Source organism: Lethenteron reissneri, chromosome 64, assembly GCF_015708825.2.
Source record: "Lethenteron reissneri isolate LAM-NWPU_2019-01 chromosome 64, ASM1570882v1, whole genome shotgun sequence".
In the NCBI taxonomy this organism is placed as follows: Eukaryota; Metazoa; Chordata; class Hyperoartia; order Petromyzontiformes; family Petromyzontidae; genus Lethenteron; species Lethenteron reissneri.
Window position 1 is genome coordinate 5,532,982 of NC_083842.1, and position 61,427 is coordinate 5,594,408.

General features: G+C 43.2%; 1 protein-coding gene across 2 annotated transcripts; it reads right to left on the minus strand.

Moving 5' to 3' along the window:
* Positions 1-16,255: 16,255 nt before the first annotated feature.
* Positions 16,256-60,629, minus strand: LOC133359128 (uncharacterized). Of its 2 annotated transcripts, XM_061577521.1 has the most exons (21): positions 60,516-60,629; positions 58,179-58,289; positions 57,335-57,457; positions 55,213-55,330; positions 53,031-53,206; positions 49,527-49,614; positions 46,665-46,791; positions 44,726-44,776; positions 43,078-43,119; positions 42,592-42,622; positions 38,904-38,970; positions 36,027-36,145; positions 35,312-35,422; positions 33,282-33,345; positions 27,811-27,926; positions 27,175-27,285; positions 25,446-25,512; positions 24,549-24,664; positions 22,804-22,914; positions 21,104-21,157; positions 16,256-17,757 (listed from the first exon to the last, which is right to left on the minus strand). In XM_061577521.1, the coding sequence occupies exons 1-21, from the start codon at positions 60,586-60,588 to the stop codon at positions 17,624-17,626; spliced, it is 2,010 nt and encodes a 669-aa protein (XP_061433505.1). In that variant the 5' UTR covers positions 60,589-60,629; the 3' UTR covers positions 16,256-17,623. The 2 variants fall into 2 exon arrangements, with proteins under 2 accessions (XP_061433505.1, XP_061433506.1); XM_061577522.1 differs by lacking the exons at positions 57,335-57,457; positions 58,179-58,289 and having other exon boundaries at positions 60,516-60,628.
* Between the last annotated feature and the right edge of the window lie 798 nt (positions 60,630-61,427).

Consider the following 61,427-nt stretch of genomic DNA (forward strand, 5'->3'; position numbering starts at 1 on the left):
AGTGGGTAAGACAGTGGAAGGAGGAAAATAATAGAGGGAGTGGTAGAAGAGGGGGCAGAGGAAGAGAGAAGCTGATAGACACAGAGACAACGTGAGAAATCTAGATACATTGTGGATTACAGTACAGAGGGGCAGGGGAAGAGAGAAGCTGATAGACACAGAGACAACGTGAGAAATCTAGATACATTGTGGATTACAGTACAGAGAAGGCACCTGAACGGTGGAGAGATATATGGTTCTATGTAAGAATCAAAGTGTTGTTGGCTGGCTGGCTGTGAGGGACGTACAGACGGTCACCTCCAAAAGACGTTGGGGTTGCTAGTTAAATATGGGTTCTGGGGGCCATGAAGTGAGGACATGTGCTATAATTCATAGGGCAAGTACCATGTACCGTGTGGGCAGAGTCCTGGATTCATCAGGAAGCAAGCCTTGATAAGAGACGTGGCAAGGCTTCTGGATATTGCGGTAATTTCAGAAGTTCCAGGGGAAGAGAGGGGCTTGGGATCCGACTTGAGGTTCTTTACGGTGCTCAAGGGATCCGTCGGCACAAGGAGAGTTTTGACCTTTGCTGATTGAACAAATATTTGTCATTTTGCGTTTGGATCATAGTTTTAGAGAACATTGTAGAAAAAGATTGTGCTTTTGCGCATTTTATTTACCAATAACATTTAAAATAAATACATTTTTACCCAATTAATTTTAAATTGCAATATTTATTTTCTTGTATGACAATCCCTTGAGCCGAGCCTTTAATATACTTCCTTATGTATTTTTTTCGACAATTTGGGCCGTTGCATTGGAAATATTAACTGAGTTATGGGCAAGGACTAGTCTACGATATGGTCTCAACATTAATTGACAACCAGGTAACTTTGGATTGCTGTGAGATATAAGTTGAGAACTTTTAATATAAGGTCTCTCAGGTTATTGGCTCCATAATATGAACACAATCAGTCGTGCACCTGGTGCTGGAACACAACTCGTTTTCTCAGCACACATCCCCGTTCAGCATATGGTTTATTACAGACACGTGAGAGGGGTGAGGATAGTGGCCCACCACAGTCCACATGCAACACCAAGGAGACCACGGACATTTCTTCACCCCGTGATGTCGCGTTATTACCTCTCCACCTCATGTCCTTGTGCCAAATGTGGACTTTGTCAAGTGGGTTTACTTTAAATGAGTTGTTAAATATTTGACGCGTTTAGGGTATGTGGCAAGTGCACTTTTCACATGAAAGTTGTAAAGTTTGAGTGGTCATACCGTGCTAAAGAGGATGTATTCATTGCTGTGATGTTGCCATCTCGAGTTAATCAATCACGCGGTTTATCTGCAAATCCACCTTTATGCATTGGTAATAGCGTGCCTGTTCAATATATATTTGGTTATTTTCGTAATTCATTTGAGTAGAGTTACATTTTCATAATGTGTTTTATTATGTAGCTACACACAATACTACACACAATGGTATTTGATTATAAGTAGTCTGTCCCAGAATCTAATTAATAGTATGTATGTGGTCGATGGGAGAGAAACCTTTCCTGAACTCAGTTTGTACAATTTAGGTAAACAGATGATACATCTGAAAAACCCATTCGAGTTTGAATACCTAGGGCAGTTATAGAAGATTTGATCTCATGCTGAAAATTGAGAAAGCATTGAGATAGGCATTTAAAAAATAATGAATGAAGAGACAGGCAGAGGGCCATGTGTATTCGAGAATATAAGAACATTGCGTGGATTGGGCAGGACAAATCAGTGGAAGAGATGCTGGATAGAAGTGCATGGAAATACGTCCATCGTGGAGGTGGAGATGGAGCAAGGATGTTGAATTGTGTGCAGGACCTAAATAGATTGTTGCATTGGGAAATCATGAGAGATGGTCACGGATTAGGGAGGCCTTCATTCAGCAGTGATCATGCATGACTGATGACCCATCTTGAAATCATAATAATCACTTTAGCTTGGTGACTATCTCACACGCTACAGCTCTGGTGCTCTCGTCTTGCCTTGTATCTATGTTTCATGTATCCTACCATTGCTTTGTCGTGGTACAGGAGCAGGCTGAGACTGTAAATGTTTATGTGAATAAATAATTGTAAAAACATTGAGTCATGGAAGCAGTCGACATCACGCAAGCCATCAATCATGCGGCTGTAAAGGACAATGCTGCCACCTGCAGTCTGTTGCCCTAAGTCTGGTCTTACAAGGTGAGGGATCGGATATGGAAGCCGGTAGCATGGACTGACAAAACGTACTGCAAAGGAAAATAAATCACACAAATAGACATGGAAAATGTGTAATGTGAACCTTGTCACTGGTTTAAACATCTGAAAAGGTCCACATTACAGCAATGCCCTTTACTCAGTCAACTTTAGCTGGGCAAATGAATGTATCTGTCTAATGTACCAAGCTCACTCCGTGGCAAGTGACCTCATATCGCTAAGTTGTGCGGTCACTTGAAATTATTGTTTGGGTCCAACTGAAGCTTCTGTGCGCATGCATAAACACGAAAGCACAAATTGATACGAAATAGTCGGGGTCTTCTTGCTGAATCTCAGTGCTGCTCCTCTGCACCAGCAACTGTGAGTAGCAGCAGCGGGAATCCCACATCATTGCCATGGCAAGTCTATCCAAAGACGACCACTGTTGGCTTTCTACCACGTGATAGCGATTTTATCGCCCTTGGAGGGTGATGAGTCAACACCTTGACCCGGATGAGGACTCTCAACCGCCCGTTGGTGAGTTGAGGGCTCTAGAAAAAAATCCACCCTGCCAAGCACCACGATGCTCACACCCATGCAATGTGTAGCACCGTATGCATGCAATCTTATTATTATCTAATGATACTAATTACACGGGGATTAACCAGGAGTAGACAGCTCGTAAGTAGCAAAGGAGCAAACGCATCTACATAGAAACTACACAGGGATTAACAAGGCGTACACAGCGGCTTCAGGGCAGTACTTATCTCTATATAGAACATATATGAGGAATAGCAAGGGGCGCACAGCGACTAGCAAGGGAGTACACGGGACGACAAAGAAACTCCACAGGGATTAACAAGGCGTACACAGCAATAATCATGCGAGTACACGTAACTACTCAGACACTACACAGCTACAGTATTTAAAAGGAGTACACAGTGACTAGCAAGGAGACACTTTCGTCTATATAGACAATACACAGGGATTCTCAACGCGTAGACAGTGACTAGCAAGGGAGTACCCGTGGAGTGGCATGGCGTTGGAAGAAGAGATGGGCCTCTATATGTTTAGCCACTTGTAACGAGTTAATGTCCGCTTAATCGATGGTATATATGGTAGATCGGAGGTCCATTTCCATCTTCTCCATGACGAGGGTATCAATTCGCTCCTCCCCCATCTTGGGGTGCGCTGCCTTCGCCAACTTTAGCAGGGAGCTCTGGTAGGCGAGGGGAGTTTCGTGCTCCCTGCGCCGTCTATCCACGACGCGGTGGCGGATGGTCGCTGCTGAAGCGCTTGCTGCAGGGTGGCGCGATCTGCAGGCGGCACAGTGAGGAAGGCCGCCAGCGCTTCGTCGTCGAGTGCCGATGGTAGAGCTTGAAGCGCCACCTCTTCTGACCACCCCGACGTTTTAGCGCTTGTGGTGAACCTGCGCTGGAAGGCGGCTCAGTCGCCTTCTGAAGCGGAAAACCCCTTGAGCGCCGGCAGCCTCTGCTGTAAAGACTGTGGCTTCGTAGACGAGCCGCAGTCGGTGTGGTGGGAGCAGCCAGTACAGCGGCAGTGGCGGCCGCTCGTGGCTGCCGCGCAGACAATGACGCGGAAGTTGACGCCGATTGGCGAGTCGTAACAGCAGCCAATTTTGAATCGTCCGCGGGCGTTGCTGATGGTGAGGCCGTGATGGCGAGTTCAGCTGCTGGTCCGCCGAGATGCAGGTTGTTTAAAAAAGATGCTGCAGCCTGTCGTGCGTAACGTCTCCTGCGACGGCGGCGGGGTGTTCGATGGATGGCCGGCGTACTGCGCTGAGGGAGGCACGTCCTCGGTCCTCCCCCGTGGGCTGTCAGAAGGCAGCAGCGCGTCTTCGGCATAATCATCCTGCGTCCCGGTACGTTGGACTTTGCTAAAAGACTCGGGATTCTCTTTTAGCCCCGTCGCCCCCCCCCCCTCCATTGTTCCATTCCCTGGCTACCACATTCAGATAAGCCCCCCCCCCCTCCCCCTTAACTTGTATTTAAGAGCTTGCCTCTTGGATTATTCCTCACTTGATACAGTAAATTTAGCTGTGACGGTCCCACCTGATGACGGAAAATTGTGTTGCTTCCGAAACATCGTGATTTATTATTTTATTTCTATTATTATTTCTATTATTTTTATTTTGTATTTTTTACCTACGTGACTTTACCGAAAAAACCTAAGAATGTGAATCCTTGCAGTCACGAAAGCTTCAAATCGAGATTTACTGCACGGTCTTTAGTGTAGGACATGAAACTCCTGTGGCGAGTTTCTGTTTGAAGAGTGCGATGTTCGTGCGTCAAAGTCCTCATGTCAAATTCACAAACCATTTTGGGACGTGACCATTTCAAACAAACAAATAAGAAAACAGCCGTGAGAGAGAGAGCTAATTTAGCGTCTAGAGAAAGCCCAGTTGCCCACACGCAGCATCGCCTGCTTCGCTTATTCACGAGTGGTAGAGGGCTCAGATATGGGCCACGGTCACAGGACGTCACTCACAAGTGGAAGCTTGCCAGCTCAAGTCCCAGCTGGGCGGGTCAACACAGTTCGGTTCAGTACCCATAGAATGACCACCACGTTGCGGGAATTGAACAGTTGTAAACGCATTGATGGGGCTGATCCCCCGCTATAGTCAGTGCGCTCCATGTGCCGGCTGCCCAGCGGCACCGCTCAGGGCCAATCCGGCGTGATCCTCGCTCCCTCGCAGGGGAGACGCCGCTGCTATCCATAGCCACAGGCGCAGCGCGTACATTACGTAGAAACACGTGTACATTATTTAGAAACATACGTGTACATTATGCAGGAACACACGTGTACATTATTTAGAAACACACGTGGATATTATGTAGACATGCACGTGTACATTATTTATAAACTCACGAGTACATTATGTATAAACGCACGTGCACATTATGTAGAAACACACGTGTACATTATGTAGAAACATACGTGTACATTATGTAAAAACACACGTGTACATAATGTAGAAACATTGATATATATTGTTTATAAACACGTGTACATTATTTAGAAACACATGTGTACATTATGTAGAAACACGCATGTACATTATTTTGAAACACGTGTGTACATTATTTAGAAACGCGTGTACATTATTTGGCAGCTATAGATTCCCATAAAGGGTTCTAAACCACTTCGATGAGCTATCATGTGCAACGTGGTCGCCTCTATAAACAAGCTCCTAGCTCAGTTGACTTTACCTGTTGAATAAAATAGATTAGTTGAGTCTCCTTCACAACCCACACTGACCAGTGCAATGAGTATAGTCAAAATCCCAATGACAACATGGCATATGGGAGGCCTTCATCAAGCAGTGGATTGTATTACACACGTGGAACACGACTGTGGCTTCTTCCTCACAAACTACACAAGTTAGTATGACACCACAGAAGGCATCTCCAGTCCATGTTGATCATGGGGGTTGTTTGACTATACTTCACCTCGCTGGTCAATGTGGGTTGTTTAAGGAATGGTGGAGGGCAGAACAGGGTTAGATATTACTCGCCATGGCTACACTGTGTGTCTGTACTCACACACACACCTGTATGCAGGTAGATAAGGGAGATCATGCCGCTTCACTGTGTATCTGTACCCACACACCTGTACATAGGTACACAATGTCCCGTTGTGACTCATCGCCAATGTTGATTCACAGAAAGGGCCTCCAGATTGAGCAGCATCACTTCGTCACGGTGCCACTTCTCTACTTGTCGATCAAACGCGTCGGACGCGTCGGAGAGGAAGTTCACGCGCGGTGCTACTGCAGGGTAATGGCACCGCTAGGAGACGGTGCCGCAGTCCTAGCGGCTGTGTGAGCTGGTGGCCGCTCCCTCGCGCTGGGGGCCGCTCCCTCGCGCTGGGGGCTGCTGGCGCTGGGTGAGGGGAGGGGTCAAGCAGCGGGACCCCAACCTGGTGGAGATTTAGATTTCAGTGCAGAGCTCGAGGAGAACAAACCGGTTTAGTGAGACCAATTTGATCAACAGTCACCTAAAGCCCACATTACAGCGACTCATTTATGAACTTGTTCTAAATTATAACCCACCTCAAATAAGTTAGATGTGTTTGTACATGTGTAAGTCCATGCGGTTGTGGTAGATTAACATTATGTCACGTAGCATTAGCTGTACTTTAGTTATAATACGCGTTGAAGTAGAGATAAACCTTTCTTTACACGAAATGTTATCTATGCAAGTATCTGTGCAGAATACGCGTCGCTGTACACGATAGGAATGTCACGATTCATCGATCAACATCGATTCTCGAAAATAAAAATAATATCCAGCTCACAATATTTTTGTACATATTAAATAAAACTGAGCAAATGATACAAGCTGTGTATTTGGTCATGCGTGTGCTAGTTAAGGAAGAGCCTCCACTGGCGGGATCTCCAGAGAGCCCCCTAGAGGGCGCCAGGCCTCCTGCTCCACGTGTCTCGCAGTCGGCTTTCACTCTCGCGGCATCAGGAGCCGTTCTCACGATCGCCGCGTGCCTCACACTCAGAGCTTCGAATCTCACGGACGCGGCAATTCCGTCTCCCCCTCATTGCAGCTGTTTTGACGCTGCCACGAATCAATCTCAGGAACCCCACAGTGCCCTCGATCGCGCATTTCAACTTGAGGGGTCTGTCACAGGTGACATCATTGTGTGCTGTGGGGCTGCCGGCACCAACAAGCTACAAACCATGTGTACATCAATAGAGCTTCCACTCTGTTAGGGGCTGTATAATTGCATCAAAAAACATTGGAGGTGGGGCTTTAAAACATTTTGTTAATGTATTTTGTTGACAATTTTTGTTACAAAATCTTTCAATCTGGCAAAGTTGGTAAAAGGGGTGTTCAAGTTTTGTAGGGATTGCTTCAGGGTTTTGTAATTTTGTGAAAACTAATGTCGTCTCTTCTTGGTTCTTTCGGTAAAGTCACGTAGAAGGGAAGTAATAAAATAATACAAAATAAAACACAATAAAATAATTCTCACGACGTTTCGGCCACAACGCAAGCAGCCGTCCTCAGGTGAAAACCAGGTCCGTCGAGGCGACAGAGTCTGAATGAAACAGCACACGAGCTTGGAGCATATATATAAGCTGTGCGCCTTGACAAAGGAATTTGCATATCAAGAGGAATTTAGCATATTTATGGGAAATGCAGGAATGTGATTAGTACTACATATGCATGTGCATTATGCAGGATTAACAGCATCAAAGGGAGCTGCAGTTTGTTGCTGCTGCAGTTGCTGCTGCAGTTGCTGCTGCTGCAGTTGCTGCTGCTGCAGTTGCTGCCTTATCCATTTTAATATAACATTATGTATTATTCTACCCACCCTAATGTGTATCACACTGCTATATATTTACTATACAATTACGACACCATACATTACTCTGCACACTGCACCAAGCATACAAATGCCACACTATCTGCCACTATACACTGTACCATTGACCGTCGTGTCAATGGGTGAGTGGTGAAGAAACTTGCAGCGGAGCAAAGAATCCATTCCCTGCGGAGAATACAATGCCAGGGAGTGGAACGCGGTCTGAAAGTCACCGTAAACGTGAACACAATCAGTTAAGATCCGAAATGGTTTATTACGTCCTTCCAATGATTGCTAAGCCAGAATCCATCTTCTCGGTTGAAATTGTCTCTGTGTTTGTATATGTGGATCGCCTCATGAACGAATCTCTCATGATAGCCAGATGGCTTGCAGAGAACCTCTGTCTTGGAGAAGTCAATGTCATGTGAGCCCACTGAATTGTAACAGTGATCTGCCACGGCTGAGGTGTTTGTCATACCGTGTTTCAGGTCTGCTTTATGTTCACGGATGCGGTTCGAGACATGCCGTTTGGTTTCTCCAATGTAACTGCTACCACAGAGGCAACTTAGTTTGTAGACGCCAGGGTACTGTATGTCTGGAACCACATATTTTACAGACGGGACCAGATCACGGATTTTATGTACTGTGTTGAATCGGACCTGGATCTTGTGTTTAATCAGGATTTTGGAGATCTTTTTTGTGACCCCAGCAATGTAGGGTAAGGTGATGGTCTTGAAAGGCTCCTCAACAGGATCCTTCTTGATGGTTGGAGTGATGGCCTTGCGGATTGTATAGTCGGAGTAACCATTAGCCTTAAGAGCTTGGCGTACATGTTTGAGTTCACTGCCAATATGTTCCTGGTCGGAAATGCATTGGGCTTTATGGTATAGAGTCTTGATGAGGGAATTCTTCTGGGATGGATGGTGGTGGGAATCCGGTTTTAGGTAAGCATCCGTATGGGTGGCTTTCCTGTAGACAGAGTGGCTCATTGAACCATCAGGTCTCCTTTTAATTAGGACATCCAAAAAGGGTAGCTTGCCATCGTTTTCGACTTCCATGGTGAATCTGATGGCTGGGTGTATGGAATTGATGTGGTCGAGAAATTGGTCTAGAGCAGGCCGGCCATGTGGCCAGATGACAAAAGTGTCATCTACGTACCTCTTCCATAAGGTCGGGCGTAATCCTGATTAAACACAAGATCCAGGTCCGATTCAACACAGTACATAAAATCCGTGATCTGGTCCCGTCTGTAAAAGATGTGGTTCCAGACATACAGTACCCTGGCGTCTACAAACTAAGTTTCCTCTGTGGTAGCAGTTACATTGGAGAAACCAAACGGCATGTCTCGGACCGCATCCGTGAACATAAAGCAGACCTGAAACACGGTAGGACAAACACCTCAGCCGTGGCAGATCACTGTTACAATTCAGTGGGCTCACATGACATTGACTTCTCCAAGACAGAGGTTCTCTGCAAGCCATCTGGCTATCATGAGAGATTCGTTCATGAATCTCTCATACAAACACAGAGACAATTTCAACCGAGAAGATGGATTCTGGCTTAGCAATCATTGGAAGGACGTAATAAACCATTTCGGATCTTAACTGATTGTGTTCACGTTTACGGTGACTTTCAGACTGCGTTCCACTCACTGGCATTGTATTATCCGCAGGGAATGGATTCTTTGCTCCGCTGCAAGTTTCCCTCACCACTCACCCATTGACACGACGGTCAATGGTACAGTGTATAGTGGCAGATAGTGTGGCATTTGTATGCTTGGTGCAGTGTGCAGAGTAATGTATGGTGTCGTAATTGTATAGTAAATATATAGCAGTGTGATACACATTAGGGTGGGTAGAATAATACATAATGTTATATTAAAATGGATAAGGTAGCAACTGCAGCAGCAGCAACTGCAGCAGCAGCAGCAGCAACTGCAGCAGCAACTGCAGCAGCAGCAGCAACTGCAGCAGCAGCAGCAACAACTGCAGCAGCAACAAACTGCAGCTCCCTTTGATGCTGTTAATCCTGCATAATGCACATGCATATGTAGTACTAATCACATTCCTGCATTTCCCATAAATATGCTAAATTCCTCTTGATATGCAAATTCCTTTGTCAAGGCGCCCAGCTTATATATATGCTCCAAGCTCGTGTGATGTTTCATTCAGACTCTGTCGCCTCGACGGACCTGGTTTTCACCTGAGGACGGCTGCTTGCGTTGTGGCCGAAACGTCGTGAGAATTATTTTATTGTGTTTTATTTTTATTATTTTATTACTTCCCTTCTACGTGACTTTACCGAAAGAACCAAGAAGATGAATCCCTGCAGTCACGAAAGCTTTAAATCGAAATTTAATGTCGTCTCTTTGGACAGAGAGACATCCCCTTGTCTTTTGCCTTAAACATTGGAAAACCGTGATGTGTATTGCATCTGAGCTGCTCGCTATCCAATATAATAATGTTGCATTGCTGCAGCTCATTGACAAGAACCATGCCCATTCAAACGACCAGTCATAGTCCTGCTCAAGCAAGCATTGGGTGGTGCTCTACTCGGTTAATGGACCTGAGCTCGCAATGAAAATTACACATCCCTATGACAGGGACCAGCCTATCCACTGGCCAGCATGCTGCTTGGGTTATTGTGACATCAAATTCCAAGCGGAGGCGGTCTCAGCTTGACCCAAACTGTGCACGGTGCTCCCCTTAACAACGGCGCTCAACGAAAGTGAACAATCACCAACGCGCATCGCACTTCGTGATTTAACAGTTTGTATGGCGCAGGACGAGAAAATGTGAGGCTACGATTTCCAACGATGTTGATAATCCTGATTAATTGTTTGTGCTCTTTACAAACTGTATATTATATATTCATTTAAGCATTTTAAAACTCGTGAAGTAGACATTTTTTCGTAAGGAATAGCTGTGTTGCTATAGTAATGCAGCCTGTATCACGACCTCTTTGTTTATTTGTTGCAATGCTCGCGGTTTGTGTTTGGGGCCACGCCAGGCTGGCGGTGATTGGCTCGAATCGCCACGTGGCCACGTGCCCGCAGATAGAAACGCTGCGGCGTGCGGAGTTAAATCCGCGGTGCTCTCGCACAAGCGGACTCCGAGTTGCCCGGCCACTCGCAATGTCGCTGCCCCCAGCAGGCACCCTGAAGCTGCGCAGTCTACCCGTGCCTCAGCTCTGTCCTTTCACACGAACCCTTCTCTAGTAGCTGCTGCGACTTCTGTGGCCGGTGACACAACAATGAGTCACGTCATTCTTATTTATTTCAAATTTGCTGTTGATCGTGACCGTGCCAAACACAGTCGTGTTGTTTGCTCGGAGGGGTGATCTAGAGACTGGTTGAACGCGCGATGAGTTGATATTTATTGCAGCGATGAATGCGCTGCTGCGTATTGGCTTCCCATAGCTGCTACTGGTGAAACGGGTGAGCACCACGAAACCAAAGTGGAGCCGTGCTCACAAGTGTGTCGATCTGTTTATGTAAACACAATGCAATGTAATGAGACGGACGCCGCCTGGTCTCGGTGCGCTGCGTGGTCGCAAGGGCTGGGGACCACGTGCTGAGGGAAGGGGCTGTGACGCCTCCGCTTGGGAAGTCTCCGCGTTGATGGCGTTGGAGACAGCGGCTCGCGGTCTCTCCAGAAAGCGGACTCGATTCCATTAGGCGCGCCTCGCTTTGTGCTTCTCAGAAGCCGTGGGGCTCCCTCGAACCCTCGTCGAGAGACTCCCAACAACTATTGAGTCTCAATGTTGATCCGGTGCCCCTCGACTTCGTTGTCGATGTTGAGTCAGTGTCTACTGGTACTAAAAGTATGTACTCCACGTACAGTCCGCGTCATGATAGGTGTTATAGGCAGCGAGGCCACTTTGATCATAAGAGGTCAAAGTGTAGTGTATGTCGACTGAGGCGCACACACACCGTTGTAGGAGGCAATGCGTTAAACAATTCAATGTACACCGGATTCTGTTGCTAAGTGGTGCTAACCTGTCCTAGGCTGCTCACTATGTGCGTGCATGTTAACTCGTGATCCCCGACACGAACCCCGAATCCCCCTTACGCTCCCCCTTTAGGGGCCGTCCATAAATGACGTCACGCGATATTGAACGATTTTTGACCCCCTCCCTCGCCACACGGCTTCACAAAAAGTCAGACCCCCTTCAAATATGACGCCACAAAGCTCTGCCTCCCCCAAAACCATATTTCCATTTTGAAAATAAAACATGCTTCAAATCGCTTTAAACTATTGTCATTGTAGTGCTAAATTAATGTGGCACTGCACTCTGATGTAGTAGGAGAAAACACATTAAAAATTAGGCGTTTGGAAGCTTAAATTTAGCATAAAATTCACTTGAAAATATTCAACGACTAACTAAAACTGCAGATGTTTAGAATATTATGTTGAAATTATCTTATAATTACAAAATATTAAAAGTAATTATAACTGTTAAAAAAACTTGAAACTTTGAAGTAGAACGAAGCAAAGTGGAGAGTACAATTATAACAATCATATATTCATTCCACAGTATGAAAAGCCCTGGTAGAATCATTAAAATCAATATGTTGACTAACAATCATTTAAAAAAATGTTGAAAATGTATGCTTCTCCATTCTCCTATGGAGAAGCAAAATGCTCCTTCATGGAATAAATAAAAGGTGACCTTAGCAAATTTAAATAATCAAATAGTTAATAATGAAAATTAATCAAAATGAGTGTTATTATAACAATTCTATGTTTATTTAAAGTTGTGCATTTTGATGTGACGTCACATTTATCAACCCCCCTCTCCCCCCCTCGTCGCACATCGTCACAAATCATCACAAATGGCTGACCCCCCTCCCCTAAGTGTGTGACGTCATTTATGGACGGCCATTTATCGCTTTGCCCCCGCCCCTCCCCTTGCTGTATCAAGCCGGCGCTCCCCGCTTCCTGTCACGTGTCCTTAACTTCTCCAATCGAGGCACCGCTTCAGGTCACGTGGCTCTTGACTCCTCCAATCGAGGCCCACTTCTGGTCACGTGGCCTCAACTCCTCCAAGCGAGTCTCATTTCCGGTCACGTGCCCTTAGCTCGTCCAATCGAGGCACCGCTTTTGGCCACGTGCCCTTAACTCGTCCAATCGGGCACCACTTTCGGTCCAATGCCCTTAGCTCATCCAATCGAGGCCCTCTCCCGGTCACGTGCCCTTAGCGCGTCCAATCGGGGCACCCGGCGCCTCTCCAGCAAAGCAGCTGGCACGACCCACAGAGACATTTAACTGTCTACACTCACAGTAGAGGCTGTAGTCACGACACTACAAAAGTAACAATATCACCTGTTGTACAGTACTTATATCGCCACACGTATGCACTCCCCACCCTCACCCCACCCACACTCACCAAGGTGAGGCGTGCTCTAGTACCCCCCACGTCTACACTCCTCACCCCAACCACACTCACCAAGGTGAGGCGTGCTGTAGTTTCCCACATCTACACCCCCCACCCTCACCCCACCCACACTCACCAAGGTGTCCAATTCACTTTTTAACTTGAATAACTGCTATTATTTTCGATAAATGTTGCTTAGGAAACCGCATTGCCAGCATGGTGAGGTATGGACGAAGAACTCCACTATTCGCACAGCATGGGAAGGCCCTCATCCAGAAGTGGACAGTTAAAAGGGCTTGAACACAGTAGACGGGGCAAGTCCGGGCCTTTGCCCAGTAACATCTGTGAGTGTTGTTTCAAAGGACATTGTCTGCAGTGATTGAGGACCTGCTGAGGCATTTAAACCAGCGGCAAGGTTCACATCACACAGTTACCATGCCCAGTCGTCTGATTTATTTCTATTGCGGTGCTCGTTGCCAATCCCTGCTGCCGGCTCCCTTACCGGAGCCCCCATCCCACAATGCCGGGACATCTCTTGGGATCATGATGTGGACGACACGTTCAGCTGTTGATGGCCACAGACAGGTGGCAGCACATGGCCCTTCGCAGCCGCATGACTGACGGCTTGCGAGATTACGACTGCTGCCCTGACTCATGATGCGTGCACAATTATTTATCCATAATACACGAACGCGTACAGCAGGAGACAGGGGACAGCACTACCGACAGGAGTACAACACCCACGTCGTGCTGTGTGGGACTCTCACCAAGCTCAAGGATTGTTGTATCAAGATGTACCATCAGCCATGACCTATCCCCTGCAACATGCACACCTCCCCAATCCGTCACCATAAATCATGGTCTTGTGATGCCATAATCTATACAGGTCCCGCACATGACCCAATTCATTGTTCTGTGGCCACGGTGGACATCTTCTCAGGCGTCATTTAGCTGCCATGCCATCATTAGTCTCATCCACTGGCCATAATCCCCTCCAGTAACGTGTCCTGCACAAGTCCACTTCTCTTAAGTCAATGGCTTTCTCTAATTGCCCAATATTGATCTGTTCTCGTGGTGGTCGCGTGGAATGTCCTCCTGGTCCTCCGATTTTACCCTCCGCATTTAGAAACACGCATGTACATTATTTATAAACACTCGTGTACATTATTTTAAAAAATCCGGCTATACATTATTTAGAAACACGTGTACCTTATGTAGAAACACGTGTACATTATAGAGAAACACGTATGTACAGTATGTAGAAATACGTGTACATTATGTAGAAACACGCATGTAGATTCAGTAGAAACACGTGACATATAGAAACACTCATGCACATTAAGAAGAAACACGTGTATATTATGTAGAAACACACGTGTACATTATGCAGAGACAAACGTATACATTATTTAGAAACACACGTGTTCATTGTTTAAAATATACGGGTATACATTATTTGGAAACACATGTACATTATGTAGAAACACGGGTACATTGTCGAAACACGCGTGTACATTATGTAGAAACACGTGTACATTATGTCGAAACACACGTGTACATTATTTAGACACGTGTACATTATGTAGAAACACACGTGTACATTATTTGGAAACACGTGTACATTATTTAGAATATACGGGTATACATTATTTGGAAACATGTACATTATGTAGAAACACTCGTGTACATTATGTAGAACCACATGTGTACATTATGTAGAAACACGCATGTACATTATTTTGAAACGTGTGTACATTATTTTGAAACACGTGTACATTATTTGGCAGCTATAGATTGCTATAAAGGGTTTTAAACCACTTCGATGAGCTATCATGTGTAAGGTGGTCGCCTCTAACACGTTCCTTCGGAGTGGGCAGGTAGGAACTTGGTTGGACAGCGCATTCGTGCACGACAGACAAATATGCACGACAGACAGACAAATAATCCCTGGTGGGCAGTGTGGAACCTGATGTTCCTACCTATATAAACAAGCTCCTAGCTCAGATTAAATTACATGTTGAATAATATAGATGAGTTGAGTCTCCTTCACAACCCACACTGACCAGTGCAATGAAGTATAGTCAAAATCCCAATGACAACATGGCATATGGGAGGCCTTCATCAAGCAGTGAATTGTATAACACGCGTGGAACACGACTGTGGCTTCTTTCTCACAAACTACACAATTTAGCATGACACCACAGAAGGCATCTCCAGTCCATGTTGATCATGGGGGTTGTTTGACTATACTGTACTTCACCTCGCTGGTCAACGTGGGTTGTTTAAGGAATGATGGAGGGCAGACCAGGGTTAGATATTACACGCTATGGCTACGCACCTGTACACAGGTACATGAGGAAGATCATAAAGCTACAGTGTGTTTGTACTCACACACACACACCTGTATGCAGGTAGATAAGGGAGATCATGCAGCTTCACTGTGTATCTGTACCCACACATCTGTACATAGGTACACAATGTCCCGTTGTGACTCATCGCCAATGTTGATTCACAGAAAGGGCGTCCGAGATTGAGCAGCATCACTTCCTCACGGTGCTACAACTCTACATTGCCGATCAAACGCGTCGGAGCGTGAGGAAGTTCACGCGCGGTGCTACTGCAGGGGTAATGGCACCGCTAGGTAGGAGACGGTGCCGCAGTCCTAGCGGCTGTGTGAGCTGGGGGCCGCTCCCTCGCGCTGGGGCTGCTGCTGGCGCTGGGTGAGGGGAGGGGTCAAGCAGCGGGACCCCAACCTGGCGGAGATTTCAGTGCAGAGCTCGAGGAGATTGAGGCCGCTGGCCCCCGAGGTCTCTCCCTGCTGCGCGCCGACTGCAGGGGTCCCGCTGTTTCCCGACCCCTCGCTGTTATGCGAACAGCTGCTGCCGCCGCTGGGCTCATCGCTCGCGGAGTAAGGGCTGTCGCCCGACGGTTCCCCTCCCTGGGTCGCACCTCCGCGGGTTCGCGAGAGAGGCATGGCTCGTCGCCGGCTCCCATACGCCTGTAAACACTGCGTTGCCTCCCCGCCAATCAAACGCGACGCCTCCCCTCACACAGCCCCGTGCAGCAATCACACGCTCTGAACGGGGGGTCAGGGGTCGGAGGGCGAATGACGTTGCTCGCACGCGCGGCCGCCGCGAGCGGGTGATAACGCTCGTTTAAAGGGGCCGTGGAATAGGTATTTACGGTGGATGTGAGCCCTCACACAGCACAAGTCTCCACGGTGACAGAACGGAGCGTGCAACCTTGGAAACACCGAAAACCCCCATTACGAGCGCACACACACACACAGCACCACGCGCTTTCACCCGCTTGTCCAAACCACACAAGGCTGCGGTGGGTTATTAATGATTTATTCTCGGCCGACTGGGATTCACTGTTGGGTCAGTAGAGATCGGCAAGGCAGGCCTATACTATCGCCCAAGGGTCTGTACCCGATTTATCTAATTTGATAGGCTCTCAGCAGGTTTGGTTTTTCTAGCCTCAATCCCAATACTCTTTTACCTCTTACTCATGGTTAGATGCGCACGGCGCTCCGTTGGTCTCGTCCTCGCCGCTCACCTCGACGCGTCACACGGACGTTTGAGTGGCCGAGCTGGAGACCGTCCCGAGGGCTGACTTTTGGAGCAAGAGAACGCTTTACCCCTATGTGCCCTCCCTTTTTCCTTAACCTACATCAAAAAACTCCGACCCGATGGGCGAAACCCGTCCACCATATCACCACAGATTAATCATGTTTTATTGTATTTGCATACACATTGAATGTACATTTACATGTAACATCTGCATGTGTCATAATATATTGGAATATCTATTACATAAGTGGCTTCATTCAAATGAAAGCGCAATCACGCGGTGGTGATGTTATTTCCCTCGGCTGGTATGCAGGAGTGCATGGATTCGATCCTGATCCTGACAGAAATTGTATGTAGTCCCTGCGGTCATGTGGATAATTATATGAGGACTACGGTATGGCCCTTCATATTTAGAAACGTGCATTGAGATTATGTGGCTGCTACGATGCGTGGCTAGATCAACTCTGAAAAGAAGGCAATAGCTCCGCGGGCTTTACCTGGTAAATAAAAGTTTAGTTTAAAAACTGAGAGAATTGTGCAAATAAAGCTACATAGCAATGCTTAAGTAATTAATATTAAGCAATGGCTGTTAAGTGATTAATATTAACTAGCCTTTTGCCCGTCAAAGGACGGGTGTATTGCAGTAAATCTGGAACTTGCAAGTGAAAAGCAGACCGCGACGTGATATTCTTTCCATAAATTCGTGTGTATTTTGTACGGCCGCGGTGACACAGAATTATTTCATTTAAAGGTTATAAATCCTTGTTCATCATGACGCCCTTTTTACTTCTATGTCTCAACAGCGTTACGGAGATTGCGTGACGTGAGGGTTCTGCCTTTGGAGTGAGGGTTATAAGTTAACGCTGAAGAGGGGGGAGGAGGCGCCTTGCCCCCCCATATGGAGTGACGTCACCCGCTAATTATTATTAATGGAGGGGGGGGGGTGTCCATTTGGAGGACGTCACCTGTTCATGATTATTAATGAGGGGGGCTGTTCGATGTGGAGTGACATTAACTGCTCATGATTATTAATGAGGGGGGCTGGTCCATGTGGAGTGACGTCACACGCGGGACACATTCTTGGCTCATTATAGTAGCAAATAGTTATTAAGCGTGGTCAACAAGAATTAGTGTCATTCACTCTGAGTATGCGTTCCTCCGATAACGCCGTCTGTGCCCGTCCTTGAGGGTGCGCCGCGGTGCCTGCGTCGTGATGGTCTTGGCACTCGGCGGAGAATGTCTTTAAACACATGACGCCTTTTCCGAGCTGAAAAACGGAGATGTACTTGTTGTTAATGAATTACAGCACATCCAGACGTGTCGTGCATTTGAAGACTGGTTGGAGACAATGGTGTGCACTCGAATATGGGTTGTGAGCAGGAAGTATCAGCCAAAATGTTGACATTTTATTTCCACTGCATAACTTCAAAATGCTATTATAATAAAAATGATGGCAGTTTTGTTTTGCAGAAAATAACTGCAATGTCCTCCATGCACATAGGGAAAGCTGAGTATTAAGACGTTTTTAGAAAAGTCCTGCATTTTTATGTTTAGCCAATTCTGTTAATGTCTGTTTAACATTTGAGAAGCACCAAAATACCTGCAGATAACCCATACATACAGGGAAGTAATGCCTAAAGCTCTGCACAGTTGGATTTAACTGTCTATTGATGTACTGCTATCTCCTAATCACCTTACAACCCAAGTCTACATCATCTGGCATATTTCCAGGTAGTCTCCCACCAGAATACTAACCAGGCTCCAGCCTGTTAAACGTCTGAGATCCGATGAGATTGGGTGCATTCAGAGTGACTTGATCGTAGACATTTAAATCAGATACGGCTGTTACTGCACATGCATGACTTGAAGAGCCTCTGCCACATCACACAGCAACATTACTCCACGCGGCGTAGGTCAAGGATGCAATGTCGGTGCGGTAAATGCACGCTTAATAATTTGTGAAACGCACAATGTATGACTGCACCACGCTTGCACACCCATGGGAAATAAAACAGTTACATATATCTACAATGCAGCAATAACTTTCCAGCATAGCCTATGTCGTGTTACGTATTTCCACTGCTCTCAATAGGTAATGTGGGCATGCTCTCCAATGGGCACAGCTATCGCTAGCCATGCCTGTCTTGGAGATGGGGTTATACGGTTGGTCATATTCCTTTAGATTGGTGGTTGTCAAACTGTTGTACAGCATGAGTAATATGAGCTATGAACAATTATGCCAATGCTGTGAAAGTCATTATGAAGTACAATTCATTCAAAATACTTAACCATTTGTTGGAATGAAACATTTAGAATTCCAGTTATTAAAATACATAATTGGGATGAAATGTGTTAATTTTACAAATGGGAAATTACACAAATGATCCCTTGCACGAGGAAGCTCAACTGTGCACCCTGCAGTCATGACTGATAACTCATTGCCAGAACACAGCAGGGCATCCCTCATGCCAGCACCTCTGTTGAGAGTGCACTGCTGGTGTCAGCATGGTGCCGTGATGTATCTCATGCTTTGTTCTGTGGATGAGCGGGTTGCTGCTGCTGCTGCTATAAGCGTACACGGTCACTAGAAGATGTCTACCACCGTTCGGGTGAAGTCTGAAACTCAAAAATGGTCACGCTTTGCACAAGCTGTTCGAGATAATCTGTTCTGAGCTGGCTTGGAAGGTATGCATTGTTTTAGCTCTGGTGTCATATTCAGTTAAATATATCAGGATATATTTATCATAAACACCATTTTTTTAACTAGATATGTTTAGCCAACCTACCTGTGGCCAGTGGCAGCAAAAATGTATGCTGGAGCCATGGCAGGTACCCCCCACAATGAGGCACTGCCCCTATGAAAGAGCTGCCCCTTAGGGTTCCTGTCCGGTAACCCGTTAAAAAGTCCCCAAAAATAACTTATTCGAAATACGCACTTACGTCTTTCAATATCGTCATTATCAGCCACGATCAATCCACTGCTGGATGAAGACCTCCCTACGCCATTTATATATCACATTCCATCAATAAAACATTCACTTAACATCCACGCATGCTGATTTCATGTTCACGCCTGATAGCAATGAGACTGTATCTTCTTGGTTCTTTCGGTAAAGTCACGTAGAAGGGAAGTAATAAAATAATAAAAATAAAACATAATAAAATTATTCTCACGACGTTTCGGCCACAACGCAAGCAGGTGAAAACCAGGTCCGTCGATGCGACAGAGTCAGACTCTGTCGCCTCGACGGAACTGGTTTTCACCTGAGGACGGCTGCTTGCGTTGTGGCCGAAACGTCGTGAGAATAATTTTATTATGTTTTATTTTTATTATTTTATTACTTCCCTTCTACGTGACTTTACCGAAAGAACCAAGAAGATGAATCCCTGCAGTCACGAAAGCTTTAAATCAAAATGAGACTGTATTTGAGGAGATAGCATGTTTGCAAAAAATAGTCCCTTTTGGTCAACCTGGATCAGTGGCTTTTGTCATACAGTTTTCTGGGCTAAACGTATTTGGAACATGCATTGCCATGTCATTCATACTAAGGATAGTTTTTTGGTAGATCTTTTGGACATTAAATACATCAAAATCTGCTCAAATGCATTTAGCTTAGACAAAATAGATAAGCAAACAGTACGCTTCATATATCCGTCTCTCTACTTAAACAAAGTCTTACACAACACATAAGCCACGTGACATTCTGGGAGTACAGCACCGATTAAGTTAAAGCAAACTCTGAACTTGGTTTGACATACAGTGTCGTCAATAAAGTGAGACTTGCTTCAATCAGTGCTTGTGAACTGCTACATTTTATAGGTAAGAAACCCCTCTTTAAGAAATTGATCCTATAGTTTGACGCAATCATTTGCAGTGTGAAGAATACAGAGATAAAACTAGATGAAAAAAAGTATTTTTTAAGTGGAAACATATATGAAGGAGACATTATCTGCTCATCTATTTTCTACTTATATTATCCGCAACGATGTGAATGATTATGCTTGGAATAACACTGACACAGGAACACGTGGATCAGAGAACAAATACAAATTATAGACACTGGACGAGACTGGTGACAGAACAGCAGCCAAAGGAGATAACCTTGCTGAGAGTATTGAGTGATATCAGGTCATATGCAGGAGCGTGGAAGATTGTGGCATCACAAGACCATGTGGGATGGTGACGGCGTGGAAAAGTTAATTCATCCAGCAGTGTAGAGATTATGGCTCTTGATGAAGGTGGTAATCTAATTATTAGGCCTCCCCACGCCATTGCCATTGGGAAGCAGCCTGTCTGGTGAAGCCCGATGACACCAGTGGGTCCGGCGCATGACTGCTGGGCTGTGTTCTTGTCACTGAGCCAGTTCACAGAGTCATGCAGCTACATTATCAGAGCCGACTGAAGAATTATCAAAGTATAGACTACATCATATCATCAAGAATATTTTCTGGAGGTGTCATAGTTCTAATCACTTGCAACAACCTGATACCTAATTAACAATTGTTATCCAATTTCCCTTTAGACAACATAGAGGCTGTGGTAATGTGTTCCGTAACTGCAATAAAAATGGCTTAAAGGCTAGTGAACAGTGCAGCTAGAGCATGCGAAATACCTTTAATTTCTTCAGGTTCTGGAAACGTATCTTCATTTTCATGATGTGCTTGAACTGAAATGGCAAAAAAAATGAACTGAGTATTTCTCCCCGCTTGACTCATTATTTGTATTTTTACTGCTTTCTTCATGCATTTTAAAAGTAGCGAATCGTTATTTATAAATGGATTTGATCATTTCTATATATAGACTTATTAAGGCCTTATTATGTAAATGCATAAAGTCAGTCACTATAAATGAATATTTTGCATAATTAGAGTAAGGTAGGAACAGGAATGGGGAAGTATTGACCATCTCAGATTGGCTAATGACATGTGAGGTTCATTCCACTCAGGGTGTGCGGTGATTTCATTACGAGTTAAGAAATGAGAGAAACGCAATTTGCTTTGTGCCAAATCGAGGTTGGGTCCCTGGTACCCACCACCGCATATCCTCTCCCCGACTGAAACGCAGGCGGTGGTGGTGCACTCCCAAGAGGGAGGCACCGTGGCCTCCTCCACGCCAGTACGGCAGCTCGCACGGGCGAGCGTGCGCGCTGCTCCTTTGCTCCCCACAACATTGCAGCCCTCGCACACCCTGCTTACTAGGAGAATTCATTGCCATCTTGGTGTTCCCTAAGGTAAACTTCTCCTTGAAAGGAGCTCACCATAAGGACACAGAAGACATGAAAGCAATATGATGAGGCAACTGAGAGACTTGGGCTGGGAGCTGCCAGCACGGAGCCTGGAAGCTACGCGACGGCTGGAAGTAATGCCTGTGTAGTGACATAGAATGGTTCGCTACGGCGCATAGCGCTGGTTACTGACAAAGAGGGGAATTGTGGGTGCAGCAGAGCATGCAATGTCATGGAATGGGTCACTAGGGTGAGTAGCGCTGGTTGCTGGCAGAGATGGGCATCTGAGGACGTAACAGCCCGGTCGGCTAACAGGACACGTGATAGGCCGAGGTAAGGGATGTAAGGCAAAGGTGACAGAGGGGACACGTGGGGTATAGCCCAGAACCTTCTGGTAGTTTCCAGAAGGGGGTGTGGCCGAGGGCGGAGCCAGGCCACGCTGTGGGGCATAAAAGGGAGGTCCCGAGGCAGGATTGAGGCTGTCGTTTGGAATGGAACCCGCCGTGCTACGTCTTTGTCTTCGTCTCCTCGGCGTCGTGGGTCAGGCGTCATGGGTCAGGCAGCGTGCCGGCTGTCCTGACCCATCTGTAGTTATCCCGTGTGTGAACAGAAGTGTTTAAGTGTATAATAAAAGTATGTGCCTCCTATTATTAGGGTCTCTGAAGTGACTCACTACACATGAGTGGGGGAGGAGACTGCTTTGAAGGAGATCCACATGAGCAACTCATAGCTCAACTAGTTTGAACAACAACCATATATTACGTGACATTATGACTGGACGTCAGTCATGATAACCAATTAAAATAATTACAGGACATTGTTGAATACAAAGAGTGAAGGCTGTAAAAAGGTAAACATGCATAAAATCAGTCATACAACACGTTCACTCAAAAAAAGATAACTGTTGAAAAGGCAAGATTAAAAACTACAACCATGCATCTCTCGACTTTTTGCCAAGCAGTGCGCAGATGGTGATCTGGAAGTTAAATATCCCCTGACCTATACCTAAATTGGCCAATATGGGAGCATGGTGGTGTGTATACATCCTTCCGGCAGAGATGACAACAGGCAGAACAAGTATCACTTACGCGATGTGAAAGTTAAATCCATCATCAGTGTATAAATGTCCATCATCACTTCCAAAAGTCCGTTTTCCACAGCGTCACTTTGTAGGCACTTTTGCATTTCCTTTAACAGTTCTGAAAATGGGAATAGAGCGTGGTTATGCAATGTGCTCTTGGTAAAGGATAAAATATCTAATTCCCATTATAACATTTTTGGGTTAGGCCACAATGATGTGACCAAATCTGTTATATGAACCGTCCATCACCAGATACTGCCAAATAAATTACTCATCACTTGTACAAGTGTTTAACACATAAATCATTATTGTTTCAACTCACCGATAAGTTGAAAAAAAATACTTCCAACCAAATTTAGCGATTCGATATGATATTTTATTTTAAACTATGTCCAACATCATCAATACAAGATCCAGGAAGTATCACAACAATCCAGGGAGTTAAGAGTAACTGTGCCACCTCATCTGGTTTCTTCGATAAGTGTTATGGCTTGATTGGAAGCTTTCGTGATTGCAGGACTCCATACTCTTTGGTTCTTTCGGTAAAGTCACGTAGGTATAAAATAAAATAAATCACGACGTTTTGGGCGCAACACAAGCGTCCGTCATCAGGTGGGAAAGCATAGTCTGCTGCTGAGGCAGACTGTTTTAAAAGGTTTGAATTGGGTGTAGCTCAAGGGTTATAAAGAAGTGGCTGTGGCTAGTGATGTTAATGTGAGAAATTAGCATGTAACTGTAAGATAGGAGAGCGGCCTCCTAGACAAGGGCACGGAAGTGGCTATGTTAATGTGAGGGATTATCATGATGTTAAAGTGAGAAATTATGACTTCCTGGATTGTTATCTTGACTTCCTGCATCGTCAAGTTGATGTTTGAAGCAGTTTCAAATGAAACATTGTATCTAATTGCTAAATTTGGTAGTGAGGATTGTTGGTCAATTCACCAGTGAGTTGTAACAATAATAATTGACACCTTAAAGCTTATACACGTGACAATGCAATTCCTTTGGCTGTGTTAGGAGGTGATGTGTCTTAACAACACACATTTCATAATATAGGTTTTTGGGTCAGATCGCGTTATTTATAAATGTGTCATAACCCTCCACCACCCAACACATTTGTTCAGATCATTATATGGCCTAACACAAAAATAGAGTATTAATCGTCGTGTTGCCTACACCAATTTAAGTATTAAGATAAAACATCTAGTTTAGTAATTCTACACTTGATATACTTACATTTAATGCAGATATTTTTAATAGTGTAAAACGTGCATTGTATATTGAATTCCCCTGAGGATACGTCTAAGTGCTCGAAAGAGCTAAGCATTGCACTGGCGAGTTAAGTATAACAACACCAAATAGAAAGGGGTTAGGGTGATTAAACAACCAATGGGCATCTTGTACTAATTTACTTGCGCAGCTTAGTGAACTGGTTTTCAAGGCATGGCTGTCACACGATGCCAGAGGCATCAACAGATACACTGGGGCCTGACGTTTGGCTGCAATGAAATGTAGAAAAATATCCAAAGTGATATTGATAAACAAAAATAATTGTACAGCACAGAGGCTGGGTGCATTCCTGGAATGGTTTGTGGATGGCTTTTCTGTAACAGTTAACTACCCATCAGTATGATTGCTGTACGTGCCACGCCCTGCTGGAGAGACCCTTTTAAGTTGATTCCAGTCTAGGAGCTGCCTTTCTAAAACGTCTAATTTGACAAATTTGTAAATATAGGAAATATTGGTACACACCTGGTCCCCCTGCACGAAGAAAAGCCGCTTTGGCAAGAAGTCTCTTCTCCACTGAAAGGACGGCATTCAACTTGTTCCATATAGTTTGCAGGGTCTTTACCGTAGAATGGTCAAAGCTGTAAATAAATGCCACCCCGCAATGTTATTACCACCATGATGATTCCAAATAGCTTATTCTGCCTGACACACATGACCATTCCCATTAACACATATGAACAATACATGTTGGTTTAAATCAATACTGTAAATGCTAAAGCGAATGAAAATTATTAATGTGAAATAGAATGTGTTGCAATTCCTCTCTTGGAGATGATTTGCGCAATAGCTCAAGTTTACATGAAACGACTGCTTTAGGCGTGCATTCTAAGAAGTATAGTCAACGACTAAATGACACAACAATTAAACTTGCACCTATTGATGCACACAGCGTGCTGCGGATTGCCACTCAGGCTCTCTCTGTTTAGAGCTGCAGGAGTCGTGTACACCATGCACAGGATGTCGCCTGCCTACACGCCTCCCATGGGCACATATCTAATGCTGCTTTCTTCAAAAGGAATAAGCGATTTCATTACTAGTTACAAGGTCTCAGTTGCATCCAGATTACGAAGCCAGCTAGTTTACGATGGAAGTATCTGAATTTGTGCTGAATAGCTCTAGATTTGGATCACTGAGCACATTTGTAAATTATGGATGGCATAAGTCACTTGATTTCAAAGGATAGTGATGCCCTAGAGTTCACCACAATGAAGCAAAAACTATTTTAGACCCATACAGCTGTTGTACATTTTTCCGTGGGTCATGTTGGGTGTTCAATCTGTGTGTCTGCCTGATGCCAAGCCAGACCCTGCCGGCATCCCTCGATGTCTGTGACGAACCATGAGGTGGTCGACTCCTCACCTGGAAAGAGTCGTCAGCGGAATTAAATCTGTGTAAATGTCTTCAATCTCTTTCTCTAGTTTTGCACCTGTGAAAAACAAAACACACACTGTCATGTTTAACCACCAGCACAGACGACAGAGTTCATTTATGAAGAAAATATTATCCCATGGAGTCATGTTATTTTAAAAGAGAACTTATATATATTCCGTGCATAGTGACACAAGCGACATCTTGATGGTGTAGCTTTCAAGTGAAATAAGATAAAGTGCTAATGTTGAGTTTCATCTAAAGTACACCATCATAAACACTAATATAACATCACAACATCTACATAAACAATGATTTGACATACCAAGAACCAATAATATCAACAATAATGACGTATGAACATCAACAACAATATGATCATTGTTCATATCAAGATCAACAATATATCAACATCAACAATTACCTATCAACAACAATATTAATGTCAATATCATCAACACCACAAATATAATTCTTAGCACCAGCTATTCATCTATTTTACACAATAATATCCACAATATAACCACACTCTTAATAACTGCAAATACAACTGCAATCATAATAGCCACATTATAACTAAAACAACTTTAACAGTCGCAGTATAAGCACAACCATATCAACATCTGCATGACAACCACAAACAACATTCTAACCCAAGACAAAAACAAAGATTCCACTTTTTAAGCCCACACAGACTGTTGGGGCAAGTGCAGTTAGCGAGCACCTATTAAGGTCATGACGGCACACGAGGGAGTGAGATGACCAACACCACGCCCTGCTACCTCTTTCTCCATAGTGGCCATGCTTACACATAGCACCAGGTACGTATTTGAGGCTGAGTCGACCTAGAAGAGGCCCAGAACTAATTTAAGATAATCATCATTGGTGTTTGATCATAAGTGGGAATCGAACTCAGGTGGTCAGGTTTACAGCGCAGCATGCTAATCGCTACACTACTGCTCCCCGCACCTTCTAATCGCAATCATAACCACAAGCATAACCGCAACATTACAACAGCAGAATATAATCACAACCACAATTTAACCACGACAGGCACATTATAAACAGATCCACATTATATTCACAAAACCACAATATAACCACAATCAAAGCCATGACACATCCACATTATACCTACAACCATAACACATTAAAACCACAACCATAACTAACACATCATAACCACAATAGGCGCAAACCACAACCCAACATAACCAAACCATAACCCCATTATAACCACAACCACACTACAACCACATCCATAGTAGCAAGTTAATTCAAGATTGTATATATTTCTTATGTATATTCACACAACTTTTACACAATTTCCAGGGAATGTCCTCGGCAAGAGATTTTTTTTTCAGTTGTATGCCAGACAGATGGGTGGACATATGCGAACAAAATGTATAAATCATAATTTTGGATATTTTTAGGTTCAAACATAAGTATGAGGTAAGTAAGTGCAGATGTGCAAGTCTTGTTGGTAAGGAAAATAAACTTCGTGACAAACTACATTACATAAACATAATTATGTAGTCTAGCATAGTTTGAAACAAGACTGATTGGTCTGTCATAATGAATCATCATTGGCACTGCCAAAAATGACATTACCAGAACTCATGGTAACACGACTGGTGAGCTGCCCTGTCAAATGAAGGCCGTGTTCGTGCAGACCCACTTAGCAGAGTACATAATGTGTAGTCGTAGCACAGGTACTCACTATCGTCCACAGTGTAAGTCATCAGCATTTGGAACATGATCTCAGTGACGATTCGGAGAGGGATCTCAGAGTCATCTTGGGTGGGAGTGTCCTGGATCTTCTTGAGCAGCTCTAGGAAACACATGTGGCTCTTGTAAGGCGGTGAACACTGCAACATGCTCGTATTACAGGCGCACAGCAGTAACGATAATTGAATGCGTTTGTATGAACGAGTATAATATGCAGACGGTATGTAGAAATTCATCTCCGTGGAATGTGAATGTCAGGGTCATAATGTGATCCAATAATCGAACTGTCTAATTATTACAATCTTGTTTTATTTTCTTCGTTTTGCTTAACTTGTTGTACAAGTCGAAAGGCAGTTTAGCATATAATTTGCATGTCATTTACATACTAGGTTTAAAATATTGTATGCATATTTTGCGAGCATGAGAAATAACATGTCCTCATGAACTGAAGAAGCGATAGATGAAGTGATAGATAAAGCGATTTATGAAGCGATAGATGAAGCAATAAATGAAGCGACAGCTGAAGTGAGAGCTGGGGGCGATATTCCTGAGAAACTCTTGAGGACGGTGCCCGTCCCTGCAGAGCTGTCTCAGTAACGCTCACACAGAGGGGACGCTGTCTACACACCTGCACCTCCCTGCCGCAGGAAGGCCTCCTTAACGTCCACTTTCTCCTTTATGGTGTGCTCCACACTCAGCATGTTCAGAATGTTTATCAATGGCTGGACGACAGTGAAGTCAAATCTGTAAAAAATAACACACGCACAATTGAAAAATAAACGTAGAAAGTGATAAATACTGGCTCATAATTGAGGACCCCACTGCATTAGTCATTGGTGTATGAGTAATTTTTGCTTTGCGAGAGCCTACCAATTTCAGATCAGCTGGTATAGTTGTATATACAATAAACCCTTAATGTTCGTGGGGATTCGTTTCTGGAGAATGGCACGAATACTAACTCCGTGAATATTAATACTTAAAGCTTATGAGGAAAACAGGGTTAAGGGCATAAACATATTACCTTTAAACATGAACATATAAACTACTAGCAGGAAGTACCCGGCGTTGCCCGGGGGAAAACTATATTTCAAAACTTCTCTTACACAAGCTCTCCTCCTTCCAACTCCCCCATTGTTCTGCTCCTGCATTAGCGTTTTGCTTGAGCAGCTCTTTCCCCCGCCCGCTCACTTTGGAAAACTTATAAGCAGTTGCATATGGAGGCTTGCCCCCTCTTTTCTCTCCGTCTGATGATGACTGAATACTATTATAAAAATCAACATAGCAATGTGCCAAAATAATTTAGTTTTCAATCATCACCCATGACCTGCCATGGTATATGGATCAGAGGACGCTTAACATATAAATGCAACAAAAAGGTATGGAGAAATGCATGCTGCGGATTATACAACGACTGAAGGAGTAATACGTGTATCACAGAACACACACATATTACAGACATTATACTGACGTAAGAAAAGTAAAGTAGGGTTGGGCAAGACACATTGTGGGAAATGTTGTTTGACAAGACAGAATGGCAGCCAAAGGAGGGAGCGTGCCGGAGAGGGTGACCGCGACTGGGATAGAGCAAAGAGATTATCTCAGTCAGAGTCACACAGAAAATGTTCATCAAGACCTAGATGTCAATCGAGGGTAACTCTCAAACCCTTTATAGTTTATAATTTAATTATCGTACGAACAACTTTTAATAACCCCACTATTTATCTCAACCACTATCAACGGATATACAGTTATATAAATGTTGTCAAGCGCCATGGATTAAGGTGCTATATTTCTCTATGTAAGATAAGATAATGATTTAGTTGAAGCTTTCGTGACTGCAGGAATCCATACTCTTTGGTTCTTTCGGTAAATTTACGTAGGTATAAAATCAAATTAAATCACGACGTTTCGGGCGCAACACAAGCGTCCGTCATCAGGTGGGAAAGCATGATCCGCTGCTGAGGCAGATTTTTAAAAGGTTTGAAATGGGTGTAGCCCAAGGGTCATAAAGAAGCCAGAGCCACACGTTAAAAAAATTAGATGTAAACAAGATTGTCATCAATCATAGTAACATCCCAATTTCCGACAGTCTAAAATCGGCACTAGCTAAAGGGTTGAATGAATTTCGCAGTCACCCCTAAACACATCCCAGTGGATGATATAATTGCCCAGGTCGACGTAGCCCTCAAAGGCTTGGGACACATCCTGGCAGACGTTGCTAGATCTGAAATCGCTGCTATCCTCAAAAACGCTAAGAAACCCATTAGCAACATCAGCAAGGACGAGCGTTTTGAACTCTCTAAATTAAAAAACACAGATGACATTGTCATCCTCTCAGCCGACAAGGACAATGCCACTGTCATCATGGATAAAACCACTTACACCAACACAATTTAGGACCTTCTTAATGATGGCAGCTATACCAAAATCAACAGAGATCCCACCAACCGCCTAGCCACAAAAACCAACAATATCATCACTAAACCGATCAGACCAAGCAGAGCTCCCTAAAACCTTCGGCTGCTAGACCACCCAGATTTTATGGCCTTCCAAAAATCCACAAACTAGGTATCCCGCTCCATCCTATCGTCTCAGTCATTAACTCACTCACCTACAAACTGGCCCGATTTCTGTCTGAGACCCTGCTTCCTTTCACGGGCAAGTCCACCTCAGCTGTACTTAACTCAGCTCACTTGGTTTCTCTAATCAAGGACATCTCACTGTCTCCAGATGATTTGCTTGTCAGATTCGATGTAGTCTCTCTGTTCACCAATGTACCTGTACCTGACACCATTGCAATCATTGAAGACTTGGTCCAACAAGGACTGAATCCAGATGTACCAACTTTGGTAAGGCACTGCCTTCACCTGGAATGGTACATTCTACAAACAAAATGAGGGTACCCCAATGGGTTCTTCCTTATCGCCAGTGGTAGCGAATGTTTTCATGGAAAAAATTGAGACAGATGCCATCCAGACATCCACCCTACATCCTTCTTTGTGGAAGAGATATGTAGATGACACGTTCGCCATCTGGCCACATGGCCTGCCAGCACTGAACCAATTTCTCATCCACATCAATTCCATACAATCGTCTATCAAATTCACCATGGAAGTGGAAAAGGATGGCAAGCTACCATTCCTGGATGTTTTGATCGAGAAGATACCTGATGGCTCGTTGGGACATTCGGTCTACAGGAAAGCCACCCACACGGATGCCTATCTAAAGCCTGACTCCCACCACCATCCAGCCCAGAAGAATTCCCTCATCAAAACACTACACTATAGGGCCTGTTGCATATCCGACCAGCACCACCTAGCCAGTGAGTTGGAGCACGTACACCAAGCCCTCAGGATGAACGGATACTCGGACAGTACATTCTGCAAAGCTGTCTCTCCAGCCATGGGAAGACAACCTTCTGAGGATCCAACCAAAACCATCACTTTACCATACATAGCAGGGGTTACCAAAGATATTTCCAAAATCTTAAACAAACACAAGATCCAGGTTCGTGTCAACACAGTACACAAAATCCGTGATTTAATGCCATCTGTAAACGATGTTATTCCTGACATGCCATACCCTGGTGTCTACAAACTGAGTTGTGGTTGCGGTAGCAGTTACATTGGGGAAACGAAACGACATGTCTCGGACCGCGTTTGTGAATACAAGGCAGATCTGAAACACGGTAGGACAATTACCTCTGCCATTGCTGATCATTGTTTTACCGCTGTGGGCTTACACGAGATAGTTTTTTTCCAAGACGGAGATACTCTGCAAACCTAATGGCTACCTTCAGAGATGTGTTCATGAAGCTATCCAGATATATAAACACAGACACAACTTCAGCAGAGAAGATGGGTACAAACTGAGCAATCATTGGAATGTCGTTATTAACCAGGTAAAGTCTTAACTGACTGTGATGTTTCCATCCTACCTGCCTGAGTCTGCTGTTATTTACGACTCTCTGTGTCTCTCTCTCTCTGTGCCTCTCTCTTAGATTTCTCACATGTCGTTTGGATTGCACTCTCATGCTTACATGCCCTTTGGATTGCACTCTCATGCCTTTGGATCACCACTCTTAGATTTTACATTAACATGCTAATCTCTCACATTAACATAGCCACTTCAGTGCCCTTATCGAGGAGGCTGCTTTAGATTGCACCACTCTCCGATTTCACATTAACATGCTAATCTCTCACATTAACATAGCCACTTCCATGCCCTCGTCGAGGAGGCCGCTCTCCTATCTTACATTTACATGCTAATTTCTCACATTAACATCACTAGCCCCGCCCACTTCTTTATGACCCTTGGGCTACGCCCATTTCAAACCTTTTAAAACAGTCTGCCAACAGCAGCAGATCAAGCTTTCTCACCTGATGACGGACTCTTGTGTTACGCCCGAAACGTCGTAACCAAAAAGTATAAGATAATGAGTGAAGATCAAATGTGTCTAGGATTGCTAATTGATTGTTTGTGTTGACAAAGAAAATTAAAAGGTCATCGAATTATTTGTGCAAGTAAAGCAAGCTGTTAAATATATTTATATGCATATCTTGACACGTCACAAGTAAATTGAGTCTATTTTCGAATATACAAACAGGCTGCAGTCAAATATGTTGTCGATTTTCAAACATATACTGAATACAATTATTTAAATGTTGTCGATTTTCAACTGATTGTACCTACTAAATAGACGATATATAAACACATTGCTATGCTATCTACATTCACTTCTGACTGGATTGTGAGTATGATGCATTGCTGTGCTCTAGCAGCCAGAGCCATCTTCTCTTCACATAACAAGATATATCTCCGTAGAGGCACAGTGTGTGTGGGTATGGTAAACAACATCTTTAAAAGGAGACATTTGACCATGCTAATCGTAAAAAAACGCATATGTTGTTAAATTTATTAAATACGATGAGGGTTTCTTGCTTGGGATTTCGTCATTATTTAATGCTGGTCGTAGTAATGTGGCCCACGTCTACGACCTGTTTTCCTGAATGTTTATCCCGGATTGGGGTGGCCTGGTCAGCTGACTAGTTGTGGTTATAATGGGGTTTCCTGTCTCTCCCTCTGACTGTGGGCCTCTCTAATTGTGTGTGGATAGTGAGTGCTTTGGGGCAGCGTTTGTAAAGTGAAACTTGGTCATAAAAAGCAACGTACCAATGTGTCTAAAGAAGAAGGTTGTTTTATAAGAGTGCAGCATTACTTGTTGTGACATGGATCAGAAACATGAACAGTAGCAAAGAAAATGGAACAACAGTTCAATGTGCGCAGTGAAGCATGAAGGGATGCAAGCTTGGACTTACAATGAGAGATAGAAAGAGGAACAGATGGGTTAGAAAACATATGCAAAGTAAAGATATGACATTGCTTGTTAAGAAAGTCAGTGGGCTTGGGCAGGACATGTTACTCGAAGGGATGATGACTCAGTGGGTGAGAATAACAGATGGGCAGCTAAAGATGGGAACGTGCCCAGGAAAGTCTGTCATGCAGAGGGGGTGAAGAAATGAACTGTTGCGCAGGTGCTGGGTGGAATGTTGCATTATAGGACTATAAGAGACGGTTCCATCTTGGGGAGGCCTTCAACTAGCAGAAATTGATAATGGCCGATAATAATGACATCAGCCCACAATGTCCTAGAACTTAATTACAGCAAATACAATGCTTTGGTAATGAAATCCTGCAATGATTACCAGATGGCTGTGGAATATCTCCATTTGCCTTTTTGTACAGTGCTTCGGTAGTGAGTGGGTAGTAACCACCCAGCCACCTAGAGAAGTATATATCAAGCCACAATCTAGATTGAAAACGAATTTATTTACAACTGATTTGTGTGTTTAGTTTGTTGTCCTTCCCCCACACCTTCCATTAGAATGGTTGGCTACGGACGGTGCAAAAGAAGTTCAACATATGTACTTCCCCACATTGGTCAGCCTGATTTGGTGAAAGAGGTGGCTTGATAGCTGCTTTCGGGAAAAAATGGTAGATAAAAAGCCGTAAATTGGAAGATGATTTAAATACCTTAGACCACAGCTTACAGATGTAGTGTGTGTGTGATTTTTGAGTATTTCGTGGGTGGATCCTTACTTAGATAACTTTTTTAGGCTGGTTATCTTCTTCAGTAGATTTTTATTGTCCTTCACACCTGTTTCTGTTGAAATAGAAACAGGGCATTGCGATAAACACATGTTTAAGAAAACTGATGCTACCATTTTCTTTTACTTGCATCATAAAGCTTTATACAGGGACTCCTTTACGAACACTCGACTTACGAACTTTCAGAGATAGGAACAAACCTGTCTGTATGTCCATTTGCCTGTTCGGACTGAGTCTCGTCAGTTCAACCGCTGCCCAATAGATGGTGGTCGTGGCATCTACATTTGAAGAACATGAATAACCAGTGGCATCTACATCTACAGGAGATTATACAACTTTTAAAGCCATTCCCCATGTTTAGTGTACATGCTGTACAACATGTTTGGAATCGACAGGAATCAAGTTGGACTTGCGAACAAATCGACTTACGAACAGACCTCTGGAACCTAACTTGTTCGTAAGTAGAGGCGTCCCTGCAGATGCCAATTTCCTCAACATCAGGCAAGTTAGCAATAATTATGAATCCATTCTCCATTATTATTCCACAGTTGCACTAGCGTTAGGGAATGCTAGAAAGAAAACAATTCAATTAGCTAATATTAGGAGTCAGTTACACATGAATGCATGCAGTGTTTTATAGTAAACGTGTCAGACTTAATATTGTGGTTTAAAGAACGCAGACACTTCCTGACACTGATGTGTAAGTCGTATAATAATGTACAGGTCTTAGTCTATCCTCTTGTGGATTAAGCCCTACCATTGCCTGAGTTACAGAGGTTGTATGACCATACTTTGCCACAATGGTCAGTGCAGGATGGTAAATGAAGGGTACCCAGGACTGCATCAGATATCACTAACTGCTGGTGCTCGCCATGGCATAAAATCGAGCTCAGGTGACTGGATTCATAGTGCAGTATGCAAACCACTATGCCACCACTATTTCACTTCTCCATTGAGTTCCTTAACATAGGAGAGATACCGGCAGCAGAGTAATAGGTTAACATGACAGCTAGTAGTGATATGCCTCTGCAGTGTCTCTGGTAGTGCCTCTGGCTGAATTTATGAATTTATGAAGGTGTTATAGTGGATTAATGCAAGGACTGTGCACACTTAGCCGTGACAGTCAAGAGCCTCCTTACGCTATTGTCCCACTGCTGCCATGTGTTAAGTTACCAAAACACGGGAGTGGCAGGACGTATCTGCGTTTTGGTCTATGGTTATCTAGATGACAGTTTTGTGAATGTACCGGCCGCTAAACCTACAGAGCTCCACTGCAAAACAGAGATGAGGACTTGCCACTGCATCTGCTCTTTTGCAGAAGGGGCAGGGGAGCGAGTGGGGAATGATATAGAAGCTGTCGGTGTGACCAGTGTTCATGTTTATTTATAACAGGGAAATCACCTCCTGGATTGCTTAGTAGCCCAAGTGCACTTTGCCACAGATGTTTCTCTTCCCATAAATTTCACCAAGAGGCTTAGGTAGTTTAACATAGGAGATACAATTAATCTATTTATCTTACATGCAATATATCTGTAAATTCGTGGCCATGCACAGATAAAAAAAAGGAGAATTACAAATCCCCTTGTCTCATTAGAGCTGCCATAAACTGGTGCAGGGTTTCCCTATTTACACAAATGCCACTAGAAAATAATGGTCCAGAAAAAACGTAGTCTAACAGAGTGTGATATTACACTCAAGTAAAGAGACATACATAATTGACTATTGTATTACCCACAATCCTCAAGACAGGGCATATTAAGTTTGGTGCAGTGATGCCAACTGGAATAACAGGTCTACAAGCTGCTTGTGCTGTGGCTATCGCTCAGTCGACTCTCATGGGAGCAAACTTATCTACAACTACCTGCAGATGTTTCTTACTTGTGCTGCAGGGTGAAGCGTATTGCCTCAAGCGCAGACAGCTTGTTGTCACAGGTTTGAGTTCTCGAGCAATTCGTCCTGGCTGGTCTAGGTAAGCTGTGCCCTTTGTAAAAGTGAGAACGCTCTGCATAATTAGCACTCACTCTGCTCTGGCGTAAACGTCTTCATCACGTCCTCAATGAGCTTTGTCGTCTCTTGGAGCTGCACGCCTGAGCCCTCTCGGGAGGCAGATGTCCGGATCTTCTCAAACATCTCTGCACAGGGTACCAGACTTGTTATCAAAGGAGAACAATATCAATACGTGTGTTCCATTTTATATGTTTGTTCCAATTGCATACACTCTCGATAGTTATCAGGTATATTTAATGTGGTCATATGTTTTTTTTATATATATAACAATTGATTATTGACGATAATAAAAACATAATGCAAATTATACGCATTTAGCCAAATTATAGTTGAACATTGTATGTTGCATGGTCTTGTCCTGAGAAAAATTTTACATTTTAAGTAAGCTTATAGTTTTTCATTGCAATACCAGTTTCCATGGGTAAATATTGAGCTTGAAACAAAATCTTCAAACATCCATATATATGCATACACTCATTTACATCAATGCAAAGTATCGACATTTCCTGCAAGATGGCATCAAGGGAAGTGGCACACCACAGCAGACTCTTACTCCACTAAACGGAATAAGAGGGAAGAGGCCTAAAAACACAGTATGTGGGTAGAGTACTGAGCAGGCGGGCAGGCGGGGACTCTTCCCCTGTGACTTATATGTTAGATATATGCTGGTCTAACGCGTGTAATGCAACTGCATAGATACATCGTACACACGGTACTCTTAATACAAACCTGGGCCACCATTCTTGACAAAAGCTGTTTTCAGGGCAAATTTCTCCTCCCGCGTGGAATCAACAAAAGTCATAATTTTCTTCAGCCTTTCCAGGAGCTCAACCATGGCGTAGGTACAGCTGCAAAAGAGGTTGGAATTTAGAAATACGAGCATCAAAGACAGAGATCCTACCTTTACCTTTCATATGCTTGTGTTTCATCACTTTAATACAATAAGAGCACAGAAACAAAAAATAAAATGACAGCTCAAGATGATTTTACCATTAACAATTTTTTTCATAGTGCAAGTTTTGTGACCTCGTTTTGTGAGTCAAATAATGATGATGTTGCAGCATGGTGTGGTTGAGGAGCTGAAGGTACTGCTGTCAGTTGCACGGTGTTGGTGTTGCATGGGAGGTTATTCGTTCAATGAAATGCAAGACGAAAGGGGAAAGGTTACCGCACACGAGCTACAAAGAGCCGTAACGCACGAGTTGACAGTTTTGATTAATGGGAAGGATCCAAATGGTGTCCAATCAGGTAAAGCTGTGAGAATAAGGGAAAAGGAAACAGCCATTTGGAAGGTAGGACAACCAATTGGGTGAAATATAGCAAGGCATGGGAGTATGCAAATTAGCGAATCGAAAGTGTTTTTTGGGCTCTGGGGCTATACAAGATGGGACTGAACACAGAACAGGAGTGTGCACAGAGCTATAGACTGCCGGAGAACCAGGAGCGAACAAGAGCAGCAAGATAAGCTCTCCCGCACTCGAGAAAGTACAGAAGAGTTAGCTCAATAAAGTTTGTGAAAATGATTGCTTAGCCAGGGGCAGCGACTGTGATAGCTGCTGTGTTGGAAGTGATACAGAAAGTGTCTGCAGGGACAGCAGTAGTGATGATACAAGTGATCCAAACTGAGACGGAGGTCCTTGGAAGTTTATTGATAGGTTGAATAGCAGAGTTGCACCAATGCTATTCCACTGATGTATGTTATAGAGGCTGACAGTATTGTATAGAAATCCATCAGTGATAGCGCCGTTGGAAATAGTTAGTTTGTTAAATATTGGCGGAAGAAGTGTATGTGCCACTGATCTATTTACGTGGGATTACACTTATATTGAAAAAAGTTCAGTGAACGCGAACTACAACAAGAGATACAGGGCATGATTGACGAGATGTTACTCTCTGGTGTGCTGGATTGGGGAAGATTGTAAGTCTAAATTGCATCGTTTGCTATCCATTAGAGTTTACACAACATAATTTTTCATAATACGAAAGATTAAATGTCACGATGTGACGATTATCACGATATCAGTTTCGCTTAACTTTGTAAAACGATGTCACGTTTGTACAGCGTGACGTCACGAATCTATGGTGAGTTCCCTTCACCCGGCCTGTGAGTCTTGACCATGGAGGGGACTTGTTCTGCTGCACACACTGCGGGCTGGGACGCCGCTCCGGCCTGCTCACAAATAGCGACGCGCCACTGCAGCCGACGATGTTCCCTGAGGGAATTTTACGCCCTTGGAAATATCTGCTTTCACATTTTGCAAAAAAGCGTGATATACATATGTATATGTAATGACCGGAAAATAACCCCAAGCCTATGTGCAGTCAAACGCTATTCGAAAATAAACCAAGGTCCCTGATTGGACCAAAGTGGTTTCCACAGGGGTTGGTCGGGACGAAGGCTTTTAAAGTGATTGGAGAAAAGGGGTTAAAGGAGAAACAAAGTGGAACCTAGAGGCGACAGTAGGGATCCGTTAGAGGGGAATGACAGGAATTGGCTGAGGGAAATACAGAGACAGAGGGAACATTCCAGAAAGGGGACTAGAACAAGGGAAGGGGGCGTTTCAGGGAAGACAAGCTGAAGACAAGCTGAAGACAAGCTGAAGGTGTCACGGGGGTTGTGTCGGGCCGTGACACTCTGCGTGAACCCAACAGGACACGTGACCAGATAAAAGGGTGCCAGGGGCCCCAGGGGAGTCACGTGGTTGGGGTTCGGGCCTCTCCGAAGGATCCGGAAGGGGGGCGTGGCCTGGGGCAGGGCCAGCCACGCCGGAGTGGTTATAAGTGGGGTGTTGGCAGAGAGCTGGGCTGTTCTGTGCTGTTCTGCTGTGTCAACTCTGTGATGAAGCCACTATCTACGATTCTCGGTCTCTGGTCCAGAAATGTAGTATCCCCATGTGTTAGCTAAGTTATGAATGGTGGTTACCACCCTATGTCGTTATCTTGTTAATGTTAAGAGTTGCCCGTTGTCTTTAGATAATACATATTTTTGCCTCCAAAGTACAATGGGCCCCTGAATTTAACCCACCACACATAGTTTAGAATATTTAAGCATAACTACATGTATAGTAGAAGAGGTTTTTCTGGTTGGCTGGCGCAAGGGCAAGTGTGTGATGACGTCACCCACATCTCACGTTGTCCTTGTGTTGTGCAGATGCAACGCCTCCCCCACCCACCGCAGGTGTGTAACCCTTTGCAAATGCACGGGCGATGCGAGTGTGTTTATCACAAAACGTTATTGCATGTTAAAGAGAGCATTTCAACTATGGAATATGTACTTCACACTCACGACTCTGTCTGTGTCAAAACAGCATAAATAGGGTTACACTCGCATCGTGTATGTGCGTGACAGGGGGTTCGTCGTCTTTGATTGCTTCCCACAGTCCACACTTGTCCCCAGCCTTCTCTGTCCGTTTCCTGCCCGTTCTCCCCCTTTTCCCCACCAGGTCTCCCTCTTATATCTCCTCGCCTGCTCCTCCCCCTTCCACTGTCACCGTCCCACTGTCCCCTTCTTTTTGGTGGGAATCCTTCGCCTGACATCCCTTACAACAGTGTGAAACCCCTTCCCGTGGAGAAACCAACATGTCTATATTAACAGCACCATCTTACCTGGGCAGATTTTTCAATTCCTTTACAATGTTCAAAACTTCATCTACTTTCTTTTTCAATTCTGGTCCTATTAACACAAGACAAATATGAGCAAGACAACAAGAACCCAGATGAAACGGCCTTAGTTGTTATAATTAGGGTCATAAAGGAGACACATGGGCTTTGGGGGTGGAGATGGGGGGAAGAGGGCAAATGTAGCCATATCACAGAGCGTGTGGCTGATGTTTGTTATCACAGTTCATTGTTTGAGAGTGGCAGCTTTGTGGCGATTTAAAGGTTGTTGCTCTCTTGCTTGGTCTGCAGACTGGATACACAAAGTACTGCTGTTTTCTCTCCAAATGGGATAGTCGTGTGAGAGATTCCTACTACATCAAGATAGATTGGCCACTCCGACAGTCATTGGAGCCTGTGAGAAAAAGTGTTCAGCATCCACAACTCGTTGAATCAAGGAAGATTTTGTTACCACCCTTACACAGCAAGCTGGGTCTGATAAAGAACGTTGCCAAAGCTATGGACAAAACACAAGCGGCTTTCAAGTACCTCTGTGGAAAATGTCCATGGTTAAGTGAAGCTAAGATAATGGAAGGACCTCATATGCGTGAATTTTTTCGAGATGATGCATTTGACAGTGCACCGCGTGGCAAGGAAAAGACGGCATGGAAAGCCTTCCAGTTCGTGGCCACAAATTTGCTCGGAAATGACAAGGCAGACCACTACAGGGAGTTGGTGGAAAACCTCAAGGCACACAAAAGCCTTGGTTGCCACATGTCACTAAAGATATTTTTTTTGCACTCTCATCTAGATGTTTTCCCTCCGAACTGTGGAGCAATGAGCGACGAGCATTGCGAGCGATTTCACCAGTACATTGCAACAATGGAGAAACGCTATCAGGGAAAATGGAGCCCATCAATGCTTGCAGACTATTGATGGACAGTGACAAGAGATGCTCAATTTAATGAATACAAGAGACAAGCCAAAAAGCGCCGCGTAGACACTAAGGACTAAACTATGCACTTATATATACACTAGCGGTAAGTACCCGGCGTTGCCTGGGTGAAAAATACATTTCAAAACTTCTCTTAAAAACCTTACATATACACACACAGATACTAAGGTATTGTGAAAGCCCGGTGGGCCGTTTGTACATTTCTCCACCAACAAAATTATAAGAAGCTTGCAAAAGTCCAAAAAGTTGTAGAAATTGTGGGGTAAATAGTTGATGTAAAAGGTTTCCGAAAATTGTGGACACCCCCCCTCAAAAAATTATCTTTACCCCCGTGTAGGTATATATACCTACACACCCTACATACAACAGAGGAAGTAGTATCTATTGACTCTGTAGTTGTATCTACTAACTGTACAGTAGTATCTACTGAGCCAGTAGTAGCTACTGACTGTTGGAGTATTATTTACTGATTGTAGTAACGACTGAACGTAGTACTATCTACTGGGCCTACAGTAGTATCTACCGACTCTATAGTAGTAACAACTAACTGTATAGTAGTATCCACTGACTATAGTAGTATCCACTGACTATAGTAGTAACTACTAACTCTATAGCATTATCTACTCACTCTATAGTAGTATCTACTGACTCTAGTAGCTACTCACCGTCGAAGTATGTACTGACTGTATAGTAGTATATACTGACTGTAGCAGTATTGACTGACTGTAGTGATATATACTGACTGTTTTAGTATCTACTAACTCTATTTAGCAGTATCTACCAACTCGATAGCAGTATCTACTATCACTACAGCAGTGCATACCGACTGAGGTGGTACCTGCTATGATCACAGTAGTACATACTGGCTGTGGTGGGACATGCTATGATCACAGCAGTGCATACTGCTGTGGTGGTACCTGCTATTATTACAGCAGTGCATATTGTGGTCCTACCTGCTATTACAGCAGTGCATATTGTGGTGGTACCTGTTGTCTACAGCAGTACATACTGTGGTCGCACCTGTTATGACTACAGCAGTACATACTGACAGTGGTGGCACCTGCTATGACTACAGCAGTACATACCGACTTTGGTGGTACCTGCTTTCACTACAGCTGTGCATACTGACTGTGGTGGCACCTGCTATGATTACAACAGTGCATACTGTGGTGGAACCTGCTTTCACGACAGCAGTACATACTGTGGTGGTACGTGCTATGGTTATAGCAGTGTATACTGACTAGTGTGCCTTTCTCCTAATTTTCAAGCTTGCGTACCGGACCACCTCGTCATCTTGCTTACCGCTGTCTGTTCTCTCTGCCTGGGTCCTATCTTTGGAATTTTCACACTTAAATTCTAACTTAGCAATCTTTGAAATACGTAATCAACCGGGCTATGTGTTAATTGTGTGTTGACCGACTCTCTGTGTTGCATTACATTACATTTCGATATTTTACTAGGTTATTTAATTTTAGCGTGTCTTTCTCCTGATTTTCAAGCTTGCATGCCGTGCCGCGTCGTCATCTTACTTGCAGCATCACGTTGTCGTCCACTCATTGATATGCTAATTTTTTCTCTGCCCCCTCCCTCTCTCCGCCCCCGCCCCCCTTCTCTATATTTAAGGCCCCGTCACAGAAACGACCTCTCTCTTTGTGCCGATATGTGTTCTCTCTCCGTGTGTCCTTGTGATGTCTGTATGCTTGTATGTCTGTCTATAGTTTTCTAGTTAGATTTTTATTGCTATTTCTTTTATGCCTGATGATGATTGCTTGTGTTGCAATCGAAACGTCATAATATGCTATTATTTTATCTTTAGACGTGACTTAACCGAAAGAACCAAAGAATAATTCCTGCAGTCACGAAAGCTCCAAAATTAAGATTGGTGGTACCTGCTATGATTACAGCAGTGGATACTTACTGTGGTGGTATCCTATGACTACAGCTGTGCATACTGACTGTGGTGGTACCTGCTTTCACGACAGCAGTGCATACTGACTGTGGCGGTTCCTGCTATGATTACAGCGGTGCATACTGACTGTGGTGGTACCTGCTATGACTACAGCAGTGCATACTGACTGTGGTGGTACCGGCTATGATTACAGCAGTGCATATTGTGGTGGTACCTGCAAAGATTACAGCAGTGCAAACTGCTGTGGTGATATCTGCTACGATTACAGCAGTGCATACTGCTGTGGTGGTACCTGCTATGATTACAGCAGTGAATACTGCTGTGGTGGTACCTGCTATGATTACAGCAGTGCATACTGCTGTGGTGGTACCTGCTATTACAGCAGTGCATACTGCTGTGGTGGTACCTGCTATGATTACAGCATTACAGCAATAGTTTGTAGCCTTTTGTTTCATAATACATTGTATTTATATAACCCTTTTGCTGATTTTTAAAGTGTTACATGAATAGGACAGGTGACATGTTATCATGTAAAGCAACCATAAACACATGCAAAGGCCTAGGTTTACAATTTATTAGTAAAACTCTACGATCTACACAATATACATAGAAGTAAAATGTTAAAACTTTGATATCTTTGGAACAGTAGCCAATCACTTGTTTTAATTGTCATATTTGAATTCAGCACCTCAAAATCCATAATAAACAGCACATTTCATCTCTGAAGCAGACGACGTCTACAAAATTGTAGACGAATGAAATTAAACATTAATTGCAATATTTAAATAATAGTCTCCTTGCACATTTGCACAGAGGCTGCATCAAATCCATACCTCGCATGTCTTCTGCCAGAAACCGCAGAAGCTGAGGAGGCAATTAAGATTCAGCGATAACACCGGGCATTAACATAATCCAGCTGTGAAGCTGTGCGTGCTGAATGCAACACACAGAAAACCCCCTAGTGAACATGTTTAATTATTTAAGTCCAATGTTATCATGCAACTGTTATACATTAGCAATATAATGTAGAATACAGACAAGTTATACTCCCCTTGTCACTCAATTTATACACTGTATGCTTCATTGTGTATATTATCTGCTATACAGAAGAGTGCATCAGCTGTGAAAATAGCACTAATTCAATGTCACCCACGACATGTACACTATTTACAAGACAATCACATTACTGCTGTAACAGTCTGACAGTTTAGTGTTAACACACTTGACCTGTTCACCGACTACACATCAACTGCTTTTTAATAGTTTATCACGAAACCAATTGTAATATACCTCAGTTAAGTTTTAACTAAAGCACACACCTCTGAAGGAGTTTCATCCATGGAGTGCATAAGATCAACCGTCTAAAACAAAGACAATTACATGATTACCTCAGCACATTCACATTCGTTTCACAATACGGTGTCTCAATTGAAGCAAAAACCATCTCTGTTCTCACAATATAACAATAAATGCTAGTTTAAGTTTTCAATTCAGTGTTATTACATTTTGTAATAGAAGAATACATTGATAGATATCTCATTTGATTAGCACATTGCTCATGACTTGTTGGACAACTTTGTAGTCTTGTGACTTTCTTCAATAATTTCCTGTCGTTCATTCCCATTGGGAGTGATAATGGCTATGTCGTCAATAACTTAGATATGGACAACACTTTTTTCATCTATGTTCATTCCTCGATTTTTCTTATAACATTTTCAGAAAACATCTTCTAATGTCGCAGTGAGTAACTTTGGCAAGGTCTGTATATTGACTTAACATGCAATGTGTTTCATTATGCAACCTGAGTGTAGCTGTTACATTTTTGCAACCGGTCGAACTTAAACTATTTTCTTTTTACATGTATTTATTACGATCTTAACTTGCGAGAGGCTGAATGTGTGTCACACAGAAAGTAAATAGTATGAAAAAAGGACAGCATCAAAAAGTCACAATCAGTCATTGGACCAACATCTGCAGATATGGTAACCACATTTTTACACGAAAATGTAAATCTCAATCATTGAACTGTGCTTCAATTATTCTTCTATTCTAAAAGAGTGATCATTCATGTTCTACAAATTTCCTAAGCAATAACAGCATTCCTCATGGCGTTTACTCAGAAATTAGCTTCCCCCCTCCCAAAAAACAGTGAAGTATCAATAAAACGAACTACATAGATTGTATATATAATGAACTTCTTCCGTACCGTACGTAGCCAACCGTGCTAATCGGAGGTGCGGAGGAAGGACAACAGATTAAACATAAAAAGCAGTTCTCAAGAAATGAGTTTTCAATCTAGATTTAAAAGTGCATAGTTCCAGTCGCGTCCTTATATCAAAAGGAAGAGAGTTCCAGATGGCCGCAGAAGCACATCTGAAAGTGCGCGATGCAGTGACAGTATTTGTTCGATAGCTCGCCAAAAAGACGCTGCGAGGATGACCGGAGTTCACGTGATGGTTTATGCAGGCACCAATTAACACACACAAGGCATTCATAAAATGCATACAATATCAAGCACCACTATGTTCCATGAAGGATAAAGTGATGTCATAGCAGTAAAAGTATCTCCGTTGGCAGTTGTGTCTAGCTGAAGTGATGTTCCTCAGCTCAGTATTGTTCCACGTAATTGAGAGCTTTATCATGTTGGCAAATCGGGTTGAGCAGTTATATCTAATGCATACATTATCAAATCATAATTTTTGCATGTTTTACCACAATGCAGAATGTTTGCCTTGCAATGTGTGTCTATTTGATGTTTGAACATCTTAACACCTGTATTTTTGCCAGAAAGGGTAAAGCCTATTCTGTTTTCATGACCAATGTTTCACGAAAATAGGACAGTGTGATGTGGTGAGTTAAGATGCCGTGTAATAATGAGCATAACCACAGTGTGATGAGGCAAGAGCAGTTTAACTTCCACGAGGAGCCCCGCTTCTCTCTCCCAGGCTCCAGGCAGCGCCAACTCACCTCGGCCAAGGCCTTCTCCAGCGCTTCATCTCTACCGCTGGCTGCCACGGCCTTTAAGGAAGTGAAAATCATTAATTACATTTTCATTCACGTCACATAATAATAATATGTAAATAAAGATAACTTACAGCTTCCCACATCGTGTCAGTCATGGGGGTTAATTGACCATACCTCACCGTACTTCATTAGACCTCCTTTGCCAGTACCAAAATATAATAATAGGGGTTTTCCCCTTTTTTCTTTCAACAAAACTTGTTAGTGTGGGTTGGTGAAAATGGAGGCCTCAGGACTTTCAGATATTACTCGTCACCAATATTGGCCGTGGTCACAGAGTCAATCTTGGGTCGCCGGATTACATAGCACAGTGCGCTAGCCACTGTGCCACCGCTCCACCATTTGATTTAGGAATTTTCAACAATTAGACACATGTAAACTCACATTCACATGCTTTATATCAATTTGACTTTATATGTGATGACATAACTAATATTTAATATATTGGAGGTCCAATCTTCAATACAATTTTATTTTAACAGTAAGTAATTTTGGAATACATTAACAATTTCCAGTTAATTAAGTGTTTTTGTGGAAATTCATTTTAGGACAAAAATGTTCAATGTGTATCAGGCAAACAGATCGAGTGTTAACTTAAAAAGCAGGTTTTCAGACACAATGGCACGCTAGTTTTTGGGTCAGACAACGTGGCAGTTTTATAAAAAAGCATTTCTGTCATTAACCCTCCACCACCCGACACCAACTACCAAAGCACGCGTTATCTGCATTTCTCTGTAATGTGGGCCTGGCCAGCTTTCATTTAAATTATATGAAATATATAATAATAATAAAAACACACACATTTCAGTAGTGTTCAATTGACTCCTACTTTGCTAATCATTCCTAGCATCCTTGAATAAAACAGACCACGTTAGTCTCTAATCAACTTGTTAAACCACTCTAGCATTGACATGTTTTTATTTCGTGCTCTTTCCCTCACTCATACCCACTCTCTTCTATAAGATGCACACTAGTCGACTCTCTATCCCTCCACAGAGTCATTGAGGGCTCTCTCAATGTCATTAAATGCTGTCATTACAAGGCATGCCCAATGTGCCTTAATTCATGATCCAGGCGAGGTCCCACTAACCTCTGTTAAAAATCACCTCTCCTGGAAATCCTGAATATTATCACATATGTGGTGTTAAATGATCTACATGCTCATCCTTTTGCCATATAATGTTAACAGCTATAACTATGAATCACACATTAATTAGTTGTTCAAGCTAAGTTAGGCAAACCAGTCCATGTCTAGAGTAGTCTACACTCTATTTTCATATAATATTTAGTCTACACCCTATATTCATCCATACAGTGTATATCTCATATGTTAGAGGCAGAACGTCTATTGAATAAATGTGATTCATAATAGATGTTTGGGTCATATCGCACAAATATAATGTGTGTAGTAAACCCTCCACTACCGAACACACTAAAATTAATATAGTTGTCACTTGAACAAACGTGCCAATTTATTACTGCGTGCCTTTACACACTGTGAGTGCTGAAGCAGTAATACATTGGCATATTATTTCACGTGACGACATTATTGGCTGTGTTGGGTGGAGGAGAGTTTATGGCACACATTTTACTGACGCAATCTGTCCCAAAAATATATTTGTATTCACAATATTATTCGCAAAAGCTCACGTGTTTAAGACATGTTTATGAAAGTGAAATTAAGCAACACATTTTACACATAGTGGCTAAGGCTATGTCATATGTTAGTATTTAATTCCAATAAATTATTCATGGTATAGAGTGTAAGCAACAATACTCCCTTGCATATTAGCATCCATATGCCTGTTCTTTTTTTAAAAAAGAAATACGTTGTGAAGCTTGATTACTGCAAAGTACAACCACAGAATTATCCAAGAAAACTCACGCCTTGGAACATGCGCTGTATTTTAAGAACATCGAGTGGGCTGAGGAAGTCCCTCTGACCGATCGGAGTTTTCTTGTCTTGAACCGGCACAATCGTGGGGCTGACTCCATCGATTGATGATGCGTGCCTTTATACGGCAAGCAAGCATAGGAGGAAATCAGTAACAGTAATAACACTCATTACATGAGAATAATTGTCTAAGATTGAAAAATTGTTATTGCATTAATATTTATTGCCTTTTTGCCGCATGTATTCTTTATATAGTTCAATCAAGCAGTGCATATTTCTAGCTACTTGGCATTGGGATCAGCAACTAGGAAAATGACTAAGAACATTAAACAAAATATGATAATTGCACAAAGAAGCATGGGGAGATGCATTCCTGGAATTATACTGCGAGAAAGAAAATATATCACATAGCTAAGGGAACAAATGCAAATATTGTGTTCCAAAAGAGAATGTAAACTTGAGCTCAAGTAATAAATAAACTACTGTCAAGTACAAGTTTTATGAACAAAATGTAATAATTGATAGAGGGACACAACACTGGACAACAGAGCAGAAGTCTCTAGATGGTAATTAATGAAGGCTGACCAGGAACACAACGATGGAGTGTTGAGTAAGAGCAGGACTAAGTCAGTTTAGATTATAAATAGCAACTTCGCAATGTATAAAAATCGTTAGGTTTGCAATCATTACACATGACCTGCCATGAAATATAGATCAGAAGACTCAAAAAAGAAAATGAAACAAACACATCATGTAGCGATGCATGATGGGACAGAGACATTTAGAGTATAACACATGGATCAAAGAACACACACACATTAAAGACACCATACTGACTATTAACACAAAGAAGTGGGATTGGGCATGACCCATAGCTAAAACGGACGATGGCCTATGAGAAATGCATCTGATTTATGCAATACGTGCATGATATAAATAGTGATTATTAATATTATTAGTGGTGATGGAATGGCAGCCAAAGGGAAGAACATATCTAACACTACAACAACTATTAGATGTGATGATGAGATCAGTGCAGGCACAGGACTGAGACGGACTGTGGCATAGCAGGGCCATGGGGGCAGTGGGGGCCGTGGGGGCCCTGGGGGCAGTTTGGGCCATGGGGACCGTGGGGGCTGTGGTCAACGTGTGGGGAGGTTTTCATCAAGTGTGGGTGTATTGGCTGACGATGATAATAAAAATTGTTATTGAACCAGAATTAACCTTTGAAATTCACATCAACATATCTAGGGGATTCTGGCAAAATTACATCAAACTTAATCAATGTATATTACACAGCACAGAAAATAGATGAATAGAGGTTATAGTTTAACATGTTATCAAAGTTTTAAGAAGATGGTGTGAAAATGTGAAGTGTATGTTGCACAGTGATGTCGGTGGAAAGGCACCACCCGCATAGCATGAATATTGATGAAGGACAATAAATAATAATGAAGAATTCCATTGATTTACATTTCAGTGGTAAAGTCCATGGGGAGACCAAATATGGGAAATGTTATGTATGGTGGCAGATAAGGCAAGCACACGTGTGTTCTAACATCAGAAGCTTTTGTTCTTGTCACTTTGTTAATATACAGCTCTATGACCAATACAGTAATAAAGATATTGCTGGTGCCTCAAGCACCTGTCTCTTAACACTAAGGTTGGCCGCTTTACTCTTCCAAAGTGGTTTATATTGTCTGTCAAAAATCATCGGCAATACATAAGGCTACCAGTTTCTGGGAGACTCAAAATGGACTTGAGCTGGCAGCCTGTCACATGTTATCCTCGCCAACTTTTACACAATTATGCCCACCCAATCACGAGCCCAATTCACACAATGAACCTCCTTGTTATCTCTATTGGCCATTCCCACTGCCCATAGGCCCCAGCCACATGCCAACCTCATCCATTTTTATCCACTGCTGTGCTGTTTAACCATCCCTGATTGGTCAACCAATTGAAGCTGGGACAAAATCGCTAATGTCAAATAAGCTTCGGGATACCGGAACATCCTTTCTGAAACCAAAGCTGTCTCAACCACAGTGGGATGTTTGGTAGCTTTACAATAATAAATATTAACGTCATCGCAACCACCTACCTGTATTATGCATAAATACTACCTAAATACATCAAGTCCTCATCTATATTCACTCTCTCATTTCTTGACAGCTGTGATCAAGTTACAAGATACACATTCCTAACCATTGCCATGCACTTTGTTTTTTGGATGCTCACACTCAGATCCCATTTTCCAGCCTTATTGCCTAAAACAGCCAAGAGCTGTAATGCCACATCCAAGGCCCTCACGAGCAAACCTTGGAGCAAAAAAAGCCTGCATGCTGCAAGTCTCCTCGGTGCAAACAGCACACAAAGTTGATCATGACATTAAACAAAGCTGGTGGTAAAATACACCCCGACCCAACAGCGGTCCTTACTCAAAACCACTTTAACGTCTGTCTTTCAACCCAGATACAGGACTGTATCTCGCAGTATAAGCTCTTAGGCGGTCTGATTTATTTACCCAGAATGTGAAAGCAACCTAAAAGTTTCCATAGTCCTCTCTAAAGGCACTCATATGCTTGCTCCAAGTCTTGTTTAAAGTCTACATCAGATATGTTGTATTTGTGTAGAGGACACAAACACACACTGTGAAATAACTCACAAGAGTGGGCCCTCTGTGGCAGTGTCATAGATCGCATTTCATAAGAACTTAAAGCAAAAAAAAGCTTACATGGTTGCCAGGTCTCACATGCATTATAGGATAAAGTGTCTCAAGAGCCTTTCTCTTGGTTTCTGGCCAACTGAATATGACACGCCAATCTTGTAGTGGCTGCTTATGTCAACGCTTACCTGCTGTTGTGTGTAATGGAGATGTAGTCATAAGGCAGTCCGTAGTCACGCTCACTTAATTCAAGACGTTTAAATTGGCACAGATCATCTGAAAAATAAAAAATAAAAATGTATTTAGTGGCATTACTAGAGCTGGACATTTGAGGAGGATAGGTATTAGGCAGATAATTCTAAGGACATCCAGAAAACCATATTGGCCCAGATTTACATACCTAGCAGGTAATTCATGATTGTGACTGAGAACTCTGCCATCCAGTGGGATGGATGTGACACACACATACACCATGTGCCTAGCCAATCATAGCATAGATGTGTGGAAAGGGGAATCTACAGCAATTCCAAGTTGACAAAAACCCTAGCCACTTGCATAACATGCCTCCCTCCAACCAGGAGTTCACATAGACACGGATGCTGGGTTTAGCAAAACAACCCACACCTCCTCGATGTTGTCACATGGGAACACTGATGTGTTTTGAGCAATGCCATTTGGGGAAAGGCCGAAAGGCTGATGCTAGTCAGCTGTTTACCCTCATGTCATTCTTATATCCACAACAGTGCTGAACGCGGGGGTGCTGGATAGGTGTGAGGGGGTGGAAGGCCCTCCATCTATTAACTTATTACGAAATGAAAGAAATACAAAACACCAGCCTAAGCATGTGCCGGAGGCCTACAGGGGACGGGCAAATATGACATATCCTCGCCAAACCTCATATGCAGAGCCAGGAGACTGAATTCCCCACCCCACCCACCAACTGGGGTTCCTCCACAAAAAAGACATCATCTGTTGACACCTCTGTGGAATACAGGAGGTCCAGTGAACCAGTACTGGCTCCAGATAGCAGTCCACCATTTGAGGCAGGACAGAATAATAAACGAAGTGCGGGAGCATAGCCGTGAGGAGCACAAGAGGTGCCACAGTGGCGAGATGTTAACTATCTTGCCTGGTATAGATGGTTGTGGGTTCGATCCCGACCCTGATGCCTGTATATTTGGAGTTTGCATGTTTTCCCTGTGGTAACCTGGATTTTTCTCCAGATCCTCCAGTTTTAGCACCGCATTTAAAAACATGTGTTTAGAGTATTTGGCTGCTATAAATTTCCACATAAGCCACTTCGTTGGGCTATCATTCGTAGCCAGGTCGCTTTCTGAAAAAAAACTTTTTTTTTGCTCAGTGGGCTTAACATGGTAAAATAAAAACTAGTTTAGTTTTAGTTTAGGTGTGGAAAGCTGCGAGTTCCAGAATATTATTGGCTTGCCTCCACATCGAGAGATGACGAATGGTGGTTGGTGGCTTATGTCCTCACTGAAGATGAATATTCGTGGAGAGATGTAGGAAAGACTGTCGAGTCACATGCTTTCGATGACTTCCTATCCAATGTGTTGGCTAAAGTGGCCCATCAGGAGAATAATTTTCTTGTGGTGAGTCATGACAATAATACTTTGGCAGATGGCCCAGATCAGTTGAATAACAATGATAGGAGGCTGCTATACTTCTGTGCAGCTCATGTACTCGTAATTACAAACACGCTGTTCCGGTATTGATAAAATCACCTATCTGCTGGACTATATATCGTTATGTAATAGCAAATTCAGGCCCATATCCTTAACAGCACCTATCATGGAGCGGATCTGCCAACTGGCCATCTACTTGTCATCTGTAAAATACGCATGCGATTATTTCACTATTGCGCTGGGCATGAACATAGGACACCATTCAAAATCATCACTTTCAGTTGGGATTGATATCGTCCCCCCCTCCCCTTCATGCAGAGGGAAATGGGTAAGGTTCAGTGCTGGCTAATGCAGCTGCTATGGCTCAATTAGATCAGCAGTCCAGCCCTCCTCAAACACCTTGGCCGATGGAGGCGGTGTTCCAGCTCGCAAAGGGAAAGCAGCAGCCCCACTCTTACCATCTACAACATCCTATATCTGAGAATGAGGACGCTTACCACAGCCTTCGCTTGGAGATTCAGAGAGCCGTGTGGCACTGAAAGGATAATTGATGGTTGCAGGTCGCTGAGGAGATGGAAACTGACTCAGCAGCTTGCGATCACAAATCACTGTTTAATTGCATCCAGAAACCAACTTCAAGCATCACACATATTATAGTCCTTTAGGGAAATAATGGTTATACGATCTCTGACCCCCAAGAACATGTCTGTAGGTTTGCTGAGTATATCTGTGAGGTCTTCGGGGACGGGAAACCCATCAGCCCAGATAGCATCATGGGGTAAGATGGGGTTGACCCTCCTGGGGGTACTGTGCCTCAAATATTGGAGGAAGTATCCACCCCCTGTGAGTGGCTGGCTGATGTGCCATATGTTGAACTATGAAAAGTGATCCAGATCCTGAGACACGGAAAAGTGGCAGGCAGAGATGACCTCCTAAGTGAACTGCTGAGGGAGGGTGGCAATTTCGTGCAGGCTGACGGATATTATATAATTACCACTGTCTAGACCATAGGATGGGTTCGATATCATAGGATGCCCTGGTGGTCCACTTTTTAAAGAAAAAATAGCGCACTGATTTTAACAAGTATGGGGGCATCTATCTCCTCAGTGTGCCGGGAGAGGTCCTGGCAAGGATTATTCAACATTGCCTTGCCAGGCACGCCGAGGAGAGGCTTACGGAGCCCCAATGTGGTTTCATAACAGAGCAGCCCTGCACAAACACCATAGTCTATGTCTGTCTGCTACATCAGAGGTGTAGGGAATTTGAACTGGACCTATAATCACTACTTTATTGACCTGGTCAAGGCCTATGATACCATCAGTAGGCCAGGGCTTGAGGTTATTATTCATGCTTTTGGGGTAGTACTCAGAAATCTACGTAATGAGGAATATAACACTCAAAGCTCCCCACAGTATAGTCTGGATTACGCAGTAAGTGATGTGACAAAAGCTCTGCTGTGGCACAATACTACTCGGTACTCATGCAGCACCTGCAGCAGTCAGGCAGTCGGGAATGACAAAACTGCATCGGACTTGCAGCACCGACCATGAAGCCTGCAATTCCTTTCTCTTTTTACAGACGACTCTGTTTGTGGGACATAATTCCGATGTGATGAAGTAGTGCAGTGCAAGTGGCCATCACTGATCGGCACTGGAAATGCCACAGTAGTCTTACCCTGTCAGGTTAGTGCCATCAATCACAGACGGTGAAAGTGCATCGACACCATGGGTGACTTTGTCAACAAAATTACGCTTATGTGAGTAAACACGCGGATTCCCTTGCGTGCCATGCATACCACTATGTCTACTGCAGTTTATGAGAGAGCCAGTCAGTGATGCGAAGTTTAAATAACCCCTCGCACAATCACTAAATGCCTACCTGCAGGCTACTGAGTTCACTGCTCAACTGACCTTTCTTGGTCCTTATAAAATGTATGTAACTTAACCCATGTAAATGAATCCTCAAATGTGGTGCATCTACGTAAACATATAAACATCAGTTCATGAAATAAAATACTGTTCCTTATAACCATGTTAAAGATAAACAACGCACTCTCCTTGATGTTGTCCTCATGGATGTGGACGTGGTCATCGCGATCGCTGCGGCAGTGCTCGTGGTGGAAGCCGAGCGCGTGCATCAACTCGTGCAGAACCGTGCCCCTGTCCACCTTCCCGGGCTCCAGGGACACGGACTGAGCCCCTCCCTTCTTGCCCAGGAACGACCAGCTCCTGTTCAGACAGTACTCGGGATGAGTCAATCAAACATTCTGGCACACGTGGCCATCCCAAACATGCAGATATTCATTACACTGCATCAATTGTTATTGTTAAACTTGTTTACCAAGGAAAACCTCGTTGAGTATCAATACTCAGATCAGGAAGGTCCTGCCAAATCTTAACAGCAGGAGGCAATGTTGCTGTGTATAGTCACCTCAATTGAATAACTGGCACATTATTTTTCAGCAATGGAATATTTGGGCAATACCAGTTACAATGTTATTTTTGCATGTAAAAACAGCCCCTGTTCACACCACTACTGTAAGCTAGTTCAAAGTGAAACAATGCCTGTTTAAGAGCCGAGAGTGTTACATTACAGCAGTGCCATCTCACGGGACTGGCCAAGTCCAAGCCCACTTTAACTAATCATCCAATTCATAAGCAGTCAGATGATTATTTTATTCCATGTTTGTTTTTACTTCTTATTCTGTTTTGTTGCATTACGAGCTGTCTTATCTGTTGTGTGTTTACTATGTACTTTGTATGGCTATTTAATGTTTGAAAAAACTTTTAACAAAAATTATGCGACATGGAGCATGCTCTTGTTTATTTATGTGTGGTGTGCTCATGAATATTCAGACGCCGCATCTGTAAGAGCGTGGTGGGGAGACACTCGCACAGACTGAACATAACAGAATCAGCCCAAAAAACACAAAGATCCCCCGTATAGCCTGAACAGAATGTTGGGGCAAGTGCTATTCGTGAGCACCTGTGAAGGCCGGCACGGCACAAGAGGGGGTGGGGGGTCAGCAGCACACCCAGCAACCTCTGTCTCCCGAGTGGCGATGTTTACACACCGCACCAGGTACTCATTTGAGGCTGAGTCGACGTAGGGGAAGCAGACTATATCTGCTATAAGAATGGTGTGAATTCTAAATGTACTGATGATTTAATTAAATCTGTGATCAATGCATTTAGAACTGTAACTCAATGAAAATGTATTTTAAGCAATGAAAAAGCTTATCTATTGCAATTTAGCACTTGCACCTATTTACATTTGTTCATGCTAGGGTTCAGGTTTCGTTTCTCTGTTGATTAAAGTCATCTAAGTGATGAATGAACCAGGGATATAGCGCTTATCTATATTTTCGAGGGGTCAATGAAGATCAAAAACATTTGATAAAGTCTGATAAACAAGATCTTACTTTTGAAAGGGAAAAATTATTTGCTTTGTCATTTTTGAACAAAGTAAAATAAATTGACTCAACTTTTGTATCGCAGCAGAGATCACCTTCAAACATATATATTTAGCAAAAGGACACTGTTCAGTTTTTATGTGCTATCATACATGATCAGCACTAAGAGACAGATGCAAAAAATGAAGAATAGACAAACCAATGTTAATGTAAATTTATTTATTTACAATATTAGTAAAACCTAGATCATGTTCTTCTGGGTCAAGGCACAGTTTTAAGTTTGTTAATCCAATAAAAAAAGGGCCAAGTCACATACATGAGACATTGTTGAGACAGTAGTGCAGTGGATGGTAAACAAAGGCAAGTTAAGTTTATTCACTCATTTGTGGATCATAACCCAGTTTACCCACTTATGTTTACCACTTCACCACTTAAGGCAAACCACTGACGTACATGGGAGTTGTTGCACAGATATGAGGTCTTAGAGAGCTGATGAATGTGAGGTAAGAAGGAAACCTGAGTCGAGGAGAAGCCCATAAAGGCTGCTGGCACACTTAGGTTCACGATTTAATAAGAACGCGGAGAAGAAGTCTTCGTTGAGGCCTTAACATTTTGTTTTGGGTAGAGTGCAGTCGAGAAAATCGGAGAGCTCTGAAATGGAGACTCGAGTACATGAAGCACAGTTTCAGTGGAGCTCTCAGGTGATATTTAAAGAAAGCGTTTCGTGTTTGTTGGCTCGGTGTTTTGACAAGGCTAACAAATAGGCCCTATGAACTGTGAAGCCAGCTCCATTATGAAGTGTGAACATTGATCGGTGCTCACCCGCCCAGTGCCTGGAAGTTAATGTAATCCAGCTCCTGTTTTCTTGCAACAAAGCGGACACACGTCTTCTCTTGGAATTCTCCGAAGGCTTCGTCAATCTCCTTCTTGTCTCGAGAATCTAGAGACAAAATATGGTATTGAGCCAGTTTGGTTACTTGAATACACGTAAAGTAGTATGACACAGTGGTGGCTGGGCTATAGGGGACACATTTTTTAATATAACAAAATTTTTGTAAAAGTAAAAAATAAATGGCTAATTGAAGTCACTATATACTTACAGTACTTGATACAGTAAATATAGCTGACGGTCCCACCTGAAGACGGAGACTTGTGTTGCCTCCGAAACGTCGTGATTTAGTTGAGTTATTTTCATTTATTATTATTTTATTTTATTATTATTATTTACCTACGTGACTTTACCGAAAGGCATTGTGTCTCAGGGCAATATCGGGGAAGCCCCAGCCAATCACAAGCAATTTTTAAAAAATGCATGTGGCCCGCCCCACCAGCTCCTCACACGAGGGTTACTTGATTGCCCATTAATAGTCACAGAGTGCATAGTCTTGTCCAGTTGTATACTACTACAGCACTGGTAATCAGGAACATTCAACCTGCACAGCGCTTGTCAGTCACTGCATGGTACGTTCCAACACACAGACAAAGATCCTCCATATAGCCTCAACAGACATTTTGGGAAAGTCCTGTGAGTGAGCACCTATGATGTACGGGACAGGACAAAAGGGGAAGGGTGGTCAGTACCCTGAAAAGCCACAACAGGCACTCATTTAAGGCTGAGTCGACCTCGCAGAAGTGCAGGACTCGTGCAGGTAATCATAGCTGGTTTCAGCTGTGAGCGGAAATCAAACTCGAGTTGCTGGGTTCGTAGAAAAGAGTGCTAACCACTCGACTACTGCTACCCATAACATTCCAACACACGAAGACAAAGATCCTCAGTATAGTCTGAACAGACTATTTGGGCAAGTGCTGTTAGAGAGCACCTATGAATGCCGGCACGGCACACGAAGGGTTCGGTGGCCAACACCAGGCCCGGCCGCCTTTGTCTCCCAAGTGGCGATGTTTACACACCGCACCAGGTACTCATTTGAGGCTGAGTCGACCTAGGGGAGGCCCTGGACCGGTTCAGATAATCATCACAGGTGTTGGCCGTGAGCGGGAATTGAACTCATGTACCCTGGTTCATAGTGTAGTGCACTAACCGCTGCACTACCATTCCCCACAACATTCAAACACAGACACGCACACACAGGGCCGTGTATCTCGCTTCATCGGTCTGCCTTTTGCATTGTCCATCTCGTTTGCTCTATCTTATTTAATTATCTCTCTCGTTCGTTTCATACCCCCGTCGTCCCACATTTTGCCATCCATATGTCCCTCACAAGTAATCAAGCCAGTCGCTTGCTCCATTCAAAGGATTTCCCACTTTATTTTTAAACATACGCATTTTGTAAAGGAGAATGTTTAAACGCAATCCTCGTGTGTGGGCATCCTGGCACTGCTTTTGATTACCGGATTATATATCATGACAAGCATCTTTCAAAAAGTAAATAGCAGCAGGATGTTTAACAAATACATTATTTAGAATATTTCAGTTGGCCTCGTGGTTGTAGAGGCCTCCAGGGTACATAAGCATAGGTATTATTTTGACCGATACTATTTTTACAAAAGGATAATCTCTGCAAAGGAGCCAAACAAGCCACCGTGTGACCTCCTGGAATTGTAGATGCTGCCGCTGCAAACTAGAGAATTGAGTGCAATGTACTGCACATGGCAATTTCATTGGAATTCGAGTGTGCGATGTCACATGCACGTGACATCCTGTGTGCGTAATATTATACACTTTCACGTTGTGAATATGACTGGACATGAGGGCAAGTGGCTCGCTTGACAGAACTGTAAAACATGCATTGCTTCACCCTTAGGTATATACAGGCGAGCACTCCTGAATTTACATTTTGACAGGCCCACATTCAGCTTGACACTCCTTCTACTCAGACTTACAATCTCATGGTACAGTATATATACGATCCTAACTCGGCAATATAACTCAGCTAAAAAACCCTGTGAGATCATGTAATCTCAAGTGTGATAGATTTGCACTCACTGAAAGCAACAGAGATGTTGAATGGGATGTACACGTTGCCATCCTGTTGTTTGGGCCATTCCACAGTTTTCTCTGTGGGATCTCCAGCAATGTCCCCAGCCTTCAGTAAGATAACTCCACCAACTAAACAGAGAAGTAAAAACATTAGTGTTTAATAGGCACTGTCTCTTTTGCATATGTGTTAGTGGGAAGCCCTTAAGAAAATAAATATCGTACCGTATTCATTAAAAGATAATTAAGAAAGTGTCTGATATACCTAGTATGCATGACTATATTTGAAAACTAATGACAAAAACGTGTGGCTTGCATTTTGAGGTATATTATATACCTTAATTCAGCCAGGTGGCCCTATGAGAGTGTGTGATACATAATTTCCTAGGGGACAACTCATATCACACTATGTAAAATATGTTTATTCCTGGGTAGTGTTATTTTCCAATTGCTTATGCCTCAAAAGTATATAAAATGGCTACTATCCCCCACAAACTTTGCTTTTCATATTTTGCTTATGATTTTATACAAAAAGTGGTCAACAGAAGGTGACGAGTGGCAGTTCTCACTGTGACACTCGATGATACCCAAGGCATTCCTAACCTCCCTCAAAATTCAAACATTCATGATTCTCAGTCACAATATGGGGGCTCTAACACCTTTCCTTATACAATGTGGTCTAAATATATTTTTTATATACTTTGTGGACCATACACCTTACCATACAAAATTTGTACTGAACAGCTCGTCATATACTACATTCACAGAAGGTATTTAACCCTTGTGACTTGCAGATGGGATAGTAATGTTGCATCATTTAGTTTAGTACCAAGAACTAATAACGAACTCTTACCCATCCCTGAATCATTAATCGCCATGGCACTGGAGATTTTGGTTAGGAGATCCAGAAGTGGGATTCTTAAGTTGCGAGGTTTGGGAGAATCCATGATCTTAATGAGCAGCTCTGCAGATAAATAACAGCAATTGGGTTAAGACACTTCTGCACAGTCCACATTTACTCAAGTTGGAATTAAAAACATTATAACTTGAAAAACCTTTATGGGAGACACCATGTCAAAAGACAAGCCAGGCAGCCTTCACACAGATAATGTTGCTCGACTGATTATGAGTGATACATCTGTTGCTAAACCAGAGCTGTCTATAAGAATACATGGTATACACAACATGTGGTATACACACACAAGCAGATAAATAAACACATAGACTTTCTGTATTTTAATTTGATATGGCATTCTCTCTTAAGTGGATACATGTTTAGGAAGTATCAGATAAGTTGCAGCATTAATAATTTATTTTGTATTTGAAATTAGGTTTGTCAGTAAACTCAGGAAGAGGTTCCTTGGTGGGGCATGAGGAATGGAGTTTGGGAAACCCTGATCCGCACCATGGGTCCTCACCCCTCTGGTGTTTGCAGTCGTCCAAAAGAGCTGCAACTGCGTGTTACTGCACCCTGCGTTATTAGTCTTTGTGTTTAAGCAAAAAAATTATATAGAGCAGCTTGCTACTTGACCAGCAGGGAGAGATGGTACTAAAGTACAGAGACACTCTGCTGGATTTTAGTGTACGTGTCATACTTGTCAACCCCTTATCAGTGCCTACCTTATTACAGACCAATTCAAACTGTATTGGTCACCCCGTACCTTTATAAATCACAACGTTCATCCGACAAAGTTCCATCACAAGGGAGAAACTAAAAAAAAATGTGCCCGTATTGAAACGGCTGTATGCCGTGTGGATCTGAAAACTCAATTTCCTTGTACAATAATGCAAGTAAAACGTATGAGTTTACAGGTATGACATGTACACGAAGACACTGGTAGCCTGTCGCACCCCCCCCATGCTTCCTCAAACCCCAGTTGAGATCCCCTGATGTGGTTGTTCATGTTTCTGAGGTCTCTGAAAAGAGAAGTGCTGGCCCAGGCGATGGACAGGGATAGCACAAAAACCCAACCAGTTTCAGCCCCAGCCTGAAAATCTGAAAAAGTTTCGACCTTCATCAACGGCAGTCACACCCAGCTGCCCTCACAACTGCACATAAAGGTTGTCTGTTACACCTCCACTAAGGGGCAACAGCAGTGTGAAGAGCTGCACCTGTTGCCTCAGTCTGAGGCAACTACGTCATGAACTCAGAGCAGGTCTCAGCAGAGGCACGTCTGCTTGAAGAAATAAGAATACCTTCAATGAGTATTTGTAACGATGTCCTGTTAATCATGATGTTATAAGAAAATCAACAAAAATAGTGAGTACGGTAAGTCCTTGCTTGACGTGTGGTGTTCACACAATGTGTTTTCTCAATAACACGGTTCTTCCATCCGGGAACACTTTTCGCACAACGTGGAACGTGCACATTATAATGCAGTTTCTGAGTTGTCAAAGGCGTACTACTTTCTTGAGCTACGCGGCCGAGTGGTGTGGGGAGCGGTAGTGCAGTGTTTAGTGCGCTGCGCTACGAACCTGCGTAACCGGGGTTCATTTCCTGCTCACGGTCAACAGCAGTGACAATTAACTGAACTGGTCCTGGGCCTCCCCTAGGTTCAATGAGTACCTGGTGCTATGTATAAACATATCCACTAAGGTATGGTGTTGGCTACCCACCCCCTGGTGTGCCGTGCCAGCCTTTGTGTGCTCACTAACAGTACTTGCCCCCACAATCTCTTACAGGCTATAATGGGGATCTTTGTCTTTGACAGTACGCTGAATTATACAGTATGCGGTGCTGTACCCTCAGTTATTGTCCCTACACCTTCTGTGTGTGCGTTGTTCATCGCATCTCGCCAAACTTTATTGTTCCATTTATGGGGAAGTTGTTTTCGCTTAATGCGCTTTTTTTTCATGCGGAACTTTCAGTAATGCATCTACCACCATAAACGAGGACATACGATACATATAATAATTTAAAATATATGATAGAAATTGCCAAATTTATAATATTCTCCTTTGCCTTATTTATTATGAAGTCCCATCTCAATTTAACATCCAACATTGAAATAATAAGGGTGCCAATGAGACATCCCTCTGCTCATAAGATTTATATCATATGGAATGACAGCAGGCAAGTCTGAAGTAACATCGACTAGACCACAAGGTGTTGTTCAAATTGGCAACCGTCTTGCATTCAAACCCAGGGAAACGTTTAACCCTTCCACAAGTGGTACAATTCAGTTCATACCAGGGCCCCCATTCCCTTTGAAAGCCAGGTGCAGAGCAGCAGTCTCCTCCTCTGGACCATCAGCTGACAGCATTTCATGAAGGCACTCTAGACTTGTGATTGTAGATTCGTCAAAGCTGTGAACAAAGCAAACCACATGCAGCATTATGTTTTGCAAAACATTTGGTAATTTTTGTAAACATTAATGTACATGAGCAATTAATAAAAAAGTAATGAATAAACATATCTACATTTATTTATCCACGTGAATATTACATATTTGTATAATCCATCAACTATTGGGACTTCCAACACAATCTGTTTAAGTTATCAAACTCTGAACCAGGTATGGCCTCAAGATCTCATCAGCAGTCATGTTTGATTAAAATAGAAGTACTTGATTACCTGATGTTGCTGGAAAGAGCTCTCTGTCCATAAGACGGAGTAAATTTATATAAAGAACCACTTTTTCGTAAATTAGGGCAGCATTATGAAGAAAAATAACTCACCAATCATATCTGGCTACCCAGCAGTATTTATTATTTAACAAGCCTGCCAGCTGATGACACCCTGAAGGTCAACTCCAGTCTACAGTCTTCTTGTTTAAACATATGCTCCTGGAAGATATTGCTCTGAAAGTCCAGACTTTTACTTCATGTGGAGACACAATGAGATGTCTAATTATTCACTATTAGGGGTGCTGTGAATCCAACATGGCTGCTATTCAGCCATTTTCACATTTAGAATCTCGCCAAAAATGCAAAGCTGAATATTACCTGAGCCAAGTTAATTAACCAAATTACAGGTATCAAATCTGCATGCGATTAAGAAGGGCCTGGTTGTGAAATGCAGTTTTCTGAGTAGTCCACTTGAAACACTTTCTTGTATCTATACACGTTTACCTAAGATCTCTCTCCTCTCATGTTGTCTGAA

Coding starts and splice junctions, on each gene's coding strand:
- LOC133359128 (XM_061577521.1), bottom strand. CDS start 60,588: ATGCTGTCAGCTGATGGTCCAGAGGAGGAGACTGCTGCTCTGCACCTG. Junction 46,792..49,526: donor TCCATTACACACAACAGCAG/GTAAGCGTTGAC, acceptor TGCCGTATAAAG/GCACGCATCATCAATCGATG. Junction 42,623..43,077: donor TGGATGAAACTCCTTCAGAG/GTGTGTGCTTTA, acceptor TTGCCTCCTCAG/CTTCTGCGGTTTCTGGCAGA.